At 43.3% G+C, this 72,089-nt stretch overlaps 1 protein-coding gene, 1 non-coding gene and 1 pseudogene across 2 annotated transcripts; 1 reads left to right on the top strand and 2 right to left on the bottom strand.

Moving 5' to 3' along the window:
- Positions 1-28,698: 28,698 nt before the first annotated feature.
- RPS20 (ribosomal protein S20) lies at positions 28,699-36,426 on the bottom strand. The gene is made up of 4 exons (XM_077492716.1): positions 36,263-36,426; positions 32,461-32,560; positions 32,028-32,101; positions 28,699-28,920 (listed from the first exon to the last, which is right to left on the bottom strand). The coding sequence occupies exons 1-4, from the start codon at positions 36,263-36,265 to the stop codon at positions 28,738-28,740; spliced, it is 360 nt and encodes a 119-aa protein (XP_077348842.1). The 5' UTR covers positions 36,266-36,426; the 3' UTR covers positions 28,699-28,737.
- On the bottom strand, positions 32,218-32,284 carry LOC143999868 (small nucleolar RNA U54). Its single transcript, XR_013278185.1, has one exon. It is a non-coding gene; the product is annotated as a small nucleolar RNA U54 (small nucleolar RNA).
- Positions 36,427-48,130: 11,704 nt separating the features above from the next.
- LOC143999725 (U2 spliceosomal RNA) lies at positions 48,131-48,238 on the top strand (annotated as a pseudogene).
- The last annotated feature ends 23,851 nt before the right edge of the window (positions 48,239-72,089 follow it).

Raw genomic sequence — 72,089 nt, forward strand, 5'->3', positions numbered from 1 at the left:
AAAACAAAATGCATATAACATATATATTATAGGTAAATACGGTCAGAAATGAAGTGGAGTCTGAAAAATCTCACGAATGAACATTGGCACCAATTCTGCTGCAGATGGTAGTGAAGAAAGGGGTACAATGTGTGCCATTTTAGAAAATTGGTCTACCACAACCCATACTACAATACAGCCTTCGGATGGGGGAAGGCCAGGTATAAAATCCATTGAAATGTGGCACCATGGCTCCTCAGGGGTAGGCAATGGGAAAAGAAGTACAGCCGAAGCCTGGTTTGGAGATTTGATACAGGCACAGATCGGGCAGGCTTTCACAAAGTCTTTGACATCCTTGCGGAGGTTCAGCCACCAGTAGAGATGAGAGAGGAACATGGAACAGAGAATCTTTGAAACAGCAGCACACCCATGCAGAAAGTAAAGTATAAAGTCTTTATTGAAGCATAAATATTAAAAGCACTGGATGGATACAGGCAGGGGAAATGTAGGTAGGTTGATTCATTTCACACTATAGAAGTGCTTTGTTAAAACCACCAGAGATGAGAGAGGAACGTTGGGGTCCTATGGATACCCGGGTAGCCAGAGAGCTTGGAGTCACGAGACATGTAACAGCTTCATCCTAGAATTCGCTGGCTTGAATGTTTTCCCCGGTGGGATAGAGTCCTGAACCAAGGTGAGAGGAGAACTCAGGAGAGAAGAAATTATAAACTCTGGTTTCCCCAGAGGTTTCAGAGTCCTGTGAGTCAAAGGAACGTGATTGGGCATCTGCCCCGGAGTTGGCCTTTCTCAGTTTGAAGGTGATGACAAAATCAAAACGTGAGAAGAACAGCGACCAGCGAACCTGTCGAGGATTCAATTGGCAGGTAGAATGGAGGTACTGCAAATTTATATGATCCGTGTATATAGTGATCCACTGAGGAGAACCCTCCAAAAGGTACCGCCATTCTTCCAGGGATAATTTTACAGCAAGAAGTTCGCAATCTCCTATGGAGTAATTTCTCTCCTGAAAAGAACTTCTTTGAAAAAAAGTTACAGCCCCATTTAGCCCCAGAAGGTGATTGGAAAAGAATGGCCCCAACTCCTACAGAGGAGGCATCCACTTTGATGGAGAAGGGCTTGAAAACATCAGGCCTCAAGATAGCAGGGCCAGAGAAGAAAGCATGATGTATGGCATAGATGGCATTGTTGCTAGAGCTGCACAATTAATCGTTAAAAGATCGCGATCTTGATTCCCCCCCCCCCCCCCCCCCGACAATCTGTATTGCAGTGCTTCCTGATTCTTTAATGTAACAATTATAGAGAGTTCTCTGCTCACTCTGGCAGTCAACATTGTAACTCTTCCATCTTAGATCAAAGGGATAAAACTTCTGTGTGAATATGCAGGAAGTTTAACCACTTAAAGTCCAAACATTTTTCTGACACTTGTTTCTTACAGTTAAAATTACTTGGAACCCCCAAACATTATATATATTTTTTTTAGCAGAGACCCTAGGGAATAAAATAGCGATGAAATATTTTAATTTGCACAGTGGTCTTTCAAACGCAATTTTGGGGAAAAATACACTTCAATGAATAAAAAAAAAAAGGAAACAGTAAAGTTAGCCCAATTATTTTGTTTAATGTGAAAGATGATGTTACGCTGTGAGAATCGTGAGAAAATCGTGATCTATCTTCTAAGCAAAAAAAAGGGCGATTCTCATTTTAGCCAGAATTGTGCAGCTCTAATTGTTGTATAGGCTCTTCTTGAGAGGAGGGAGAGGAGTCATTGTGAGATACTAAAGCCTCGTACACATGGCACGATTGTTGGCAGGGGATTGTCTATTGACAGACTGTTCTCCTAAAATCTTAACGTTAGTACGCTCCTTTTGACAATTGTTTTCCAACTTTCGGCCAACAAATGTTGGATTACAGGCTAGTAAATTTTCGGCGGACAGCGGTTTGACATCAGATTTTCGTATGGTCAGTACACAAATCCATCACACAAAAGTACAAACGCGCATGCTCGGAATCCATGCTCACCAAACACAAAATTAGCAGAAGGGGCCCAAAGCGTGGGGCTCAAGAGCTGAAATGCCTCGTAGTATGTCACTACGTTCGTGTTTGTGGCACGACAATTGTGTTGTGCCACACGACAGGATACGAGAGGATAAGACCAGTCTATCTGTAAAGTGGCAGATCTGTACCATGTCTAGAATCTGCTGCCACAATGATTGCATTTATAAAGACAAACAAATGACATTTCCCCTGCAAGAGGCCATTATTTTGCTCAGCAACAACTGGGGAGTAAGTGTGTATAATGGGGCCACAATGTAGTGCACTGGGAACAAGATTAGAGATTTTTTTGTATACATTCTGGTGTCACTTTGACTTTGGATAGAAGTAACAGGTGCGTAAAAATTGGTCTTTGGGTGTCGGTGGTGCCTTCCCACCGTAACCCTATAGAGGTAATCTTGATGAAAGCAAGAATTGGCCTTGCTGTAAAAAATTGCAATGATATGCACCTGTCAAACAGGTGCTTAAAAATTGGTCTTTGGGTGTTAATTGTGTCCATGAAACCTATACCAAAAACATTCTTCCAGATAAAAGGATTGAACACCCTCAAAGCTAGGCAGTCTCCAAGTCCTGCAGAGAGTCCACATCCCAAAAAGACTTAATCAGTGACATCAGCATCAGGGGCATCATAGCTGGTAATCCAGGACTGATTCATTTTTATAAAAGTCAAACGGTCGTCAGAGTCTGTGGACAGACGCGTTCTATGATCAGTAACAAAACCTCCTGCAGCACTGAATGCCTGTTTTGAAAGCACGCTGGATGCAGGGTAGCCTAACAACTCAGTAGCATACTGGGCAAGTTCTGGCCAGTGGTCTATTCTCATGCGCCTCAAGGCTGAGGCTTGAGAAGCAGACACCTCGGGGTCACTCAGGGTGACAGCGTCTGGAACTTCCTCCTCCCAGCTACGTACTACTCCCAAGGGTCCTGGGGTTGGAAAGCAATCGCTTATAGATTGACCCATGTCTTCCTCTTCTTCAAAGCCTATGAAAGTGCCAGAATCCTCCTCCTCCCCTCTCTCTCCCTGTGTGTTCTGTGACATAGGAATGATGGTGTCTGGATAAAGTGGGCCTTGAGAGGAAAGGAAGTCCTCCTCTTCCTCCTGCTGCTCTGCCTCCAGTGCCCTGTCCATAATGCCACGCAGAGTCTGCTCCAGCAGCAACACAACAGGGATTGTGTCACTGATGCATGCACTGTCACTGCTCACGATCCTTGTAGCCTCCTCAACTGGTGACAATACAGTGCATGCATCCTTAATGATCAGCCATTGTCGTAGGGAAAAAAGCCGAGGCGGCCTGAACCCGTCGTTGTGCCAACCGAGCACTGGCTGTGTATGACCACCTGAAATGGCTACAGACTCTTCTGGCCTGTTTTAGTACATCTTGCAACCCTGGGTACGTATTTAGGAAACGATGCACCACAAAATTAAGACATGTGCCAGGCATGGCACATGTGTTAACTGTCTAAGGGCTGACAGGAGGTTTGAGCCATTATCGGACACCACCATTCCTGGCTCCAGCTGGCGTGGTGTGAAACACCTCTGGGCCAGTCTGGTGTTTTAGGGAGTGCTGGAGGGGCAGAACAGAGAGCATTGACTGACAGTTTAGCCAGGTGGAGCCAGGAATGGTGGTGTCCGAAAAATGGCTGTTCTCTGCTCTGAGCATATCAAGAATTGAGCATTCAGCACTCATCTGATTGTTCAGTTCTCTGCTTAGAGCATGGGTCTCCAAACTTTCTAAACAAAGGGCCAGTTTATTATCCTTCTGACTTTAGAGGGGCCAGACTATGGTCAGTAGGAGTAAAAAATGTTGTGGTGTCAGTAACAATGTCCCATTGTTGGTGTCAATTAGAGGAATAGTGCCCCATCATTGGTGTCAGCGGGAGGAGTAATGCCCCATTGTTAATGTCGGTGGGAGGAATATTCCCCCCATCATTTTTTTCAGTGAGAAGGACTAGTACCCTATTTTTGGTGTCAGTAGGAGGAATAGTGCCCCACCATTGGTGTCATTGAAAGGAATAGTGTTCCATCGTTGGTGTCAGTGAGAGGAGTAGTGCCCCATCACTGGTGTCAGTGGGAGGAGTAGTGCCCCATTATTGATGTTGGTGGAAGGAATAGTTTCCCATCATTTGTTTCAGTGAGAAGGACTGGTACCCCATTTTTGGTGTCAGTGGAAGGAATAGTGCCCCATCATTGATGGCAATGGAAGGAATAGTGTCCATCGTCGATGTCATTGAGAGGAGTAGTGCCCCCATCATTGGTGTCAGTGGCAGGAACTATGCCCCACTGCATATATCAGTGGGATGAATAGTGCCCCAAGGGCCAAAAAAAGCAAACAAAGGGCCACATCTCACCCACGGGCCATAGTCTGGAGACCACTGGCTTAGTGCCAATGTGGGAGAGCTGCAGCATCACACTGCTGCTGCAGCAAAGACGCCAAACTTCTCCTTTATGTGACTGCAGCCTTAATGTGTTCAGTATCAAAACTTCAGGTTTGCTGAGTCAACTAAACATTATTTGTCTGCATAGGCATGCGCAGGGGGGGTGTGCCAGGTGTGCCTGGGCACACCCTAATCACCTTGTGTAGCACCAATTTCCCCTGCTGCCCATGCCCCTCTGTGTCCCCCTCCCAACTGCCCCACAGCACTGCCGGGTTCCCTTCTTTCCTCTCGTGCCAGCTGCTGCAAAGGATGTATCAGGATGGAGAGTGGAGGAATGGTCTGGTAAATATGTAATTCACCAGCCCGCTCCTTCATTTTCTGAATGAGTACATTGAGGGATTGTTATCGATTGCTACTGTGTCCATTCATAACTTTAGCATAGTAAACTGTCTTTGTGAAGGAACAGGAAGCTGCTTAGCACAGAGCTGTTTAGACAACTGATATTTCAAAAAAATTATATAAAAATAATTTTTAAATTGTAAAAAATATTAAAAATAAAAAACTACTGACACCGTTCACTGCCCTACTGATACTGTCTACTGCTCTACTGACATTGTCAATGTTTTAATACATGTTAAAATATTTGTTTAGATTAATTTATAATAGTGTTTATGTACAGTTCTGCTCATATGTTTACATACCCTGGCAAAATTCATGATTTCTTGGCCATTTTGCAGAGAATATGAATGATAACACAAACATTTTTCTTTCACTCATGGTTAGTGTTTGGCTGAAGCCATTTATTATCAATCAACTGTGTTTACTCTTTTAAATTATAATGGCAACAAAAACTACCCAAATGACCTTGATCAAAAGTTTACATACCCTATTTCTTAATACCGTGTATTGCCCCCTTTAACATCAATGACAGCTTGAAGTCTTTTGTGGTATTTGTGGATGATGGTAAAGCTGCCCAGTCCTCTTGGTAAAAAGCCCCCATTTCCTGTAAATTCTTGGGCTGCCTTGCATGTACTGCTCGTTTGAGATCTCCCCAGAGTGGCTCAATGATATTGAGGTAAGGAGACTGAGATGCCACTCCAGAACCTTCACTTTATTCTGCTGTAGCCAATGACAGGTCAACCTGGCCTTGTGTTTTGGATCGTTGTCATGTTGGAATGTCCAAGTATGTCCCATGCGCAGCTTCCTGGCTGATGAATGCAAATGTTTCGCCGGTATTTTTTTATAACATACTGCATTCATCTTGCCATAAATTTTGACCAAATTTCCTGTGCCTTTTTAGCTTACACATCCCAAAAACATCAGCGATCTACCTCCGTGTTTCACAGTAGGAATGGTGTACCTTTCATCATAGGTCTTGTTGACTCCTCTCCAAATGCAACGTTTATGATTGTGGCCAAAAAGCTTAATTTTGGTATCACTCCAAATGACTGTGCCAGAAGGTTTGAGGCTTGTCTCTGTGCTGTTTGGCATATTATAAGCTGGATACTTTTTGGCATTTGCACATTAATGGCTTTCTTCTGGCGACTCGACTATGATCAGAGTCATGTGGGTAGTTTCTGTTGCCATTATGATTTAAAAAGAGTAAACACAGTAGATTGATAATAAAAGGCTTCCGTAAAACACTAACCATGAGTGAAAGAAATGTTTTTGTGTTATCATTCATATTCTCTAAAAAATGGCCAAGAAATCATAAATTCTGGCAGGTTATGTAAACTTCGGGGTACACACCCTAGTGCAATAGACTGCACACACCTATGCCTGTCTGTCAATACTTGGGTCTGGAAATAGGATGCAGCTAGTTAAATCCACTACTGAATCTTCAAAGCTTGTTACAGGTCTGTGTAATGAAGTTGTTGGATCAGCATGAGATCCAGGAGACAAACATGTTCTGTAGCAAATCTCCATTCCTCTCAATTAGGAGTGCACGCTCCAGTATTGTCAATGTTTTCTCGTACTAGCTTATACAGATCACAATTCTGTATGTAATAGATGGTTAAATATCTGCTATGCACATACTTAATGAAACAAAGAACTTATACTTATTTGCTCTGTGCAGTCTCTTGCCTCCTCTTCTAGGGTTCCCCACTAGCACTCTCCACTCATCCTATTTTGCGAGTGCCCCCATAAGGAGCACTCATGTGAACACACTCCAAAGCCAGGCATTGTGCAACTATAGACACACACCATATAACTTGGCAACGTCCCCCACTCCTTCCTCACAGGATTGGATTAAAAGCAGCAGGAGCTCCCACTGTTGCCCGTGAGAAGAGAGAGAGAGCTGCTGCAGACAGGCACAACGTGTTAGAGAAATGATATTCTTATTTTATAATCATTTATTGCATGCTTGAAAAATATTGCTTAGAAGTAGAATAGATTCAAGTTACACAGATTTGTTTCGAGTCCTTCAAATGCATATAAATCACAGAGATTGACAGCAGTTGAATTACAACCTGATAAGATAAGAACATCTTATACAGGTGGTTTAGAAACAATTATGTGGAATATGGGAAATATATGTATAGTACATTAAGTTTGACGTAGATCTTAGAAACCAATTATATCTAGGAGAGATGGCTAAGATAATGCTTGTAAAAGGTATATAAATGTAAGTTTTGCAATTGTTAGACAGACAAGTCAGATAGGAGCTTATAAGGCTGAACTCTATGTATGCTGCCCTATTACACGGGTTACACGTTATTACACAAGTCAAATAAAGAAAACTTCTTAACTTGATCCAGAGTGTGGTCTCAGGTGAATTTCACTCACACAATGCTGGATCGAGAAAGGACTCAGGTAAGTATAGGGAGGTGAGCAAGACAATAAAACTACTGGTATTTTTTTTTTACCTTAAAGTGATTGTAAACCTATTTGTTTTAAATAACAAACATGTTATACTTACCTGCACTGTACAATGGTTTTGCACATAGCAGCCCCTGGCCTCTTCTTTTCTGGTCCCTCAACAGTGCATCTGGCTCCTCCCAGATGCCAATTGCAGACCATAGCAAGCCGCTTGCTATAGGGGCATTTGTGCAGGCTCACTTGCCTCCACTGCTGCCCTTCTGTTCAGTGAGGTAAGAGCCACTGCTCTCGTGCATAGCGCTCTATCGATACTGGGCTTAAGTAATTATAAGAAGGGCTGCATGCAGAGAACGCATTAACCATTTCAGTACTGGGCAATTTCCACCCTCTTCCTGCCCAGGCCAATTTTCAGCTTTCAGCGCCGTCACACTTTGAATGGCAATTGCACGGTCATGTGACACTGTAACCATATTACATTTTTATCATTTTTTTGTGACAGTTTTCTTTTCGTGGTATTTAATCACCACTGGGTTTTTTACTAAACAAACAAAAAAGACCAGAAAAAACTAATGTTTTTCTTAGTTTCTGTTATAAAAGATTGCATTTTTCCCCTTCACTGGTGTGTGCTGATGAGGCTGCACTGATAATCAGGGAAGTGATGATCAGTGCCCTGATCAGTGTAAATGTGTGCTATCAGAATTACCATTACCGGTGTTCTGTCACATACTGCAGATCGTCGGATGCCTCCGACGATCTGTGCATGCCCAGTAGTGACATCACTCCAGCTGAACTGGCGTGAGATCAACACTACGCATGCACAGATCATCTGAGGCATTATCCGACAACGCGCGTTCTGCAATAATCGACAGAACACTGGCGTCTCCTATTGGTGGCATACGGTTTCTGTCAACATCCCGTTCTCACTGGTACACCCAAGTGAAAGCCCACAGCACGGGAGGGGAGAAGCTCTCTGTATTTGGTAACACAAGAAGTGTGACAGGAAATGGACGGAGAAGAAATACACAGCACTGGTATGTAACTTGGGGGTCCAACAATGTTGTACGGGGTGTGGGACCAGAACAGAGCAAGAGATCCTCATCAATGTGCCAGTGTTCAGATCACGCTTTGATGATCGTTGGATAATGCCTCTGACAATCTGCACATAGGCAGCGTTGACGTCACACCAGTTGATCGGCAGCTTACTTTACATAAGCGACCTTACGTATTGCGCATATCGACAGAGGCATTACTCATTGATCTGCAGTATTCGACAGAACACCAGCTCTCCTCTCCTCTCCTCATACTATGACCATGCGTGAGGAAAGGAATGCCAATAACCAGCAAGTTTGTTTGCATGTGATCAGCGGTGATTGGACACAGCTGATCACATGAAAAAGGGCCAATGTGTGAATTATCAATGAATGGCAATTGCGCGGTCAGTACCCATATGAAATTTTTATAATTTTTTTGAGTTTTCTTTTGGTGGTATTTAATCACCACTGGGTTTTTTATTTTTTGCTAAACATAAAAGACTGAAAAACTAAAGTTTTTCTTACTTTCTGTTATAAAATTTTTCAAATAAGTAATTTTTCTCCTTCATTGTTGCACACTGATGAGGCTTCACTAATAATCAGGGCAGTGACCTTTTAGTGCCCCGATTATCAGTGTAAATGTGTGTTGTCAGAATTATCGCTATCGGCTCGCCTCTAATGCTGTGACAGCACGTGAGGAAAGGAATGCCAATAACCGGAAAGTTTGTTTATATGTGATTGGACAAAGCTGATCACATGGTAAAGGGCCATTGTGATTGGCCCTTTTCCGTGATCTTATCAGCTGTGTCCAAAGAGCTCCCTCCCAGAACTGGACTGCACTGTAGTCGTCTTTTGGCTATAGCACGGTCAGGAAGTGGTTAAGGTAAAAAAATTTATTGACTTTAGAACCACTTTAAAGCCAAGATAAAGGTTACACTTTCTTTGAGAACTAGCTATAGCAAATCTCAGGTTTCATCACAAGGTAGTTTAGTATACCGTGAACATACTTGCTATGCATTGTTCCAAAAAAGAGAGAATATGTGAGCACAATTCTGAGCTGGAATTTTATTGCTCTCCCTGTATGACATCAGAAAGTCAACATTCAAAAGGATTTGAGTCTACAGAGCAGTTTCACTTAAAGTGGAGGTCCACCCTGAAAAAAAAAATTACATAGGAATGCAACAAAAAAATTGAAAAAAAAATTATATATTTTTTTTACTAGAAATGCCTGTTGCTAGGCGGATCATCCTAATCTGTCACTTCCTATTCCACGGTGATCTTCAGTCTTCTCCTCCTTGCGTTGATTTCTGAGAAATTTGGGCGCTGTGTCTTCTGGGACCTGTGTGTGTCACAAAAGACAGCCGCCCATTCAGAAATCGCCAGGGGACTCGCGCAGGCGCAGTAGGAAGCGGGCAGTGAAGCCACAAGGCTCCACTGCCTGTTTCCCTTAGTGAGGATGGTGGCACTGGCGCACGATACGAGGGACAGATCGGTCGACATCGCGGGCATCCTGGACAGGTAAGCGTCCTTATTAGAAGTCAGCAGCTACAGTGTTTGTAGCTGCTGACTTTAAAAAAAAATTTTTTAGGGCTGGAACACCGCTTTAAAATACATATAAACCAGGGAACAAAAATGTAATATATTCCAGTCCTTTGCTGTGGTGGCTGCTGTTTTCATGCTCTCCCCATTTTTTTCACTTGGTGATACAGCCCGCAGCACATTCCCTATCCTAGTGGGACAACCTTTAGGCTCAGTTCACACCTCCACATATCCCATGGGGCCAAGTTGCACTGTAAATTGTACCAAAGTAGCACTGAAACCTTTTCCAAGAGTCACATTGATAAGAATAAGATAAGATAAGATCATAGAATATAATGTGATTGCCTTTGTCATGTCATTCTGTGCAACTCAAGTCAGAAATCACACTCGTGTGAAGCAACACTTAGTGCACCCATGGAGGAGCAGTGTTGCCACACCTAAGTGACACCAATGACGCTCTACTAATTTGAATTGCAAACAAGTCTTCCTTTCTTTATCTCCATTATAAGAGTAGCTTGGGAATTCAGATTTTAATAAAGATTGCCGAGACCAACATCGTTATTTCAGTTCAATTCACAAGTTACAATGACACTGGATTTCTGGCAACAGGCATATTCAGACGTTCCCCTCCAAAAGAAAACCAACGTAGTAACAAGCAGCACAGTGGTTAGCACTTCCTCCTAGCAGCACAAGGTCATTGGTTTGAATCCCAACCACAGCACTGTCCATCTGTTCTCCCTGTGCAGGTTTCCTCCCACACTCCTAACGAGGTTAATTGGCTCCTGTCTAAATTGTCCCTAGTATGTTTATGAATGAGAGTTAAGGACTTTAGATTGTAAGCTCATTGTGGGCAGGGCCTAATGTGAAAGTACAATATATGTAAAGCACTGTGTAAAACTCCACAAGTTTCTGTAATAAAATTAAGAGCCACCACATTTAAGCTGCAATATTACATGTTTTTTGGCATATATATCCATTAAAAGTTTGCTGTCCTTGTATATTCTAGCAAGAGGCAGCAGACCTAAAGTCCCCATGACAAGAGAAAATTGGAAGCCGCAATACAAATGGAAATTTAGACATTTTTTGCTGCTGCCGTTAACAGAAAAATGATCCTCTGATAGAGAAATCTTCTGCTTGCCAACCAAAACTTTTGCATTGAAATCTTAGCGTAACAGTGGGATACTGTGCAGGGCTAACACTAAGCAGAGCTTGCTAGCATGGACAGTAGTAAGACAGTAAAGCGGGAGTCCGCCGGGACTCCGCGTTTTTTTTTTTTTTAAAGTCAGCAGCTACAAATACTGCAGCTGCTGACTTTTAAAATAGTGACACTTACCTGTCCAGCGCGCCCGCGATGTCGGCACCCGAAGCCGATCTCTAGATCGACACTCGAGTGCTGCCGCCGCCATCTTGGGTATGGGAATCAGGAAATGGAGCCTTTCGGCTTCATTTCCCGGTTCCCTACTGCGCATGCGCAAGCCGCGCTGCGCAATGAGGACGGTCCCCGCTGCCTCTGGGATCTGTGTGTTTCCCAGCAGGCAGCGGGGCACTTGCGGAAGGGGGCGGGCACTTGCGGAAAGGGGCGTAATGTACGCCCCTTTCCGCAGAGAGCTAGCCCGGAAGTGGGTGCAGTTACCTGGATTATCCAGGTAACTGCACCCCCCTCCCCCCTGAAAGGTGCCAATTGTCGCGCCGGAGGGGGGGAGGAATCCGATGAGCGGAAGGTCCATTTTAGGGTGGACCTCCGCTTTAACTTGCTTTCTACAGATTGACTTTTAGCCCTAGTTCATATTCATGCAATTTGGCATGTGATTTGACACGTCAAATCAGCAGCTATTGCCCACAATGGAACCGTCCAAATCAGAGCAGCGCCGCACCAATTCCCAAAAGTAGTTTCTGTACTACTTTTGGCGATTTCAATAGACATCTGTGCAGTAAACCGCACAGATGTCTGAAATAGTCAGACTGACATTCGGGAATGCACGATTTTACGATTTCAATCCCACATCCAGGGCCGCCATCAAGGGGGTACAGGCATTACACCTGTAAGGCCCCCTTTCCCCCCCCCCCCCCCCTGCTTAGCAAGTGAGGAGAGGAGAGAAAATTTGAAGTGAAGTGGTGAAGTGTATGGTATGGCTACTGGAAGAAGGAAAGAACATGTAGAGATTGCAGTCACACACACCCTCCCTGCAGAGGCAGAGCCTAAGGATAAGGTCAGAATGTTATTGGGAACAATAGGGACAGGGGGAGTGGCAAGCTCGTCACTGCACATGGCCAGATAATAACAGATCAGAGAGTGCTGCTTGGAGGGTAAGTCAAATATTTAATTTGTGCTGCTGACTGTGCCCCCATGTGCTGCTTATACATTAGTGTGGGACTTTATTTATCTGCTTCTTCTTGGATGTGACACTCGAAGACTCCTTTCACACTGTGCCGCCACCGTCATCAGCGATAAGGCATCGCTATTTTTAGCACCGCTTTACCGTCGTTTTAGCTGCGCTATTCGCCTGCTAGCGCTGTGGTTTTAACCCCCCTCTAGCAGCCGAAAAGGAGCTAAATCCGCCCCCAAAACCCCACCGGAGTGGCGTTTTGTGGACGATATCACAGGGCTGCCCCATTGATTTCAATGGGTAGCAGCCATGGAGGAGTGGTGAGTACACCTTTCCAAAGAAGATGCTGGCAGGACTTTTTGTGACGCCCTGCCAGCGCGCCGCTCCAGTGTGAAAGCCCTCAGGGTATCCACAATGCACGCATCCTCACCCAGGCCGAACACCGTCCATCGATCTAGTCTCCACAAGGGGAGCATCCCCACCCAGGCCGAGCACCATACATGCCTCTAGTCTCCACAACTCGCACATACCCACCCAGGCCGAGCACCATCCATCCCTCCAGTCTCCACAACGCGTGCATCCCCACCCAGGCCAAGCACGATCCACCCCTCTAGTCTCCACAACCCACGCATCCCCACGCAGGCCAAGCACCATCCATCCCTCCAGTCTCCACAACGCACGCATCCCCACCCAGGCCGAGCACCATTCATCCCTCTAATCTCTACTACGCACACATCCCCACCCAGGCCGAGCACCATCCATCCCTCTAGTCTCCACAACGCACTCATCCACACCCAGGCCGAGCACCATCCATCCCTCCAATCTCCACAACGAATCTTTAGAGCGGTGAAGGAGCAGTGTGTACACCGCTCCTGCCCATTGAAATGAATGGGGCAACACGGCTATACCTCCGGCAAAGCACTGCTGCAGCAGTGCATTGTGGTGGATTTAACCCTTTTTCGTCCACTAGCGGGGGTAAAAGTGCCCTGCTAGCGGCCGAATAGAGATACGAATTTGACGGTAAAGCGCAGCTAAAAATAGCAGCACTTTACCACTGACACACCCACCACCCCAGTGTAAAAGGGGCCTTACTGTTAAATATTGAAAGCACTGATGACTTTTAATCCACTTTTCATATATTAAGGTGTAAGAGTGTTAAAATAAAAGTGGGTGCACTGAAGAACATGGTGGGATGGTCGGTGGGCCGATTCAGTGGGACGACTAGTGGGCGGGCCCTGGAGAATGTTGGGGGTTGGACCCCAGGGAGGCCCAGGCCTAAAGCTGTGTAAGGGGCCCCAAAATTTCTGATGGCTGCCCTGCCCACATCAATGTGAACAAGGGCTTAAGAGCAGTTTTCAGTTTTGTTACATTATCTAGAGCCCTAGTGTAGAGTAGGGATGGGCAAACGGTTCGGGCCGAACTTTGTTTGTTCGGATGTTCTGCGGACAATATGCAGTGTTCGGGGCAAATTCGAAAGCCACCGGAACACCGTTAAAGTCTATGGGACATTAACATGAAAAATCAAAAGTGTTAATTTTAAAGGCTTATATGCAAGTTATTGCCATAAAAAGTGTTTGGGGACCCGGGTCCTGCCCCAAGGGACATGTATCAATGCAACAAAAAATTTTAAACAGACATTTTTTCAGGAGCAGTGATTTTTTTAATACTTAAAGTGAAACAATAAAAATGTTATTTTCCTTTAAATATTGTGCCTGTGGGTGTCTATAGTATGCCTGTAAAGTAGCACATTTTTCCCGTGTTTAGAACAGTACTGCAGCAAAATTACATTTCTAAATGAAAAATTGTCATTTAAAACTGATCGTGGCTGTAATGAATTGTCGGGTCCTGGCAATATAGATAAAACTCATTGAAAAAAAAGAGCATGGGATCCCCCCCAGTCCATTACCAGGCCCTTTGGGTCTGGTAAGAATATTAAGGGGAACCCCGAACCAGAAAAAAAATTGCGTGGGGGTTCCCCTAAATCCATACCAGGCCCTTCAGGTCTGGTATGGCAATTAAGGGGAACCCTACGGCGAAATGTTAAAAAAAATGCCGTAGGGGCACCCCCCGAAATCCATACCAGACCCTAATCCGAGCATGCAACCTGGCAGGCTGCAGGACAAGAGGGGGACGCCCCCCCCCCTCCTGAACCGTACCAGGCTACATGACCTCAACACGGGGAGGGTTCTTTGGGGTAGCCCCCCAAAGCACCTTGTCCCCATGTTGATTGAGACAAGGTCCTCATCCCCACAACCCCTGTCCGGTGGTTGTGATGGTATGCGGGCAGGGGCTTAACAAGGGGACCCCCGACCTTGTGAATTGGTAATGGGGTATTTTTTTATAACAGCTTACCTGTAAAATCCTTTTCTTTGAAGTACATCACGGGACACAGACCCATAGTTGTTACTATGTGGGTTATAGGCCACCTTTAGGTGATGGACACTGGCATACCCTAAGACAAAAAGTGCCCTCCCTATATAACCCCTCCCACTACTAGGAGTACCTCAGTTTTGTAGCCAAGCAATACAGGTGTATACCAAAGAAGGGAGGGACCTCTGTGTCCTGTGATGTACTTCAAATAAAAGGATTTTCCAGACAAGCTGTTATAAAAACCCTATTTTCTTATCGTACATCATGGGACACAGAGCCATAGTAGTTACTATGTGGGATGTCCCATAGCAATGGCAACTGAAGGGAGGGATACACAACAAAAAGTAGGGCACTAATGACTAGAGGACTCATACTGCAGCCTGCAGAACACTGCACCCAAAGGTGATATCCTCATGACCTTTTACTTCCATTTCATAGAATCTGGTAAATGTATGGACTGAAGACCAAGTTGTAGCCTTGCAGATCTGAGCCATGGAGGCCTGGTGATGCACTGCCAGCTCTTGGTGAAGTGCGCTTTAACATGAAAAGGAGGAATTTTCCTCTTAAGACCATAAGCTTGAACAATCACTTGACTAATCCATTTGGAAATAGTAGATTTTGACGCTGCCCATTCTCTTTTAGGACCTTCTGGCAATACAAACAAAACATCTCTTTTGCAAATCTGCGCGGTCACCTTTAACCACCTTCAGACCGGACCATTTTGCTGGTAAATGACCAGAGGTCTTTTTACAATTTGGCACTGCGCTGCTTTAACTGGTAATTGCGCGGTCATGCAATGTTGTACCCAAACAAAATTTGCGTCCTTTTCTTCCCACAAATAGAGCTTTCTTTTGATGGTATTTGATTGCCTCTGCGATTTTTATTTTTTGCGATATAAACGTAAAAAGACCGCAAATTTTGAAAAAAAATGATATTTTCTACTTTTTGTTATTAGAAAAATCCAATAAACTCAATTTTAGTCATACATTTAGGCCAAAATGTATTCAGCCACATGTCTTTGGTAAAAAAAAAGTCAATAATTGTATATTTATTGGTTTGCGCAAAAGTTGTCACATCTACAAACTAAGGTACGTTTTCTGGAATTTACGCAGCTTTTAGTTTACGACTGCCTATCTCATTTCTTGAGGTGCTAAAATGGCAGGGTAGTACAAACCCCCCCAAATGACCCCATTTTGGAAAGTAGACACCCTAAGGAAATTGATAAGTGGCATGTTGAGCCCATTGAATATTTTATTTTTTTGCCTCAAGCGATTGAATAATGACAAAAAAAAAATTTATTTATTTTTTTTACACAAAGTTGTCACTAAATGATATATTGCTCACACATGCTATGGGCATATGTGAAATGACACCCCAAAATAAATTCTGCTGCTTCTCCTGAGTACGGGGATACCACATATGTGGGACTTTTTGGGAGCCTAGCCACGTACGGGGCCCCGAAAACCAAGCACCGCCTTCAGGCTTTCTAAGGGCGTAAATTTTTGATTTCACTTCTCACTACCTATTACAGTTTTGAAGGCCATAAAATGCCAAGATGGCACAAAACCCCCACAAATGACCCCATTTTAGAAAGTAGACACCCCAAGCTATTTGCTGAGAGGCATTTTGAGTCCATGGAATATTTTATATTTTGCCACAAGTTGCGGGAAAATTACAAACTTTAATTTTTTTTTTTTTTTTTTTCACAAAGTTGTCACTAAATGATATATTGCTCACACATGCTATGGGCATATGTGAAATGACACCCCAAAATAAATTCTGCTGCTTCTCCTGAGTACGGGGATACCACATATGTGGGACTTTTTGGGAGCCTAGCCACGTACGGGGCCCCGAAAACCAAGCACCGCCTTCAGGCTTTCTAAGGGCGTAAATTTTTGATTTCACTTCTCACTACCTATTACAGTTTTGAAGGCCATAAAATGCCAAGATGGCACAAAACCCCCACAAATGACCCCATTTTAGAAAGTAGACACCCCAAGCTATTTGCTGAGAGGCATTTTGAGTCCATGGAATATTTTATATTTTGCCACAAGTTGCGGGAAAATTACAAACTTTAATTTTTTTTTATTTTTTTTTCACAAAGTTGTCACTAAATGATATATTGCTCACACATGCTATGGGCATATGTGAAATGACACCCCAAAATAAATTCTGCTGCTTCTCCTGAGTACGGGGATACCACATATGTGGGACTTTTTGGGAGCCTAGCCGCGTACGGGGCCCCGAAAGCCAAGAACCGCCTTCAGGTTTTCTAAGGGCGTAAATATTTGACTTCACTCCTCACTACCTATTACAGTTTTGAAGGCCATAAAATGCCAAGATGGCACAAAACCCCCACAAATGACCCCATTTTAGAAAGTAGACACCCCAAGCTATTTGCTGAGAGGCATGTTGAGTCCATGGAATATTTTATATTTTGCCACAAGTTGCGGGAAAATTACAAACTTTTTTTTTTTTTTTTTTTTTTTTTTTCACAAAGTTGTCACTAAATGATATATTGCTCACGCATGCCATGGGCATATGTGAAATGACACCCCAAAATAAATTCTGCTGCTTCTCCTGAGTACGGGGATACCACATATGTGGGACTTTTTGGGAGCCTAGCCGCGTACGGGGCCCCGAAAACCAAGCACCGCCTTCAGGCTTTCTAAGGGCGTTACAGTTTTGAAGGCCATAAAATGCCAAGATGGCACAAACCCCCCCCCCAAATGACCCCATTTTGGAAAGTAGACACCCCTAAATTTAGGGGTACACTAGTGAGACTAGGTAATAAATGGCGGGTGCCCTGAAACTATAAAAAAAAATAACTAACCAACCAGCGTCACCTGTAACAGTTATATGGTGATCACTGGTGAAAGGGTTAACTAGGGGGCAATCAGGGGGCTTTATGCGGTAGTATATGGGGGTCCCTGGCGCTATAAAAAGCTGCGGCGAAACTAAATACCTACCTGCCTAACTAGCGTCACCTGTGACACTAATACAGTGATCAGAAAAACGATCGCTTATTAGGCTGGGTTCACACTGGAGCGATGTGGGAACGCCACGAATGCGCGGCGGGTTCCCGCATCACATGCCTCCCGGCGGCAGTTCACACTGCCCTATGCGAACTGCTGGGAGTGTCAGTGAAATGTTAATGACACCCCCAGATCAGTTTGCATATCGCAGTGCGATCTGCAAACTCGGATCGCATGGTGTGAACACCCATGCGATCCGATTCTGCTGCGGACCAAAAAAAGGGTCCCGTGCGAGTTTGCGGCGGGTGCGGCGGGTGCGGCGGGTGCGACACGAATTCGAATCGCACAGAGATCGGATGTGATTTGCACTGCAGTGCGGTGCGAATCACATCCGTTCTCATAAACCGCTGCAATGTGAACCCAGCCTTAGTGACACTGGCGACGGGGGGTGATCACGGGGTTAAACCTTTATTGGGGGGGTTAGGGGGGTACCTTAGAACTAAAGGGGGCTAACCCTAACTGCCCTAACAGTTATTACAGTCACAAATGACACCCGCCGGGTGATCAGGGGGTTAAACCTTTATTAGGTAATAAATGGCGGGTGCCCTGAAACTATAAAAAAATAACTAACCAACCAGCGTCACCTGTAACAGTTATATGGTGATCACTGGTGAAAGGGTTAACTAGGGGGCAATCAGGGGGCTTTATGCGGTAGTATATGGGGGTCCCTGGCGCTATAAAAAGCTGCGGCGAACCTAAATACCTACCTGCCTAACTAGCGTCACCTGTGACACTAATACAGCGATCAGAAAAACTATCGCTTATTAGGCTGGGTTCACACTGGAGCGATGCGGGAACGCCATGAATCCGCGGCGGGTTCCCGCATCGCATGCCTCCCGGCGGCAGTTCACACTGCCCTATGCGAACTGCTGGGAGTGTCAGTGAAATGTTAATGACACCCCCAGATCAGTTCGCATATCGCAGTGCGATCTGCAAACTCGGATCGCATGGTGTGAACACCCATGCGATCCGATTCTGCTGCGGGCCAAAAAAAGGGTCCCGTGCGAATTTGCGGCGGGTGCGGCGGGTGCGACACGAATTCAGCCATACTATCTGTATGGCTGAACTCGAATCGCACAGAGATCAGATGTGATTTGCACTGCAGTGCGGTGCGAATCACATTCGTTCTCATAAACCGCTGCAATGTGAACCCAGCCTTAGTGACACTGGCGACGGGGGGTGATCACGGGGTTAAACCTTTATTGGGGGGGTTAGGGGGGCACATTAGAACTAAAGGGGGCTAACCCTAACTGCCCTAACAGTTACTACAGTCACAAATGACACCAATGCAAAAAAAAAAAAAAAAAAAGCAATTGGTGTCACTGTGACTGGGGGGGCAGGGGTAATTGGGGGGTGATCGGGGGGTAAAGGGGGGGTGTGAGTGTGCCTGGCATGTTCTACTGTATGTGGGGTGTGTTGGTGCAACTCACCGAACCTCTCTCCTCGGTGCCGGAACGAAAACTACCGACACGGAGGAGAGAATACATCACTTCCTCTCCTGTGTTTACATTACAGGAGAGGAAGTGATGTCACCGGACATTTTCATTCGCCGGGAGCGATCACGAGGGGGTGGCCATGAATGAATGGCCGTCCCCTCGTCCGGGATCGCTCCCGAACGAATACCGACCGCCGCATGCACCGGGCGGGGACTCGATCGGGCCCCCGACCGGCGGGCAGGCAAGGACGTACATGTAAGCCCTTATGCCTGCCCGTGCCATTCTGCCGACGTACATCGGCGTGCGGCGGTCGGCAAGTGGTTAAATAGACTTTGACTGCTTTCACTACAGCAAGGGAATGTAGTGACCTTTCTTCCATAGATCGAGGTTCTGGGAAAAAGGTAGGACAATATCCTGGTCTAAATGAAAACCTGTCACTACCTTTGGTAGGAATCTAGGATGAGGCCGTAATACCACCTTATCCTTAATGAATAATCAAATATGGCTCTTTACAAGAAAGAGCCGCCAACCCTGATACTCTTCTGGCAGAGGATATGGCAACCAAAAAAATTATCTTTCTCGTCAAGAGGACCAAGGTAATATCCCATAAAGCCGACAAGACTAAATTCAAGTTCCAAGGGTTTAGGGGTGTCCTGATGGGAGGATTAATCTGCGCTACCCCCTGAATAAAGTTACGAACCAGAGAGTGAGAAGCAAGAGGCAGTTGAAACAATACTGATAAGGCCGAGACCTGGCCCTTGATAGTACTCAAGGCCAGCTTTAATTTCCAATCCCATCTGTAGGAATTCAAGCATCCTACCTATAATATATTTTCTGGGGTGCCAACCCCTGGGTTCACAGCAGTAGACATGCCTTCCAAACTCTATAGTATATGACTCTGGAGGCCGGGTTCCTAGCATTAACCAAAGTAGACAATACTGAAGGAGACAGCTGGGCCTGCTGATCAGGAATAATTTTGAGTACCTCTACAAACTGGTCCTTTATTATTACTATAATTATACAGGATTTATATAGCGCCAACAGTTTACACAGCGCTTTACAAATATAAAAAGGGAGACAATACAGTTATAATACAATAAAATGCAAGAGGATTAAGAGGGCACTGATCAGAAGAGCTTACAATCTAATAGGGTGGGGCAGGTGGTACAAAAGGTTTTAACTGTGGGGAATGAGCTGTTCGAAGTGGTAGATTAGTTGGAGATGTGATAGGCTTTCCTGAAGAGATGAGTTTTCAGGGATTGCCTGAAGGCAGCTAGAGTAGGAGATAGCCAGGCAGGTTGAGGTAGCGAGTTCCAGAGGATGGGAGAGGCTCTGGAGAAATCCTGGAGACGAGCATGGGCGGAGGAGATGAGAGAGCTTGAGAGCAGGAGGTCTTGAGAAGAGTGGAGAGGAAGATTTGGGTGATATTTAGAGACAAGATAGGTGATGTAGCTCTGGGCAGATTTGTGAAAGGCTTTGCATGTTGTGGTTAGTATTATGAATTTAATTCGCTGGATGATTGGGAGCCAGTGTAGGGATTGGAGGAGAGGGTTGGCAGACACTGAGCAGTTGGTGAGGTGTATAAGTCTGCCAGCAGAATTCATAATAAACTGAAGATGGGATAGCCTATGGAGAGGCAGGCCAATGAGAAGAGAGTTTCAATAGTCAAGGCGAGAGATAACAAGGGAGTGAATGAGGAGCTTGGTGGTTTCATTTGATAAAAAGGGGCGAATTTTAGAGATGTTACCGAGGTGAATTCTACAAACCTTTATGGACTGAGATACTTCAATCGCCTCTAGTACCGGCTGAACGACCAAACCTGCAAGAGCAATGTTGTTCTTAAAAAGAAATTCCAACTTTTTATCTGTTGAATCCTTCAACATTTGCGCATTGTCTACAGGACAAGTCAGGTTTCTGTTTACAGAGGATATAGCGGCATCAATTGCTGGAATCCCCCATTTCTTATAGAATTCCTCCTCTATAGGATAAAGTAATGAAAACTTTTTTAGAGGAAAAAAACGGTTTACAGGGGGTCCTCGGGTTACAAAAAGATAGGTTTGTTCTTAAGTTGAATCTGTTTGTAAGTCGGAAAAGGTACATTTTTTTAAGTAGCTCCAGCCAAAAAATCTATTTTTAAGCTTTTTGGATAACATAGAGAAGGGTTATCACCCTGTAACATTTGTTTAGCTGTCTGTGCCCCTGTACAGAAGATTTCACCTCACTTTCTGTCCCAATGATAATTGGATTTTGAAAATTTTGGGCTGTTAGGGAAACAAGGATTGGTGATAAAGCATCGGTGGAGACACCTTTTTCCCATATTAATAATTATTCTCTCTTACAGGAGAGAATTTCCCTTCCAAGAGGTAGATTTCCTCTTCCTGTTATCTCCCTCCGTTTGTAAGTAGGAGTCATAGGTTACATAGGTTACATAGTTACGAAGGTTGAATAAAGACTCCAGTCCATCCAGTTCAACCTGAGTGAGTGTCTACAATTGCCCCTATCCCTGCACATTGCACACTCACATTGTTCCCTACCCTCAAGGAGCCCACAATCCAAGGTCCCCATTCTTATACTAAGGCCAATTTTGGACAGAAGCCAATTAACCTACCTGAATGTCTTTGGAGTGTGGGAGGAAACCGGAGTACCCGGAGGAAACCCACGCAGGCACAGGGAGAACATGCAAACTCCAGGCAGGTAGTGTTGTGGTTGGGATTCAAACCAGGAACCCTTTTTACTGCTAGGCGCTAACCACTACACCACTGTGCCACCCAGGAGTCTTTTGTAAGTCGAATGTTTGTAAGTAGGGGACCCCCTGTATCTGGGTGCTCCCACTCAGAATACATAAGCTTTTTTAACCATGAATGGATAGGAAAGGTATCAACAGATTGGGGAGGCTTTAGTGATCCTAAACCAGAGGTGGACTCATCAATAGACTGCGTAATGCCGCGTACACACGTAGCAGACTATCCGACGGACTTAGTCTGGCGGACTTCCCGCCAGACTGTCCGTCGGACTTTCCGAACGGGCTACTTGCCCACACACGACACTTTTTCAGCGGACTAATACAGCGTACTAAGTCCGCCGTACTATCCGCCGTACTTTTGAAATGAACGGACTCGCCCACACACGCAGAGGAAAGTCCGCTCATTTCGAGCGCGTCTCCATGTAGGTGGGGCCCGCGAAGGAGATGTCGCTGGCCCCGCCACCTGGTATGGACTTAAAGGGGAACCCCAACGCCGGAAAAAATCGGCGTGGGGCTCCCCCCAGGTCCACATCAGACCCTTGTCCGAGCACGCTACCCAGCCGGCCAGGAAAGGGGGGGAACGAGCGAGCGCCCCCCCCCCTCCTGAGCCGTACCAGGCCGCGTGCCCTTAACATGGGGGGTTTCTTGGGGAAGGGGGGGCCGCGCGGCCCCCCCACCCCAAAGCACCTTGTCCCCATGTTGGTTGTCAGGGTCTGCGGGCGGGGGGCTTATCGGAATCCGGGATCCCCCTTTAATAATTGTTTCTTAACACACTCCACTCCACACTCCAACTTCAACAGATGCTTTAAATACGCCGGGGCATTGGTGGTCACAGCGGACTTCTTTACCAGGGAACGGAATCACTCTCTCTCACCCTTCCTTACGTATCCCGCCTGGTCCCACACAGCAGGTCCGTGATTTGAATAGGGTGCCTTAGCTTGATTGTACCATCCCCTTCGTCCAGCACCACCTTCCACCACCGTGTATAAGCTTAGTATCTCAATGTTAGTTGCCAGATAGCCATGCACCCGACATGTTTCGTCATACCAGACTTAATCATGGGATTGGCTATCTGGTCCAGCGTCCCACCTTTTATACCCTGCCCTCTATCCCATAACCTCACGTCTGCATACTGCGCATGCGCACGTTCGGCGTCCCGCAGAGTAAACAGATGCCACTGACGCCTGCATAGCGACCAACCCACAGTGTCATCCCCAATGTGATAGCACGTCCGAGCAGCATCCCTCTATATTTCAAATGTGCAACGCGCTCTCACCCCACATACTGAATGTATGATTCCCACGCATGCGTGAATATCTTCCCCCTATACCACCAATGTACTACTATATACAGGCAGCATTCCTCTATATTCCCCAATATGCTCACATTGTATACACTGGATCCATGATTCTCACACATGTGCAGAATCCGGAGCCCAGAACCCTGCATGCACAGACCACAGATTCCTGTGTCCCCAACTGCGCATTGCACGGACAGTGTACCTCTGTGTCACCAATGCGCCAGCGTTTACATCAAAATAGTCCCTAACTGGCTTACACAATCTCTAACTTTCCACATCAGCGCAAGCGGAACTTACAGCAGTGATGCATAATGACAGTATAAAATACTATATATAAAAAATATATACAAAGGACATATAAAATCTTCATGTAGATAAATTGCTAAATTTTCATTCAGTAATACATTTTCTACACCACATAGGTGAATGAATCATCCTCCCCCTCCCTCAATAGTTGGTAGCCCTGGGTAACCTTAATCCCCCTTAATATGTAAATCTTCAGTTCATAAGCAAATGCGAGAACCCCACACCCCCAGTTGGGGGATCTCTTTCTATCAAAATCAAAGAACTAGGGTATCATAACCCTTTACATTAAATTAGATATTCCTATCGATACCCTCATTCTCAAGCATTGCTAATAAAGCAGTTCAGGTCCAGCTCTATGTTCATCCCTCTCGGGGAGAGGCATCCCATCAAGAAAATCCATTTAGTTTCCCTCTGAGATAAATCTCTAACTCGATTTGAGCCTCTCCAAGAGGGGTGAACATAGTTTATGCCACAAAACTGCAATAAACTCGGATCCTGTTGATGGCATTCCTTAAAGTGCATTGATACACTATGGTATTGGTAACCCTTCCGAATATTGGCTAGATGTTCAGAAATCCGCACCCTAAGCAGCCTTTTAGTGCATCCTACATAAAAAAGGTTACAGGGACACCATAGCAAATACACCACATACGACATATTACATGTCATAAATTCATCAATCCTAAATGTTTCTCCCTCCCCATTAGTCACTGAGGTCACTCCTCTATTCACTTGACGGACAGTTTTACAGCAAATGCATCTTCTACATGCATAAAATCCTCTCAGTTCACCCGAAATCATCTGTCTCACCGGGGGGGTCGAGAATCTTTTTTACGACCCTATCTCCAATATTGGGTGCCCTTTTGTAAATGAATTTGGGGAGTTTGGGTAATATTGCACCCAAATGTTTATCCCTGCCCAAAATGTGGCAATGCTTCATAAAGATCTGCTCTATCTCTCTATATTGATGGTGATACCTCGATATAAATCTTAATTGATGTTGTACATCCCCTACTTCTTTCCTTCTCCCCTCAAGACATACCTTCCCTAGGGATTTTGGCAACCTCCCTAATTGTGTCATCCAAGAAGACCTCCTCATATCCTTTTTGTACAAATCTCTTTTTCAAGACCTGGGATTGGGATGCAAAATCATCGTTAGTAGTGCAGTTACGACGGACCCTTAAAAATTGTCCTTTTGGAATATTCTTAATCCAAGAAGGATGATGTCCACTTCTAGTAGTCAAATAGTTGTTCCGATCAGTGGTTTTAAAATACACAGTCGAATTCAAGCTACTTCCTTTTCTCTCTATTGTGAGATCGAGGAAATTCACCCTAGTGGGACCAATATTGAATTCCAATCTAATATTATTAGAATTAGAATTCAACCCTTCCAGGAAGTTAATAGCTGACTCCTCCGTTCCCTCCCATATGAAGAACAAGTCATCTATGAACCTCCGGTAGAAAATCAATTGTGGACAGTTGGTTCCAAACACATACCTATCCTGCCACTCGGCCATGAATAGGTTGGCGAGGCTGGAGGCACACTTAGCCCCCATTGCCACGCCAACACATTTGGAGTAGAAAGCCCCACCATACCAGAAGTAATTGCGGGCCATGCAAAATTCTAACGCCTGGCCCACAAAAACCTTCTGGGCATGCGGGACATCCTCCCTCCTACTCATGGCCCAATTAAGTGCCAGCAGGGCGTCCTCATGTTGTATAATAGTGTATAGGCTCGCCACATCGGCTGTCACCAAATACACTTCGGCAGAAGGGGACACGGATACCTCACTAAGGGCCTTCAAAAGATCTGTAGTGTCCCTTAAATACGCTCTAGTGCTTCTCACACTCGGCTGAAGGGATTTATCCAGGTATTCAACTAATCTGGCCGTCACTGATCCTATCCCATTTACAATAGGGCGTGGTGGGGGGCCACCACATCCTTGTGAATCTTAGGCAAGGTGTAAATCACCGGTATTCTACAGGCACTAGGGACCAAATATTTATTTTCCCTAATATTGAGGGCTCCCTTCCCATAACCCCACTCCACCAAAGCTTTCAACTGGCTTTTATAATCACATGGGATCTGAGTCAAATTTTTTATAGGTAGTGATATCACCCAACAGCTCCTCTAGCTGGTCATGGTAAAAAGACCTATCCAAGATCACCACCCCACCCCCCTTATCAGCCGGGCGTATGATAATTTCTCTTTCTTATCCTCCAGGGATTTAATCCCATCTTTGATATACCTTGGGTTTACACCCTTGCTTAGGGGTAGCTTTTCTAGGTCATTTAATACCAGATTCTTAAAGACCTCAACAAAGTGATTGCTAGCAATCTGGGGATTAAATAGTGATCGATTCCTCAATCCACTATCAACCTGAATGTCAGATTTACTATTCACCGGTTTAGGTGTGATGGGGTGCATCAAAAAGTGTTTCTTGATGTTCAAGGTCCGGATGTATCTATGAACGTCTATATATACATCAAACTTCCTCATAATTTGTTTCGGGGCACATTTAAAATATTTAATTCTCCATCATCCGGTTTCACCTTACTTAAATTGAAGATACCATCATTTAAATGTCCCTCAGTCTCTTTCTTGGATTGTTTTCTCCATCCTGCACGGCATCCCCTCCTCTTACTAGTGGGCCACTCTGTTGAGCGGACCCATTTCTCTGTCCATTGTGCACCCCAGGTGCCCGCCCCCTCGGGGCTCTCCCTCTGACTCAAAAGGTGGGGGTGGAAGAGTTTGAGATGGATACCTTGATTCATTGAACCTCCTACTCCCATCCTCATGTAATAGAAGCATGAATCTGTTGTACAGCGGTACCGGACTTCCCTTTCCCTATCATACCCATCCCCATAGTCCTGTGTCCACCTTTGGTTCCCTTGTAGTGCATATTGTACTGGGTATAGATTTCCATTTCCCTGTGATGGTTTATATTCATAATAACTTGAATGGTAGTCCCCTACCCTTTCCAATGGTGGTAGTCTTGGTGAATAGTGCTCTCCATAAGGATTTACTCTGCCGTGTTGTGTAGTATTATGTCCTTAGCCTGGGACAAAGGGCGTTTTTATTATTGGTGGTGTTCTTACCCTTCCCCTCCTATTTTACCCCCATATTTATGGGCAGTAATCCCCTTAGTTTGTGATTTATTCCCTGTGGTGGATTCCTGAATCTATATCCTTCCCTCCATTTAGTTGCCATGTATAAATTGTATTATTTCTAAAGTAATAATTTTTTTCACGTTTTAATCATTTTTTTCACAAAGTTTCACGCATAAGTGGCTACATATACCATTTTCATATTCACTTAAATGTGGCGATGTATGTAATTGATGCAATTTGTGTTCACTGAATCAAGCACATTGATTTATGTAAAAGTTATGAACATCTTTATATTATGTAGGTAAATTGTGTGGAGCAATATTCACACAGCATTAGCGCTACAGGGTATTATCTGTTTATTAGCAACAAATTTTGATGCACCTATTTTTTGGAATTGTTTGTTTAAGTAGCAGCTGAGATTTAGGGTGTGGATAATTTGAGCACTGTGATGATACACTGAGTAGAGGGATTGAGTTTTGTGTATCCATATAGATACACAATCAGTTTTAAATGACAATTTTTAATTTAGAAAAAAATAATTTTGCTGTGGTACTGTTCTAAACAGGGAAAGATACTACTTTACAGGCATACTATAGACACCCCGGCACAATAATAAAATCTATCCCTTTAAATATTTCACTTTTAAGTATTAAAAAACCACTGCCCCCAAAAAATAGCAGTTTTTTTATTGAAACATGTTGCCTGGGGGAGGACCCCAAACATTTTAGGAAAATAACTTTTATAAGCCTTAAAATTAGCACTCTATTAATGTTCCATAGACTTTAACGGTGTTTGTGTTCCGCCAAATTTGCCTGTTTGGTATGTTCTGGTGCAAACTGAATCGGGGGGGGGGGGGGGGGTTTGGCTCATCCTTATTGTAGATTAAGCATGCGGATCAGAAAATCCCTCTTTTCAGTTAACATGTCAGGCATCAGTTTTCAAAAGTAGAAACCTAGAGGTAGCCTGACTGACATTTAGTTTCCTCACCTAGACAGACACCAAGACCCACTGGACCACCAGGGAAAAAAATAAATAAATACATGCTGTGAGATGCAGCATCACAGCAACTATTACTAGCCGTGTACCATACTAATAGAAGACTACCCCGCAGTGGTAAAGCTGGGCTAAACATAGCTTCCTCCAGTGGTCCCCCAGCCATCACCAACATCTGCTGGGTGCTGGTCATCTGCCATTTGGCCTGGTTCACACTGTTGTGGCTTTAAAAAAAAAAACTTCAGTGCAGTTTTGATGTGCCATTTCATTGCAACTTAACAGAAGTCAATGAAAGCCACAATCACAAAATAGTGCAGGAACCTTTTCAAAGTTGCTGTGACTTAAGTCACAAGTATTTGAATGGTTCCAATGCCAGAAATGGGGTATGAATGAAATACTTGTATAGCGCACAATGCAAACTGAATTGCCTCTATGCACAAACTGTCACGCAGTTTGACCTGTCAAGAAAATCACTATTTTAGTCATGTTTCTTCAGTAATAAAGAGCCTGCTCAGAGTTTGACAAGATTGGCTGAAAAGCAGAACCATCTCCTTCCCATAACATGTGCTCATCTTTGTGGAGGAAGGAAAGAACCTTATGTAATCACTTATCAGTGAAACCTATGAGAATTCATCTCAATTCTTTATTCAGAAACAGAAAAACCTGACAGATTCTAACGCTTCCTAATCTGTTAGAAATATGAGACCAGAGTTGGTGAAAAGCTAGATTCCATCTAAATAATTTCCAGGCATTTAGTGAGGGCAGCACTCTAAAAAGATTAATACAGTAGGGGTCACTGTTGTAGTAATGCTCAAGTCTTAGAGAACCTGTAAAAGGATGTCGTTTTTACATCTCTAAAAGGCACAGTAGTATGGTCCAATGAGTTTTAAAGTGCCCCCCTTTCATCAGGGGCTTGGAGTTGTGGAATAGATATCAATGTAGCACACTGAACCAGGATGAAATGGTCACAAGAATCCAATATGGTTAAAGGCTTGTTCAGAGAGTCCTCCTATGCTTAGACTATTGGATCCCTAACCATTTCATCCCAGTGCAGTGCACTACTTGGTCTTATTCTAAAAGCACAAGCTAAGGAAAGGGACTGGCAAGGCTCCAAACACTGACTCACTTGGGCCAATAAACTCAACTGGATCCCATCAAACTTAGTTACTGCTCAGTTCAGTTTAACATTTGCAACAAAACACTGAGCAATTAGTTTTTGTTCACTTGTTTTAAATAAATTTTTAAATAAAGTTCAAAGACACAGGAATACGGTGGTAACTTTTATTCAAAGGTGGCATTTATGCATCAGCAATGGTCACTTCAACTTCTACACCAGGTTCGATACTGATGGAAGTAATCTGCTTCACAATCTCAGAGGGACTGTGTAGATCAATCAGGCGCTTATGGATCCTCATCTGGAATCTATCCCATGTCTTGGAACCCTCACCACAAGGGGTTTTTCTTGTAGTAATGCGCAGAGTCTAAAAAACAAAAATTAGACACAAGATTAGCCACATTAAGGTCTAATTTCTACAGATACAAGTCCCTTTGCAAGTCATGGAATCAATTGGACTCCTCACCTAATATATAAATACATATATATGAAATGCACAGCCTAGTAATTCTAAAGCCAACTATGTATTGAAAGTCAGTTTAGCTTTGGATAAAGTAGGGAAGGGTTATTAGATCCTGTCAGTCAAGTCACTGTCCCATCAGGGAGAGATTGCCATTAAAAGTTTCAGAGCAAGAAAATCTTTAAAAAGTGAAAGGAATGTCAGTTGTCACCATCTGAAGATTTCCCAAGAAAGGAAAGAAAAAAAAAAAAAAAAAAGCTGTCCCACCACTTTTGATACAAAAACCAATGGTTTCCATGTCAATTAGATGAACCGCAGCAGCCAGAATTCATGAAGTTTCAGTTGCTCAAGATCACACATTTTGAAATTCACATTAAAAAACTGTTGTAAAGGCAAAAAGTTTTACCTTAAAGTAGAATTAAAAGCAAAACTTTTCAATTTGGATATAGCAAGGAAAAAATGATTTTTGCCATTTTGTCTAATTGGGAGACTCACTCCCCCTCTCATAAAGGAGACAGGAAGTGAAGAAATCCTTTGCTCGCCGCCCCCCCCCCCCCCCCCCCCCCCCCCACCAATTCACCAGAACTAATGTCCAATGGAAGATGTCCCCTCTGGGCAGTCCCCAGGAAAGTAATAACGTTTGGAATTTTCTTGTAATCACTTTCCAAAATAGCAAGTACAGAGTGTGAATCACCAACAGGGGAACAGACAGCAATAAAAAAAAAACACAAGTGATCTAGTCCATCCCCACTGTCCAAAACTAAAAAAAGTTGCCTTTCAGTGGCACGTTAATGCATTCTCTGCATTAAGGAAAAACCGCATGGCTACCTGCCCACACTTATAAGTCCTGTACCAATCCCAGTGATGCACAGCCTGGCTTGGGAGCAAGCCTGCATAGCTGCTCCCAGATGAAGTAGCATTCTATGGGGCAGACACAGAAGGGGAATCTAGGAAGGCGTTTAGGGCCACTGCAAAGCCATTGCACACAGCAACATAAACAAAAAAAAAAAAAAAAGAGTCATTGGCGCACAAACGAATATTTCCTTTGTTCAGAACGGTTATCCATGTATTAAGATACTCGTTATTTAAGACAATGTCCCATTGTTGGTATCAATGTGCAGCTGTTAAACCACTTTGGACTTGGTGGAATATGATAAAAAAAAAAATCTAAAAACAGCGCAACAAAGACTTGTGATATGGTGTAAGAAAACCCATAAAACATTTATTAAATATGAAGAAAACAATGGCAAAGACATCTGATCCTCCTGGGATCTTAAAAGCATAAAAATCATCAATCATAAAAAGATGTATAAACTGACAGATGTTTTGTGACGAATCACCCCTGCAGTCTTTTTTGTGACTTGATAAAAAAGCTGCACTGCCACCAATCAGCTGGAATATGGGGACTTGGTAATTGTGATTGTTCACAATTACCAAGTCCCCATATTCCAGCTGATTGGTGGCAGTGCAGCTTTTTTATCATCTTAAAGTCACAAAAAAGACTGCAGGGGTGATTCGTCACAAAACATCTGTCAGCTTATACATCTTTTTATGATTGATGATTTTTATGCTTTTAAGATCCCAGGAGGATCAGATGTCTTTGCCATTGTTTTCTTCATATTTAATAAATGTTTATGTGTTTTCTCACACCATATCACATGTCTTTGTTTTGCTGTTTAGATTTTTTTTTTTTTATTGCACACAGCAAGCATATCATGTATGTTACTTTTACACATGGGAGTCTATACCCGAAGGTGGGTGCAAATACCTGTCTTAGCCCCTTATCCATGCAGGGCATAATGTCAGGAAAAAGATCCATTAGCCACACAGGGCAGACGTATGAGGTGAAGTGAATGGCAGTCTCAGCCTGGAGCACAAATGTGTTTCACACCACCCCTTGGAGCCTAATCATGCCAGACTATACACTATTGTACTATGCAAACATTTGCTGGCAGGCAAGTTAAAAAAAATTTGGCAAAGGACTCAAGACCCCTTTCACACCGAGGGGGTTTTCAAGCTTTTTGAACTTGAAATACTCTAACTAGCACCTGAAAACTGTCTGCTATTAATGTCAATGTCTTCACACTGGGGCGGTGCGCTGTTGGGAAAAATGCCTGCAAGCAGCATCTTTGGGGCGCTGTATCTATTGAAATGGGCAGGGCTTGAGTGCATTGGAAGTGTTGCAACATGTGCATTTTTAACCTTCTTTGGGGTTAAAAGTGCTCTGCTGGTGGTCAAAAAGTGTAAGAGTGCTGCTTAAACACCAACGTTAGTTTTTTTAAACTTACCTCCACTGTGCAGCTCATTTTACAGTGGCCCTGGTCTTCTGGAGTCCCTCAGCAGCTGTTTCAGCTCCTCCCAGCGTCAGATAACCCTCTGGGAGAAGCACTCTCCTGGGGGGTTACCTTTTGGAGATGCTCCTGGGTCCAGCATTGCAGGACTCAGTCCCACCTTATTGGATTTCATTGACAGCAGTAGGAGCCAATGGCTACACTGTAATCTATCCAATCAGCAGCCAAGAACCACCTAGCAGAGAAGGCTCGTCCCTGTGGAACAAGTTTGAGGGTTGGGGGCCGGTCAACAGGTTTTTTTCACCTTAATGCATAGGATGCATTAAGGTGAAAAAAAACGTACAACCCCTTTAGATGGCGCTAAAGCCCTGCTAAAATGAGCAGCAATTTTGCACTAAAATGGCTCAGTGTGAAAGGGGTCCAAGTCTTATAAACCTGCTGGCAATTTTTTTAAAAGCCTACTTCGGTCTTAAAGAACACTCAAACTCAAAATTTAGTCTACCATACATTCCTCAGTCACAACCCTAACAACTCACTTTTCACTAAACTGAGGAAGTAATCTAAAATTCGTTTTTAAACCATAAAAGCACTGCATTTGTGGTTTCCATGCACGCCCCATTTTCAGAAAAGCTGCATGGGTCCTGTTCCCTGCATTTTCTGGAGGCATAGCACAAGTGTGAACTTTGCCTCACTATAACAAGATTTCACCATATCAGCCATTACCTTGGTGGGCATGCGCACAGGCCCCTTCACCTTCAAGTTCTTCTCCTTTGCTCCACGGATCAGATCAGCACAGACTAGGAGACAAATTAACCATTAGTGTGCCATCATAGTAAGATTTATTATACAACACACAATCTGTGGCTATTAACTTTTAAGTGATAAAGGCATGTTAAACCAGTTGCATTTCCAAGGTCAGCTCAGAATAGCGTATAAATCAATCACTGTACATCATTGACAAAATGTTATCCTCATTGCCAACCAGAACATAATACATAGGATAAAACTTCATATCCCTCAACAAGATCTAACCTACACAAGCCACTCAATAGCAAAATGTTTACGAGGGGTATGCATCAAGGTTTAAATTTTGATCAAATGTGATAACTCACAACACATTAAGTATCTCAATTTTTTTTTTTTTATGTAAACATACCCTTTTCCAGAGATTTTACATTGCGGCTGGTCAGTGTAATACGGATGCGATGGATGGCCACCTCTGAATCAACAGGTGCTTTGCCTGTGTCTTTAAATGCCTGTGGGAAAGTTCACATAATTACTAATCTTGCAAATCATGTCAGGTAAATCCTGAAAAAGCCTTTATGTCACTTCAAAAAAAATACTGTTTCAAAGCATACATTACACTTGCATCATTCCCATTATACTGGGTAACTTTTGGAAAAGCTTATCAAACTTGCAAATCTCTTGTTTTAAAGAGCATCTCTTCCCATACTGGATATTGGCTTTATAGCCTCATGGAAACTAATACTTTATAAAGTGGTTGTAAACCCTTACAACACACTTTGACCTACAGGTAAGCCTAGATTAAGGCTTACCTGTAGGTCCAAGAAATATCTCCTAAACCTACACGGTTTAGGAGATATTAGCCGAAAGAGAGGCACCGCTGTCTATGGCGCATGTGCCGTAGACAGCGGCGCACTGAGCACAGCAGCCGTCAATGGCGATATGCCATGCGTGGCGGCTCCTGTGTGCATGTGCGGGAGTGACGTCATCGCAGCTTCGCCGAATGACAGCGGCGAGACCCACTGAGAAGATGGATGTGCCGGACTACAGGGGACATCGGTGACCATTGCTGGCTCCTGTGTCAGGTAAGTGACACATAATGGACTACTATGCGATGCATAGTAGTCCATTATGCTTTACCTTTGCAGGGAATGAAAGGAAGTAAACTCATCAGGGTTTACTTCCTCTTTAAAGTCATAGTGCCAGAAGGCTAGCAGGCTGGCAAGATTGTGCTCTCCATAGAGAAAACCTGAGATCAGTGCCTGTTTTAGACTGAAGATGGTCTCCTCAATGCCTATGGTTGCAGAGGTAAAGCAAGGGCTTGTTTAAAGGGGCCATTCACACCAGTCAGGTCTGTTGTAGTGCATTATGCTGTGTTGCTCATTTAAGCTGCCCAATATGCAACAGACAGTCACTGTTGTGGATTTCCAGTAGCATGGTACAGCACACCAAGCAGATGAACTGGGGTGCCAAGAACACATTCAAAAATGAAGGTAGTATGCCATTGCAAGTTACTTCAACAGCTTAGCAATTTTTCTAGGTTTTTATTGGTCTGTGCTTGTGAGGGAAACGCATCCCATTTACTGTTATGGGAGCGTGAACAAATGTTGGGGTACCAGAACTAAGAAAGCAAGCCTTCCAACTGACTTGTTTATGACAACCAATTCCCTCACTTTGGGAGGTCTTTTAACTTCCTGTTATAACCAGGTGGTGAAGGGAAATATCCAATAGGACAGGGATGGCAAAAAACTGACTGGTGTTATAACCCTATTACTGCTTAGTATAGTTTATTTGTCCAACACTAGTCCCTTAACCTAGAATGCTGTACCAATGAGCATCACAGCAGAAAAAACTGCATCAGTCAAAAGGTCAGTGGACCTTTACGGCTCACACAGGTAGCAGTAAAGCAGGAGGTTGAGTCGCAGCTTACCACCCACCTAAAAAGCAATGCTGCTGCTCAAGTACCAAGCACAAATGTCAATGTTGCATTCAAGCGAATGGGGCAATGCTGCAACTGACCTGCAACTACAATATGCACTTTGAGGCAATATCACCCCTCCCCACCAGAGACTGCTTATCCAGAGGGGCGCAGTATAGCCACATATTAGAGCTGCACAATTCTGCTTAAAATAAGTCAATTTTTTTTGCTTACAATAAAGATCACTATTCTCAGAGTAACATCTTACACAAAAGAAATTGTGCCAACTTTACTGTTTAAAAACGAAAGTGCATTTTGTCAACAAAAAAATTGCGTTTGAAAGACTGCTGCGCAAATACAGTGCAACATTAAAATATTGCAACAGCCACCATTTTAATCTCTAGGGTCTGTTAAAATATAAATAATGTTTGGGGGTTCCAAGTAATTTTCTAGCAAAAAATACTGATTTTAACTCTTAAGCAAATGCCAAAAGGTTTAGTCTAAGCCAAGGTTCACACTATAGCAAACAGACATAACACGTGATTTGCACCCGCACTGCTGATCACATGCAATCTGTGCAGTCAGTTCAGCCACACAGTTGTATGGCTGAACTCACACTGGAAAGGCACAAGGTTTTATTACCACCATGCATGAAGGTAAAGACCTGTGTGCAGCAACACCCCAGCCCCTCTACCAATACTCACCTGAGCCCTCTCAAACCAGCAACGTTCGCCAGAGCCTCACCTCTTCAGGGTTGCGCACTCTGGATTGGCTTCAGGCAGCAGGGACCATCAGCTCCCACACCACTCCTGCCCATTGAAATGAATGGGCAGCACTTCTGAATCGCTGCAACATGGGCATTTTTAATTCAGTCAACCTCTAACAAGGGGTAAAAGCACTCTTCACAGCCAAAAAGCACTGCTTAAAGCAGGAGTCCACAGCTACAAATACTGCAGCTGCTGACTTAAAATCAGGACACTCACCTGCCCCAGGTGACAGATGTCAGCACCTGAGGCCGAATCATTTCTTGGGTGCTGCCGCCACCATCTTCGTTAAGGGAATCAGGAAATGAAGCCTTGCGGCTTCACTTCCTGGTTACAGCAATTAGAATGGGCCCTGTTGTCTCTGGGACCCATGTGTGTCCCAGCAGATAGCATGGCGGGACAGGAAGAGGAATAGACTGTGGGAGTCCATGCCCAGAAGTGGGTGCAAATATCTGCCTTAGACAGGCATTTGCAACCCCCTCCCCCCCAAAAGGTGTCAAATGTGACACTGGGGGGGGGTGTCAGAAAAGCAGAGGTTTACCTTGTGTGTGAACCTGCACTTTAAACAGCACCTTTAAAACAAATGGTGCTTTAACACCAACGCAGCCCCACTGTCGAACTTGCCTAAAGTGTTTATGCAGTAAAGCATGAGTGTTATACTCACTGGAATCTAAGTGGTTAATCCTGTGTTAAAAGGCCATATGAGCCCTTCTCCAATCCTCCCCATTTTACTGTGCCCAGTTCACTGCCGATAGCAGATGTGTTAGTCACACTACACATGCTCAGTTGGACATATATTGCTACAGAGTGTTTGGATGGTGCATGTGATCAGAAACGGGCCAATCAGCACTGTCCAGAGGGTCAGGGGGGGTCATGAAGCTTCATAGAACAGTCTGAAGGGAATGAACACACCAAGCTTTAACTAGACACTGATAAGTCATAAGACTGCTAATGAGAAAGTTGTTTTTAGCAGTTTATATTTACTAACATTACAACATTTCCATGTACTGTGGGAGACTGGAAAGTGAATGCAATGCAGGCCTCCTGGGTTTAGTAACACTTTAACCTCACTCACATAGGTGGATTACAGCATGTACACACAAGGGCCATGGATACCCACATATGGATGTACAAGCTGTTCTACCCAACTGACAGAAGCGCGCAGTCTCTTCTGTACAGTGCCAAGCACACTGTCCACACTCAGGGCCATGCACCCGCATCAAACGGGGAACAGTAACTGTCCCACTGATGTGAATGGGAGTAGATGGGACACTTGTACATCCCCATGCAGGGAACTATAACCCTCACACCGTACTGAGTCTATTCCAACGACACCTCATTGTAGTCTATAGAGAGCCTCACCCAATAGTCGCCTTGTAATATTAAAGGTAAGTGCTACTAGGCCCCCCACATGCATACAATGCAGCATTAGTTCCCCGGTGAGCACACTGCAGGACTATGGGCCAGCCCGCCAAGACACACATGTACAATGGCGGGCGGTGGGAGAAGGCAGAGAGCCGCCACACACTCACCATGACTGATCACCTTCCTGGCCGACTTATTCGTGAGACTTGCCGAGCGAACAGCGGTGAGCCAGGAGCAGACAGTCCACAGCGTACGTACACCCCACTGGCTGTACTCAAAGAGAACGAGGACTGGCTCCGCCCTGATATTTATACAAAGGAGGCGGGCGGTCTATGGGAAACATGTCATTATAAGTGCGACAAAGAACAAGGGGGCCCCGGCCTCTCATCAGCTTTGGCTCCCCGTCAGAATGTGTAACGGAAGTGACGTTCCGGCGCCGCCAACTTGCTATACCCCCACACTAAGGATACACTGAGAAGGGGGAAAGCGGACATCTGGTTACACCCACCGGAATTTTGCATTTTACACGTATTTTTAACAGTAAAGTGAATTTATACAGTGAAATACAGTACTTAGAATTCCCTCTGACTGGTTCTATGTTGAATTTTAAAAGCAACGGCAAGCCTGCTCATCTCATAGATTTGCTAATCTGACAGAAGTTTGCTGCTTTTAAAATTCAACATCTAACCAGTCAGACGGAGTTCTAAGCATTGTATCTCACTATATAAACTACTTTACGGTAAAAATAAGTGTAAGATGCAAAACTTCGGTGGGTGTAACAAGATGTCCGCTTTCCCACTTCTCAGTGTATCCTTACTATGGAGGACTGCGGGGTGTAGCAAAATGGTGGCGACGGAACGCCACTTCCGTTACATATTCTGACAGGTTGCCTAATCTGACGAAACACTGCCATCATTAATGAGGGAAACACTACCACACTGCTGTATCTGACATAGTACAAACTGCTCCCCATACACGAGAGCTGGATTTAAAGTGAACCTGTTGTTAAAACTGTAATATCAAGTTATTATCCACCTGTGAAATGCATGTTGATTGGTGGTGTACATGAAACAAAAAATGTATGTGTCCATAAGAAGCACTGACTTTCCTGTATATAAATGTACATCATTCTCATAGCTCCCAACTGTCTCTGATTTGGAACAAAGTCCCTCTGTCCTCCTCATTTGGGTTTGGTTGTATATAAAATGCACTTTTTATTTTTCAAAAAGTGTTTCCCAGTGCTAAACCTTTCATCCAATTTCTAAATTGCTGCAAATTTCAAAAGACAATATAAAGGAATAGTAGTGTTAAAAAAAGCACTTGTGGCCCTAACCAATTTTTTTTGTATAGCTCTCCTTTAAGGGGGCGTGGCAGGGGGCATGCCCTATGTTGACATACTTTTGCTAATAGGTGTCCCTTGTTACCATCTTATAAAGTTGGGAGGTATGCATCCACAGACATCCCAAGTCTCCCGCATTTCTGCAGCGACTCCCAGGAATGATCGATGTGGTGGGGAACAGCTGTGAACACTGATCTCCTTTGTATAGATTTCATACTTGCCAACAGTCCCAGTTTTCCGGGGACAATCACAATTTTAGGCACCCTTGTCCCGATCGGAGCTTGTCCCAATTAATTTCCTGGGATTTTTCCTTTGAAAATCGGGAATGTTTTAGGAAAAAATGGTCCGCGGGCTACAAAAAGATGGCCGCCACCACAAGGATTATTTCCCCTTGTGTTCAGTGGAGAGGGGAAGGGCAGCCAATCAGCTTCTCCCCTCTCCACTGAACACACATACAAGAAAGCCAGAAAATCCGGGAGATGTAGCTGCTTGGCTGCTGGGGGACACAGATCGCTCTGTATGGAAGGCTCCGCTGCTGCTGCCGCCAGGGACACTGAAGTAAGGCGGGCTCTGTTGCTTGGGGACACAGATTGCTCAGTAAGGAGGGCTCCACTGCTGCTTCCAGGGACACTGAAGTAAGGAGGGCTCTGTTGCTTGGTGACACAGATCGCTCTGTAAGGAGGGCTCCGCTGCTGCCAGCTGCTGGGGACACTGAAGTAAGGAGGGCTCTGTTGCTGGGGGACACAGATCTGTAAGGAGGGCTCTGCTGCTGGGAGACACCAGATGTAAAGGAGGGCTCTACTGCCATGGACATCAGATATAAAGAAGGGCTCTGCTGCTGGGGGACACCAGATGTAAAGGAGGGCTCTGCTGCCAGGAACATCAGATGTAAAGGAGTCCTCTACTGCCGGGGACACCAAATTTAAAGGATGATTCCACTGCTAGGGACACCGGATGTAAAGGAGGGCTCCGCTGCCAGAGACACCAGATGTAAAGGAGGGCTTTTGCTTCTGGGGGACCTGATGTAAGGAAGGACTCTGCTGGGGGCATCTGATGCAAGGATGGACTCTGCTGGGGGCATCTGATGCAAGGACGGACTCTGCTGGGGGCACCTGATGCAAGGACCAACTCTGCTGGGGGCACCTGATAGCATCTGGTGGCAGGCGACGTGGCAGGTGACGTGGCAGGTGACATGCTCAGGGGTCCCACTGATTCTGTATTATGGTGAATTGAATGATTTCATTCTATATTACAATGTAATAATAGCAATAATGCGCTTCAATCATCCTGACACCACAACAACCATGGTGCTGGGATGATTGAAGCCCAAACATAAGGTGTTTGGAGTATCTTTATCTGCTGATTTGTTAAACTCTGGGTTACACATTTCTGTTGTGGTGAAGGATCTGGGCCTGCTGTCTCTCCATCCCTCTTTTCTTCCTTCTCTCTCCTTCTTTCTATCTCTCTCTCCCTCGCTCCCTCTTTTCCCCTTTCTTTCTCCATCTCTCATTCATCTCAGACTCTAACCACACCCCCATTTGAACCACACCCACATAATCCACGCCCACTATTCCATGTAAACCACACCCCTTTTTCGGCTCGACACACGCAACATTTTTCTTATTTCCTGTCACTCCTACAAAAGCATGCCCGCCCCCTAATTATAAGACTCCAAAAAAGTGTCCCTATAAATTTTTTCACAATGTTGGCAACTATGAGATTTTTAGCTGACAGTCACTTCTCCTCCTCTCCCTCCCGCGGCTGTCAGCTAAAAAGCTATACAGGGAGATTGGTGATCACAGCTATTCCTCCCGTGGCACCGATAATTTCCAGCTGTTTCCTGTGTGCTTCTCCCCCAGCCCCCTCCGTGTCCTTCTTCGCCCCCCGTTCTCCTCCAGCCCCCGTGTTCTCCTTTGCAGCTCCTGTCCTGCTCCTCCGCCCCCCTCATCTCCCGCAACCGGCTCCCCTCCTCTCCTGCCGGCTACAGGGGGGGGACGGGACGACTGTCAGGAATTGGACACAGTGAGCGAGATTGCTCCTGTGTCCTGTGATAACTGAGCAGAGTAAACTGTGTTTTACGTTTATGAATGGACAGGAGCCTCTCTCTTCTGTTCATTCATCTTTAGTGCTGAGAAAAGGAATGGGGAATCTGTGTCCTCAGTGCCTTTGTCTCAAAGGGGAGATGTCAGGGGTCTGTTTAGACCCTGACATCTCACCAAAGCCCCCAAAAAATGTAAAACGTGTAAAAAAATAAAAAACTACTGACACCACTCTCCCATGCCCTACCAACACTGTCCACTGCCCCAACCCCCTCATTCCCAAAAAGCATTGTGAAAAAAAGAAAAAAGAAAAACAAATTAAATTGGAAAATAATTAATTATAAAAAATAAAAAACTACGGACACTATCCACTGCCACATACCACCCACCCCACCCCCTTCCCCAGAAGCACTGTGAAAAAATATTGAAAAAGTCATTGCGGGTGTGAAGCGCCACCTCCGTGAAATGAGTTTTTGCAGGTTGGAATGTTTGCATCCACAATGCTTTAGTTATATGTTATATTATTGCCTTTTTTATGTTTAAAGTCCAACTGACATTTCAGATAATATTAGTTGAATCAAAAGGTCTTCTCAATAAAATCTGCCACAGTCTAAGTAGAAAAGCCTGTTTCCTACCAGCAGCTGCAGAGTGGGATCTTTGCTCTCTCTGAGAAAGCAGTGATCTCTCTGTAGAGGTCCAACATGCCCCCTGCTAAGTTAGGCCACAATCACTGAGCTGGTAAGCCATACTATTAGCAGACATCCCAAGTCTCCCACATTTTTGCTGTGGCTCCCGCACACCCGCAAGTGCCCTCCGATATCGGTGCGGCGAGAGGGACAGCTGTGAACGCCGATCTCCCTCTATAGCTTTTCAGCTGTCAGTTAGTCATAGGACGCTGTTACTTGGTACACAATACCGGACAGTGCACAGCGGGGACGAGAAGTGGTGAGATAGCGTTATACATGCTCGCACACCCTGGGTCCGCTCTGACCATCACAAACCCAGTTACAGATGCATGGATTGCTGTGATTTGATATCTTTGGCGTGCTTTGAGTTTCCACATGTCAGTGTAATGCTGTGGGATTTTTTGAATAAAAGGTTTATTACTTTATTACACTATCGGAGGCATTTTTTTTTTTGCATGTGGAGTAAATCACGTGGATGGCCAAAGAGAGATTCATCTGTCTGTGACTGAAGTTTGGATACCTTATCTAAATCCCCCATGTTAAGAGGGTCAATGCGCTTTCAGCCAAACACGAAAGTGTTGTGCCCTGTACACACGGTCGGAATTTCCGACGGGAAATGTGCGATCGGATCGCGTTGACGGAAAATCCGATCGTATGTGGACTCCATCTGACTTTTTCTGTCTGAATTTCCGACACACAAAGTTTGAGAGCAGGATCTAAAATTTTTCCGACAACAAAATCCAATCGTTTTAAATTCTGACCGTGTGTAGATAATTCCGACAGACAAAGTGCCACGCATGCTCAGAATAAATTAAGGCCGCGTACACACGGGCGGACTGTTCGCCCAACTTTGTCCGCTGAACAGTGTTTGGGCGGACAGTCCGCTCGTGTGTGGGCTTTCAGCGGACAGTTTCAGCGGACAGTTGGACGGACAAGGTTTTTCGGAATTTCCGAAAAACTGTCCGCTGAAACCTTGTTTCAGCGAACAGTCCGCTCATGTGTAGGCTTGTTCGTCAAACAAAGTTGCGCGCATGCTCAGAAAGGATTTTCACGCCGAAAGCTATAATGCAGTGTATAGGACGTCGTATTTTTCGTCCCGTCGTACGTGCCGTTCACGTCATCGCGCACGGTTTCAGCAAACTGTTCGTTCGTCGTGTGTGGCCATGTCCGTCCATGCTAATTTTGAGCGGACTGTTTGCCGAAACTGTTGGACGGACAAAGTTGGGCGAACAGTCCGCCCGTGTGTACGCGGCCTAAGAGACCACAGCTATTGGCTACTGGCCTGTTTATAGTCCCGACTTACGTGTTGTACGTCACCTCGTTAAGAACGATCGGATTTTCGAACAACTTTGTCCGACTGTGTGTATGCAAGGCAAGTTTGGCACAAAATCCGTTGGAAAAAATCAGATGGATTTTGTTGTCGGAATGTCTGACCTGTGTGCAGGGCAAAAGGCAAATGCAGCTGGTGAGTTTGAGAGCATAAGGGGAGTGGAATCACAAGAATTGTGGAGTGGTGGAAGATTATTGGAACAATATAATAATCACCACTGTGTATTTTTGGCTGATTTGCCATCATTGGACTTTTTATTGATATGAACTGCTTTGTTTATTTATCAGTTAAGAGACTGACACATTGTCACTTGATTCACTGGGTGTTTATATTTCATATCTTCATTGATTGATTCATTGTATATCTATTTATGCACATCAATTGTCAGATAGTGATATTTATATATTTAAGCACTTTGCACTTAATGTTTATAGTTAGTGGGGTATACATGCACTGATTTATTCAGCGCCACTAATTCCACACTAGTTTATAGAGGAGGAATATTGATCACAAATTTTCTTTATTTGCAGTGGCAGCTTCAGTTAGTAAAGCTGGCCATACACCTATAGATTATCTGCAAATTTTCTATGGTTAGATGGAAAAAGTGGGAGATTCCTCTATCCACACAGTTTAGCAAACAAACAGCACTCTTACTGTACATTTGTTAACCACTTGCTTACTGGGCACTAAAACACCCTTCCTGCCCAGACCAATTTTCAGCTTTCGGTGCTCTCACACTTTGAATGACAATTACTCAGTCATGCAACACTGTACCCAAATGAATTTTTTGTCCTTTTTTTCCCACAAATAGAGCTTTCTTTTGGTGGTATTTGATCACCTCTGGGGTTTTTATTTTTTGCGCTATAAATTAAAAAAGACCGACATTTTTGAAAAAAAACGCATATTTCTTTGTTTCTGTAACAGAATTATGCAAATTATAAATTTTTCTTCATAAATTTTGGCCACAATTTATACTGCTACATATCTTTGGTAAAAATAACCCAAATTAGTGGATATTATTTGGTCTTTGTGAAAGTTAGAGAGTCTACAAGCTGTGGTGCGAATCGCACAAAATTGATCACATCTGATGTACTGGTAGCCGATCTAATTTCTTGTGACCCGAACAAGTCAGGAAAGTACAAATACCCCCCAAATGACCCCTTTTTGGAAAGTAGACATTCCAAGGTAATTAGTAAGAGGCATGATGAGCTTTTTGATGTTGTCATTTTTTTCCCACAATTCTTTGCAAAATTAAGATTTTTAATTTTTTTTATTTTTTTCCACAAAATTGTCATTGTAATAGGTTATTTCTCTCACATGGCACGCGTATACCACAAATGACACCCCCAAAAAAATTCTGCTACTCCTCCTGAGTATTACAATACCACATGTGTGGGACTTTTTCACATAGAGAGGCCCAACATGCAGGGATCTGCACGTGTTCTAGGAGCATAAATGACACATCTAACTTGTTGACTACTTATTACACTTTTGAAGGCCCTGGAGCACCAGGACAATGACACGTGACACTGATGACAGATGGCACTGATACGTGGCAATGATGACACTTATACATGGCACTGATGACATGTGGCACTGATGACAGATGGCACTAATATGTGGCACTGATGACAGATGGCACTTATACGTGGCACTGATGACACGTGGCACTAATACGTGGCACCGATGACAGATGGCACTAATACGTGGCACTAATACGTGGCACCGATGACAGATGGCACTAATACGTGGCATCGATGACGCGTGACACTGATGACAGATGGCACTGATAAGTGGCATTGATGACACGTGACAATGACAACAGATGGCACGTGACACTGACAGGTGGCACTGATGACAAATGGCACTGATACGTGGCACTGATGACAGATGGCACTAATATGTGGCATTGATGACAGATGGCACTATGTGGCACTGATGACACGTGGTACAGATGACAGATGGCACTTATATGTGGCACTGATGACAGATGGCACTGGGGACAAATGGCACTGACAACAGGTGGCACTGGGGACAGATAGCACTAACAGGTGTCACTGGGGGCAGGTAGCACTGGGGTGGATGGCACTGGGGCAGGATGGCACTGGGGTGGATGGCACTGGGGCAGGATAGCACTGGGGCAGGATGGCACTTTTTTTAACTTTTTTTTTTTTTACACTTACGGCCGCTGCAGCCGTTCATCTCTCCCCTCTCACACGCTGTCTGTGTGAGGAGGGAGAGCGGCGCTGAGAGATGATCTCATATGTTTACATATGAGATCATCTCACATTGGACACGCCGATCGCGCTGTAAACGGCCGCTGTGATTGGCCGTTTACAGCGATCTGTGTTTGCCTGTCTCCGGGGGACACGGCAAACACAGAACTTCCCCGATGCGCGCCCCCGCGCCCGGACGAAAGCGCCTGCTCTACGGCCGTCATTTGGCTATAGGACGAGCGCGAGGTGGTTAATATGCAATGTATTTTTGTGTGTTTATTATTTGCAGACAGTTTTCTGTATGCTCTGCGACAAATCGCTCTTACCCCTGATGAAGAGAAAGTAGCTTTTGTAAATCTTGAAATGTGTGGGGAACTTTTGCTGTGCTCACTATTAGCTCAACAGACTCAGTGCAATTATTGACTGTACATGGTCATTGTATGTGTGTTTACCAGCTCCCAGATGTTTTATTATATGATGTTTTTGTATATTATGTATGTGCTGTATATTTTAAATATTTTTCATTAAGAGATTTATACTTTTTATATTTTTTCTACATTTCATTAGCTATGTGCTCTATGTTAAAGTCCCCCTCAGAAAGGAAATATGTTGTTCAATTGACTACTTTTAGGGATGTAGGGGAGATCAGTATTGTTTTGTGACAATCAACACATTTTTTTCAATTTTCTTACTCTTAAGTTCAGAGCAGAGTTACCACTTTCATGTAGGCTGTGCCTGCTTGCTTAAAAAAAATATGCAAGGGATGTGAATGTGAACATTGTCACTGCTGGTTCACTAGCCTGCAGCTTTGTCACTCATCACCTGGCACAACCAAGTCCTGCCCACAGCTTTCTGAATGGCCAGCACTGTTACTTAAAACCTCCCACTGGGAGCTGCAGTGTCTGAGAGGGGTGCAGGTGAGGCGCAAATGAAGAAGGACTTGGCTCAGTTAGGAAAAATAAAGGTAGTTTATGTTTAATTTATGAGGCTTGTGTATTAAAGGGGTTTAAACCCTCAGGGTTTTTTCACCTTAATGCATTCTATGCATTAAGGTAAAAAGGCTCTTGTGATGCAGCTGCCCCCCTGAGCCCCTGTTTTACTTACGCGAACCTGGTCTTTCCAGCGTCGGTCGAGGATGAGCACACCAGCTCCAGCCAGCCTGATTGGATAGATTGATAGCAGCACAACCATTGGCTCCTGCTGCTGTCAATCAAATCCAATGACGCGGGAGCTGGGGGCGGGGCCGAGTCCTGCTATCTGTGTCCCGAGGGAAGGCGGCTCTCCAACAGGGCACTCGAGAAGAGGAGGTGCCAGGAGTGCTGCTGAGGGACCCCAGAAGAGAAGGATCTGGGTCACTCTGTGCAAAAGCAACTCTATGACATGTTTGTTTTAAAAAAACAAAATTTAAAAAAATTAACCTTTAGATATCCTTTAATATAGTAACTGGATTTGGTACTTGTTTAGACAAGCAGTCATAGAGCTTTGGGTTCATAATTTTCCGGGCTGGTGTACTGCGGTAACAAAGTAATACAAGAGCCTTTAGCGGTACTTTTACTTTTGGTTAAAATGGCAAGCATATACAATATAAACTATCACTTTTATTGTAAATAATATATATTCATATAATTGTAATAATATTTAATGCAATACATTAAAACTGATGATGTTTTATATGTATTGCTGCTGTGGTCCCACCATCCCAGATTTCATTTATTTGTATAACTGTTGCATAAAAAAACAGAATCCTGATAATTACAAGATGAATCCATCAAAGAGAAAAAAATTGCCAACATAAGGAACAAAGATAAAACAGAGAACTCACTTTCTTGCAGCATGAATTTAAAATGAACAAGCGCCCTCTACTGTCAAGTCACGAAAATTGCTTAAAGTACAGCAGCAAGCTGCTGAGATTAATTCTGACTGGTTGCTAAGGCATACCACTGCTGGATCAGCCATTGTGCCTCCCCATTAGATAAATCTGTAAACGTTTTGTGGACGTTTATTGGGAAGTTGGAGTTTACAGTCTGAAGTCAGCTGACTGAGGTAAATCAAAGCCTGCAAGTTGCAGAAAATACAGCAAACATTTTTTGAAATAGCCCATCTGCTCTTCATTACAAGCATTGAATAATAGGAATGGTACATGAGGTTATATACAGTAAATAGTAATTAAATGCATCTAGGGTAACTAATATGGCATCATTGCATGCCTCCAGCTTCCAGGAAAATTGCTATGCATCCCCAGGCTGGAGCTATGTTTTTTTTTTAATGGTGCAGTGTGAACACCTCCAAAATACAGAATGAGATGATGTAATTTTTTCACCTCTTCCTCAAACACTTCTAAAGCCAACAGCGGTGGCTGGACTATACGGCATGCAGGGGCGCCACCCCCCTACTCTCCATGTGCCAGCCCCTAATCTCCATGCGGGGCACCGGACGCATAGATTTCTATTAGCTTTTTTTCTCATTTTGGATGCACATGATTAGAGCCTGAGGCTCTAACTGGCTTTAAAAAGGTTGGGCTCGGGGCGCAGACCACTGCGCCCACCCACTTTTGACATTAGCGAATCAACATTCCTTATTGTCTTCTTGCCCCTCCTCCTGGCCAATCAGGAAAGGAGTCTCTTAAGACCGGATTGGTTGGGTGAAGAAGCAACCAGATTGGCGGGGGATGCCCCCTGTGTTATTTGTCCTTTACTTAGAGACACTTTTATCCTTGATCTAAGCTAATGCAAATATAAAGTTGAATTCACACTGACTTGTGATGCAGGTAAAATGAATGTACATTTCCATTCTTTTTCTATATTCATTTTAATGCACCTTGAGTTATGACGATTTGAATTTTAATGCAGGGGGGCCCGCCAGATCCCACCCCCTCATGTGAATGGGTATCGGGTACATTGTACCCCTACCCATTCACCAAAAAAAAATACAAACCACAAGAGACAGTTTTTGACAAATCCTTTATTAAAAAATTTAAAAAAGTGTCCTGTAATGTACATCGTCAATCACGGCACCCAACAGACCCGAAAAATAGCGAAAAAGAAGAAGAAAAAAGAAAGAACGTTCCACCTCAATGGGAGGGCTCCCGCCGACTGCTGTCTCTTTGCTTTGACAGGTGTAATATTGGCAAGGGTGGGACCTCCCAGTGACTTAAACAGGTAACCCTGCCTCTTCTGACATCATGTGACTATAAAAGAACTGTCAAAGCACACAGAGCACATACGGTGGGAGCCCTTCTATCGAAGCAGAGCGTTTTGATTTTTTTTTCTATTTTTCGGGTCCGTCGTGTGCCATGATTGACGGTGGATGTACATCGTGGGACACTTTTTAAAATTTTTTTTAAGAAAGGGTTTATCAAAAACTGTCTCGTGGTTTGTACTTTTTTACACTTTTTTGGAGAATGGGTAGGGGTACAATGCACCCGATACCCATTCACTTGGAGGGGCCAGGATCTGGGGGTTTTCATTTTCTGATAAGCTCACTGGCAAGGCTCGTGGGGGCATGTTCCCTGATATGGTTCGGGGGTCCCCCTCATCCTGACCTCTAGGCTGCATGCTTTGGATAAGGGTCTGGTATGGATTTTGTGGGGGACCTCAGGCCAATTGTTTTTTACATTTTGGTGTGGAGTTCACCTTAAAATCTATGCCAGACTCAAAGGGCCTGGTATGGATTTTCGGGGGTACCCTACGCCAATTTTTTTCTTTTAATTTTGGTGTTGAGTTCCCATTAAAATCCATACCAGACACGAAGGGCCTGGCATGGACTGGGGGGAGAACCCCACGCCGTTTTTGCCAATTTATTTTCCTAATAGCCAATGCCACATCAGCATGAACATAGTTGTTTCCATAATATTAATGGCTCATTTGCTAAACATTATTGTATAGAATTAAAAACATCAAACACTAGTAAATGTATGATCGTGCTAAGCCCAATAGGCTAGAGGTCAGCACCTTGAAAGACTCAGGGCCTGAAGGACTCATGGGTTCAATTCCCACCGAGGGATTCTAAAAGATTGCATTGGACTCAGTAGCCTATTCTGAAAATAGGCAAATTCCAATTAGCCAATGCACTTTAGTTTGGCTGATTCTATTATTTTAACTCTTCAAATGCATTCAATTGTATGTAAATATTCAATAATATTATGGTGTGGAATTCCAAACATCACACACCAGTTAACAGGCAGTTTACAATTTTTGTTTGTTTATTTTAATTTGCTTGTGCACTGGAAAAATAAACACAGCTGGTGGGTAGTAGGTTGGCTGGGATTTGAACTCATAACTGGAGGGCTTTGGAGATATCTGAGCAGACCACCAAGCTATTGTGCCAAGTATGCTGATACCTGCATAATAGTGTAGTATCATTAAAGAATGAACATAAATAATTACTTAATTAATTTAATATTAACTTATTAATTAATTACTCTATAATGCTTCTCGGCCTTTTGGCTAAGATCAAGTGTAGTATCTGTTCTTATCAGTTGCCAAAGGAGGCGCTGTTCCATCCCTAATAGAGAGGGTTTGGGCAGCACTCTCTGATGGCATAATTAGCATCTGGAAGGACGGTTTTGGTAGGGGCCACGTTGTGCCGCCCAACAGTAAACTGGGGGCCGATGCATGGTCGAGTCTGAGCCGTCTGGAAGGATGCTCCTGGTGAGGATGGGTGCTGTCACTGGTCTGACCCAGAGGGTCGAGAACCTGGCCTTCTGACCTGGATTGGGGTAGTTCTAGCCCTGGACAGTTTTTCGGGAGGGAATACTGGCTCCTCTCTATGCTGAGGGGGAGGAGCGGTTAGTACTTCCCGAATGTAATTTGGAAGGAGTGATGGGAGCGATGGTGGAGCCTGATGGCAAGGGCTCTCACCAAGCTTCCTGATCTTCATGCCTTCCTGTCTAGGGTGGGGGCTGCTGTGGTCTGGACCGTGGGCCAGGGCGGTCTTGAAAGCCTATGGAGTATGTGCCCCTGGAGTGGCAGTCCAGGGGTGCCTAAGAATCACTGTGAGTGAGGGTCACTTTGATTTTGGGCACCAAGATCACTGCACCATAACACGCTTTTTTAGCACCTGCCTCTTGGGCCGGGCCTTTTGGCTGGGACCAGAGAAATTTATTATTCCTGGCCGGAGGGCCTGGTCATTGTTTCGCACAATGGCCACCTTTTCACTCATCTCTCCGCTATCCCTTACCCACTTTTTATTTATTTTCAATGTGTGTTTGTCACTTTTGCACGTTTGCTGTGATGAGTAGGGTCACAGGTCCCAGGGCCTGTCCTGAAAGTCTGGGGAGAGGGTGGACATGGCCTTTTGGCTTAGTTCGCCCTCTTCCTTAGGGTTGAGGTCTCCCTTCGGGGGAGCCTCACCTAGTATTTGGGTGGGTCTGTCTTGGCAGACCTTCCAAAGAACGGGGTCTGACCGGTTTCGGCCAGAAAGACCACGTTTTAAATGTCCTTGTCCCTGTCAGGAGCCTAACGCCACGGGGGATTCAGGACAAGGCCCTCTGATTTTAGAGGGCTTGTGTTCCCGTCTGCACTTTTTTGTGTCACTCTTTATGTGTGTGCACATTTTTTATGCACCGGGTGAAGTTTTTGAGTGTGTTTTGCACGCCACAGACTTTCAAAAAATGAACATAAATAATTACTGCTTTATAGTCCCCTAAATGAAATAATAATAAAAAAAAAACATGAAAGAAATAGCATACAACAGATAAATAAGTGTAAATGTTCAATACATGTAACTTTACAGAATAGCAGATATTACTCTGCAATACTCATTCATAACTGCATTCGTCAGCAAAAGAAGAAAAAAAAAAAAACAAGTAATACCAATTGCAATATACATCAATAGATGCACAAAAGGTAGAGCACATCTCACATAAAAAATTTTTTTTCACATTTATGGATCATGGTTGCAGTGCTATATAATAACTTGGTAGCAATTGGTACTTGCAGATCCGCAAAATCGCAGATTAGCGGCGATTCCAAATTTACTAAGGCATGTTCGCCGCTAATAGGGAGATTTTTTCATTTGCACGTTTGTCTAGTTGAACTCTTAAGTGCCTTAAATCGGTGCTATTACATGAAGAGCGCCCATTACTTCTCAGGACTCTTAGTAAATTACCCCATATGTGTCTATGCATTGACCTGCACTTTACAAGTGCGCTAAACACACAAGTCAATGCACGTTAAAATACACAAAATGGATGGAAATGTACATCCATTTTCCCTGCATTTGATCACAATTCACTGTGAATTCAGCTTAAAGGCATCACACTAGGGGGAAAAGAATTTAAAGTCACAGATTACAAAGATTATTTTATATTTTTTTATTTCTAGTCCAAATGTAGTAGAAGTGTTGAAACAGTACAGAGAAATATCTCATTTAATATAGCAAAGTTGGAGATCTTGAATATTTCAGTACCTTAAAGTGTAATTGGCAATACAACCTAGAAAAAGGAACCCAGATATTTTGGCATTAGACTTACTCCTTCCCTAGAAGTTTTATATAGAGCAAAATATATTCCACTGCTCAATTCTGTGAAGAGGGAACTGATTTTTTAAAAAATACAGGCCTCCCCGGATTGATAAAATTCATACGGTAAAAATTACCATTCTGCCTAAGGCACTGTATAGTTTTCAAATGCTCTCCATTGTCTTACAGCAAGTATTTTTTAAGATATTAAGATCAGTTGTACTGAAATTCATATGGCTGCATAGACGTCCTAGGATTTCTTACACAGTTTTGGCAAAGGCTAAAGAGGAAGGGGGACTGGAACTTCACATTTCAAAAGATACTCTCAGGCAGAAGAAATATCAAGACTGGTGGAATGGACACATAACAATTCTAATAAAAGTCAGTGGCATTAGCTAAGGTGATATGGGTTCCACAATGATATCGGGGGTAAGTAGAACCACTAGTTCTATAGAATGCACTGAGGGTGTGGTATGTATTACATAGACAACTGAAATGGGGGTATATTTCCCTGTTGATTTCATTAACTGGCACTAGTTATTTTCGACACATAATGATTATTTATTTTTTACTTGATGGGTAGGGAGAAATTCACTACAGTTGAGAAAAGTTATGAAGGAGAATAATTTATGTTCAGTACATGAATAAAGGGAGAAATGGGGCATGATACCCTTAGATAAATGGAGATATGCACAAATTCCACACTTTTTAAAGTCCTTAACCCACCGATATGCTCAGGAGATAGCCCAACGCCAATGGAAAAGTTATGTAGTTCACCAGATGGTAAGAGGCACTATATCTCGTGAGATATATACTGTAGTATATATTATTAGGAGAAGCAGAACCTAAAATACCACCTTATGTAGCTAAACAGGAGCAAGAAATGGGTTTGCTGGAGAATGAACATCAGAGAGTTAAAATATTAAGGGTTACTACCCACAGGTTCCAGGTAGGGATGCCTTCTCTGTGTTGCAGGGGTTGTGATGAACCTGGAACCTTTGGACATATTTGGTGGCATTGCCTGAGAATACAGGTGTTTTGGGGATAAATTGCCAACATTAATCAAGAAATAATAGAACAAATGGGATAGAAAAAAAAAAGAGTATGGATGGACCCGTTTCATAAAACAGAAACATCAGCTGCCCGGTATACAATGGCTGTATGCATTAGATAGGGACAAAGGGTTGACTCCAAAGTATTGGGGGAGGGGGGGGGATACTACTATAGAGGAATAGATTGTGAAAGTAGACTCTATTTGTGACATAGAAGAAATAATGCATACATACTATATGAGGATACTTTGAACAAGTCTGTAATAAAGTGGAAGGAGTGGTTGATATTCAAGCAATCAGAAATACTTTAGACGGCTTCCACACCGTGCCGCTTTACCATGGTTTTAGTTGCACTATTCAGCCGCTAGTGGGACAGTTTTAACCCCCCCGCTAGCAGCCGAAAAGGGCTTAAATCCGCCCACAAAACGCCGCAGGAGCCGTATCGCAGTGCTGCCCCATTGATTTCAATGGGGAGCACAGTGGAGGAAAGGCGAGTTCACCGGTCCAGCTCCGCTCCAAAGAAGTTGCTGGCAGGACTCTTTGTGAAAAAAAGAAAAGAGTAAAGAGGGAAATGAGGTATATGAAAAGGAGGAATGGAAAAATAAATGGGGAGTCATCAATCCATATTTATGTAAGGTAACTTTTATATTTGTAAGTAATCAGTCTGTGTGGGATAATTTGAGGGTTGAAGAAGGGGGACCACGAGGGAGATGGGGGTAAGGAATATTGGTTGAGATTGTAGAAGGTATAGAGTTTTTTGATTGTGGAATGATGTAAATGGTAGATTCCTTATAACTTGGAAAATAATTAAGAATAGAAAAAAAATATTGAGTTTGGAAGTTGTATAAGGGCTCTTTCACACCGATGCAATTTGATGTCCTTTTGTGCTGCTTAAAGTGTTACTAAACCCAGTAATATGAAAATAATTCATCCCCCCCCCACAGTGCCCACAGCTTATAAATATTCTTTTTACATTAAAATACTGCCACGATATACCTTTTTGGCCCATCTGTATAGCACGGTTACATGATAAACTGCACAGTTTCTTCAGTGCTGAGAGTTTAGGAAAGAGATTTTTCAAATCAGCCTGTATACACGCCCACATGTGTGATGTCAATATCATGTGACCTGACTAGCTCTGAGAACAAGAAACTGTTCTCTACAGCAAAAAAGACACAACTAAGCATGTGCAGGTCATCTACTCTGCCTGTGTTAGCTGGCCTTCTCCAGATAGACAGTGCAGGAGGAGGAGGAGCTATGCCTACAGGATAAAACAGCCTTTTTACACAATGCAGAGGGTTAACCCTTAAAGGTCCACAGTGAGTATAACAAGCATGCTATTCTGCATATACAGACAGATTTTACTATTGTGGGTTTATTAACACTTTAAGGGCCCATTTCACACTTTTGATGCCATTTAAATGTGCTCCCGTTGACTTACAATGGAAGGTGCCTTTTTTAAAAACTGCACCAAAGATGCAGCATACAGATATTTTCAAACCGCAGCACACCTGCAGCATGAAAATATTAATTAATTGCGGCATAATTATTAAATAAATACAGATTATGTTGATTATTTTGAAAAATAAACAGCTGTATTGCAGTCACCAGGTTTCTTCAATTAAAATTTTAAGTGGCATCTGACAAAATAGAACTAACACAACGGATATATAAAAACTAATCTAACCACATTTTGCTAGAGTTTGCATTAAACTAACAAGAAAGATTTTATTAAACTCATTTATGCCACAACCAGATGAACAACACATGCCTAACTATGCTTCATTAAAAGAACATACCTTACAGTGTCCATATTTTACTAGCAAACCACATCAATATGGATAGTATTAAAGGGGAACAGTTAATACATTTTCATTTAATTTACAATTATATTTGCAACAATGCCTCTCGTCTGTATGTAACAAACATACATTTAGTATGAATTAATTTATTACCAAACCCAGCAACAAAATAAAGGCTCATCAAATATCACAGGGATTGTCTATGATATTCTTTCTGTCTGAGATGACTGTAGTTTTCATGCTGTCCTAACCCCGCTACACTGGAATGTTTTTCTTCTCATTTCCCTTTATCTGACTACTCCTGGCTATACCCGACTACACAGAATCCCATATCTTTCTAATTGTGCTTGGTCACACGTACGCTCAGTTACCCTATGCTCTACACCCTATGCTTAATAAAGTAGTTGAGTTTTTAGCGTATTTAGCCTGCATTCACACCTGAGCAGAGCACAAGCGGAGAATATGCCTGATGGTTTTCAAGCATTTTTTTTTTTCATGCATAATGCAGCCGTTTTTTGCACATGTATCAAGCTTCAGGAGTTTGTTCCTGGACAGGGCAAGGAAAGGTAAGCATTAAAAAATACCCACAAAAACATGTGTATAGCACATTAACAAGCATTCCTAAGTCAATGAGATCATAAACTCCCGAATATGCTAAAAAAAAAACTCTCATACTTTTTTTGGAGCGTAGGGCATAGAGCGCAGGGTGACCAAGCATACAAGTGTGAATTGGCACATATAGAAAAAAATAGAATTCTGCACAGGTGTATAGAAACAAGCAGAAAAATACTTACATGAAAATGGGGGTGTGACAGCAGTGTCAGATCCTGACCACCTTCACCAGCTTGTGAAAAATAGCTGGTCAAACTCACACCGCGCTGTCACTGATACATGACAGTGACACTCTCAGCCTCACCCTGCACACAACTTTTGTGGGACCACAATCTAAGTGCCAGCCAACTGAGAGCGATCTTCATTGGGTTGTATTTACTACACAGTTAACTCTTTGCTCTGCACCCAGATATCCAGACGGGATTTTAGTCCACTCTTCTTTACAGATCTTCTCTAAATCCTTAAGGTTTCTTGGGCATCGCTTGGCAACTCAAAGTTTCAGCTTCCTCCATAAATTTTGTATAGGATTAAGTTCTGCAGACTGGGTAGGCCACTCCATAACCTTAATTTGCATCTTCTTGAGTTTTGGGTCATTGTCATGCTGGAAGACCCATCCATGATCCATCTTCAGTCTTCTGGCTGAGGGCAGAAGGTTATCATCCAAGATTTTACAATACATGGCCCCATCCATTGGCCCCTCAATGCGGCAAAGTCGACCTGTACCTTTAGCAGAGAAACAGCCCCAATGCATTATGTTTCCATCTCCATGCTTGACTGTAGGGATGGTGTTCCTAGGATCATAGTCAGCATTTTTCTTCTTCCAAACACAGTAAGTCGAGTTAATGCCAAAGAGCTCAATTTTGGTCTCACCTTATCACAGCACTTTCTCCTAATCCTTCTCTGAATCATTTAGATGTTCAATGGTATGACCGTACATGTGCCTTCTTGAACGATGGGGACTCACTGTGTTTGGAGGAAGAAAAATGCTGACTATGACCCTAGGAACACCATACCTACAGTCAAGCACGGAGGTGGAAACATTATGCTTTGGGGCTGTTTCTCTGCTAAAGGTACAGGCCGACTTTTCTGGCAACGCTCTGCCAAAATATATATATATATATATATATATATATATATATACACACACACACACACACACACACACACTCTGCATTCAGTGTAGCCTATATATACAGTGCATTCTGTGGTGTACTGTTTCTAATACACTTCAGGTGGTATAAACCGTATCTAATACAGTGTCTACTACACTTCTGGTGGTGTACACAGTACATAATACAGTGCAGCCATAGTACAGTTGCTAATACAGCGCAGGCAGTATACACAATATCTAATACAGTGCCTACTACACTTCCGGTGGTGTACACAGTACATAATACAGTGCAGCCATAGTACAGTTGCTAATACAGCGCAGGCAGTATACACAGTATCTAATACAGTTTGTACAGTTTCTACACCACTTCTGGTGGTGTACACAGTATATAATACAGTGTAGTGTGGTGTTGCGATGTCTGGAAGGCCCCCAAGGAGAGGCAGACACTCACAGGCCACTAAAAGAGGGCAAGCAGCCTCTGTGTCTACAGTCAACAGTGCTAGTCGTGGACATAGTGCATCCTCTGCAGGTGGCTGTAGGGCACCCTTGTCCTATTTTTCTGCTGCTGGCCATGTTATTGTGCCAGAACATGCAGAAGAGTTGGTGGAGTGGATAACAAAGCCGTCCTCGTCCTCCTCATCCTCTATCACCCAGGCTCAGAGTAGTTTGCCTTCCAAACCAGCAGCCAAAGTGGCCTATTCCACCAACTCCTAGTCCACAGTCACTCCTTCTGTAGCCCCACCATCATGCACAGAGGAGTCCCCGCAATTATTCGACCACAGTGTCGGGTAAATGCTGCTGGAGGATGCGCAGAGATTTGAAGGATCCGATGTTGGTTCTCAGGTTGAGGAATGGAGTAACGTGAGCCTAGAGAGGGGGTGCCCAAGAAACTGGCAGTGATGTTCCTCCAGCTGCAGTATACTGCCAAGTTTTCTCCAGTGACGAGGAGGGAGGGGATGATGAGGTCACTGACTGTACTTGGGTGCCTGAGAGAAGAATGGAGGAGGAGGAGGCACAAACTCAACGAGGCAGGATGTCCTCTAGGGGGCAGCCACCCTATTGCATCACACCGCAAAGCTCCACAGTTGCAGGGTGCTGCTGACTCTCCGCTGACTTTTAAAAGTTCCTTGGTGTGGGCCTTTTTCAACACTTGTGCAACAGATTGCACAGTTGCTGATTGCAACCTATGTCTGAAGTGGATCAAGCGTGGCCAGAACAGCAGCCGCTTGGACACCACATGCCTGACCAGACATATGATGACCTGTCATGCAGTCTGTTGGAAACAGCACTTTAAAGACCCACAAAGAAAAAGGCAGACCTCTCCTTGCTTCTCATCTGGCATCTCCAACCCTACTATACCTCCAGTCCTCTCAAAAACCTGCACTGAGAGGAATGAAGTTATAGCAATAGGTGTCCCAAGTACTTGCAGTCAATCTGCTAGCAGTACACCACCATCAGCAGTAAAGTGCATATTACAGCTGACTCATGGTCCAGCAGTCATGGACGCTGCCTTTCCTTCACGGCGCACTGGGTAACTGCTGGCAGCTGAGAAGGATGCAGGTCAGGGTTCAGTGTTGTTGGAGTTTGTTCCACCACCATGCCTCCAAAACGATAGTGGTGATTTTCCTACAGCTCTCTCCTCCACCCCCTCCCCTTCATTTTCCTCTATGGCCTCTTCTTCAGATTTGTCCTCTGAACCAGCGGTGCTCTGTAAGCGTTCAAGGGGCTACGCAAGCAGTCAGGCCATGTGGTGCTTGAGTTGGTCTGCCTAGGGGACAGGAGCCCCACTGGGGCAGAGATTCTGTCAGCTCTGCAGGGGCAGACTCAGAGGTGGTTGACGCTACGCCAGCTTCAGCCAGGAATGGTTGTATGCGACATTGGCACCAACCTTCTCTCTGCACTCCGGCAGGGACACTTGACCCATGTTCCATGTTTGGCACGTGTCCTTAATTTGTTGGTGCAGCGGTTCTTGAGCAGATACCCAGGCTTACAGGATCTCATGAGGCAGGCCAGAAAAGTCTGTGGTCATTTCTGCTGGTCATACAATGCCAGTGCTTGGCTGGCTGTCATTCAAAGGGAATGAAACCTGCCCATCAACCACCTCATTTGTGACATGCCCACCAGTTGGAACTCATCCTTGGCAATGCTGCAACAGCTGCACACACAGCAGAGGGCCAATGAGTACCTGTGCAAGTATGGCACCAGGACAGGGTCAGGGGATCTTGGCTTCTTTTTGCAGCTTTTTTTTTTTGCAAAATAAGTACATTAATGCTATTAGTACATAGGGGAGCTGGAATTAAGAAAAAAATAAAGGGGAACAAAGGTACAGTACATTGGGTCTGTCTTATGTCTTTTTGCACTTTATATTTTCATGCATGATGGCACTGATGATATGAATTGTTATATTAACCCCTTAATTATGTGTCATGGGTGCATTTTTATTTTCACTATATGCACTTTATTATATACCCCTGTTAAGTCAGCACCAGAGCTCTCCAATCAACAGAGATCACACTACTGTTGAATGCAGAGAGACCACTGCTTCCACACATAAGCAAAGGTCCTTCTTTACAGAATGCTATCAGGAAACAGGCTTTTCTACTCTGTGGCTGCTTTCTAAAGAAAACTAAAAAGACTTTAAGCACATTTTGATTTGATGCACCTGTATTTACCGGTAGTGGTTTTAAACTGAAAGTTGTTTTGAGCTTTAAGCAGTAGGGTGGCTGGCTGGGGGGCAAACAAGAGCCTAAATTGTTCAGGGATGGGGAAAGTATTACAAACTTCATTCATTTATTTTACCAAGTTAGTTAGGAAGTTGAATTCAGGAAATCTAACATTTTAGGGCATGAGGGGTTAGTAAATAATGTGCTTCCCCTGGAGAGAATACTGTTTCCACAGGTCGAGGATAAGGTCACTAAGAGGGCATTATGCAGAAACAAGCATCAGTCTTTGTATAAATGAAAAACCCATTTGCAGGAAACTTTACAATGTATATTTCACAGCTGCTATCTGGAGAAACAGCCCAGGAAGCTAAGAACAAAGCTAGCCTGAGAATATCAGCACATACAAAATCTGTATATTGTGCCACTCCGCTTTTCTGTAATGTGTTAAAAAAAAAAAAAAAAAAAACATCGCCAGATAAAGCAGAAAACCTGTCTTCAGACACTTGCAATGGCCTGTATAAATCTCTGGTAAAGTGACACTGATTCAGCTAAATCCCATGTATTTTGGCTACACCATAGCTCCCAATAGGGTTGCCACCTGTCCAGTTTTGAACCGGACAATACGGGTTTAGAATGCTGTGCCCGGGTTTCCATCTGCCTGAGACCTGGACACCAGTGCCGCTGACCGCCGGGGTTACCATGGGGCCTCCTGTAAGGGCCCCAGCACACAGGGAGACCTGGACAGCAGGGGGGGATCGGAGCAGCGGGCGCATGGGGGGGGGGGCAATTACAGAGGAGTCGATACATAAGAGAGAGAGAGAGGCGACAGGCAGCTGTTGGTGCAGTAGTTTTTAATAAATTAAAAGTTTAAAAAAATGAACCACTCACTCTCAATGTCAAAACTGCAGGCATGGCAGTCTGTGAAGTCCACTGCCCCATTCTCCCAATCCACATTGCTGTTTCACTAAATCGCTGGAGGAAGCCAAGGATACAGAGCCACGGGGAAACTGCAGTGAGATGTCAGATAGCCTGGGACACTGTGACCAATCAGAGCGTACCTGTCGGCTTCCATGGGGGGTATTGGGGGGAGGAGTATTTATGCTGGTAGGGGAAGAAGATTTGCAATAGGATGGGATGGCGATAATGGCACTCCAATTGCAAAGCGAAACTTCTTTTGGGTGACAGGCATCCCGCGATTCTGTTTGTGCGATTTTGCCGTGATTTGTCGGGTGACAATTGCGGAAAAATCCTACCGCGGTTGGGGTGCCATGCCGTGCACCACTAAAGTGTCCGGGTTTGGCTTGAAGAAAAGGTGGCAACCCTAGCTCCCAACTGCCCCTGATTTCGAGGGACTGTCCCTAATTTGGAACAAAGTTCCTCTGTCCCTCTTTTCTCCTCATTTGTCCCTCATTTTGGTCTGATCTATATAGTTGTATATAAAATGCACTTTTAATCTTTCAAAAAGTGTTTCCCAGTGCTAAACCTTTCATCCAAATTCTAAAATGACTGCATTTGTAAATTTTAAAAGTCAATATAAAAGAATTGTAGTGGTAGAATTCTCCTTTAGGGGGGTGTGGCAAAGGGAAGGAGCATGTCCTATGCCCACAAACTTTTGTTATTAGGTGTCCCTCGTTCCCATCTCAAAATGTTGGGAGGTATGCTACTCTTCCCAGAAGACCCCCATGCCCATCCTGACACTCCACAAGGCCCTGTTTATACCATCATGCTTATGTAATGCATGGAATGAATGGCAACTTACCAACAGATGCTGGCAGAAATTCTGCGTGCATTTTTGGGTGTTTTGCAGTCCATTCAAATGAATTGGCTCTGTTTTCATTCTATGCATTAAGGTAAAAATCTTCTGTGTGCAGTAGCCCCCTCAGCCCTCCTAATACTTGCCTTGGCTGTCTGGGACTCTCCCTCCTGATTTTAGATAACATATAGGGGGCGCTAGTTAGAAAAAAAATTATCATCAATGTGAATAATATCCCTCTCATTAAAAATCAATAATTTGCCACTCTTTAACAAATATCATATGTGCAACTACTCATAGTACATTCACCATAATATGTAAATAAAATTTATTTAAACAACAGTTCACACATTTGTGTGATAACACTCCAGTGACAGCAATTGCTGCAACAACTAAAGTGTAAAAGTCCCTGAGATTTAAACTATTCCAAATAAAAGTTTCTCTAAAACATGATGTGATTGTCACACACAAAACGATGACAGATCTTTCATGTAGAGAGATGTAGCCACAACCTTCCACGTGATTCTTCACCACATCTTTGATCATCCACACCAAATAAGTGATTGTAATGTGATTCAGCTTACCAGATTTTATTGACCACTTTATTAAAAAAAAGTTAGTCAATAATTGCTTCTGCAGGGTTGTGCCTGCTCACATGCTTTTAAAGAGGAAGTAAACTCTCCCACTCTGATGCTTCTTTTCATTTAGTCCATTATAATAAGTCATTATCAGACTATAGCCACTGTAATCCAGCCCAAATCGCATATTACTTACTGTTTAAAGAAACTTTAAAAAAAACTTGTTTCCAGGGGTTAGGCAGCACCATCTTAAGTATTGTTTTTGAGTCCACAGTGGAGTGTATTTCCGCCCTTACATTGAGCACTTCCTGTACTGTTAACCAAGCCTCCTTCTCAATCCAACGTTTCTATGGTAACCCTGATTCCCTGTTCATAGCTTACTTGTTTATTTCATAGTATTTACTTGTGCCGATGTCTAATGTTTTCCTTTGTCAGAGTTATCAGCTTCAGCTGATAAGACTGCAGTAATGGCCAAGTTTAGACTGTATGTCATGTCACATGATCACATGGTGTGTAGGAGGAAGCTCTGAGTGATTAGCAGAGTTCAGTGTTGTGCTGTAGGAAGTCCTGATAACAGATAGATAAGACATAGAGAGTGTGCCATAAATCAGGGGAGATCTGGGTATGCTCTGTGACTTCATTCTACAGAACAACAAGGATTACAACAATACTATGCAAGTAAGGAGATATCTACAAGCAGTGTTCATTGGGGTTTTTTATGCTGATTTACATGGGACAAAGTTGTGGGGGAGGGTTTACAACCACTTTAACCTGTAGACAGTTTCAGCCTTCCTCCTCACAGACAAGTACGGTAAGTGTGGTAAATAGAAAACAGATGGAGAGCCTCCATAGCGGGGAAAAAAACAAAACAAAACACATTTCTTCATCAGTTTAGGCCAATATGTATTGTTCTGCATATTTTTGGTTTAAAAAAATGTTTTAAAAAAAAAATCGTAATAAGCATATATTGATTGGTTTGCGCAAAAGTTATAGCATCTACAAAATAGGGCATAAATTTATGGTATTTTTTTTTACTAGTAATGGCGGTGATCAGCGACATTGCAGCAGAGAGATCAGACACTTTTTTGGGGCCAGTAACATTTATACAGCAAGCAGTGCTATAAAAATTTACTGATTACTGTATAAATGGCATTGGCAGGTAAGGGGTTAACACTAGGGACGATCAAGGGGTTAAATGTGTTCCCTGGGAGGTGTTTCTAACTGTGGGGGAGGGGAATGACTGGGAGTACAGAGAGATTGCTGCTCCTAATCACTAGGAACAGACGATCACTCTGTACTTCCCTGTCAACATGGGGATCTTTTTGTTTACATTGACAGATCCGCGTTCTGGTTCTATGTGGAGCAATCGCAGGTGGCCGGCAGATATCGGAGCCACAAGACGTGCATTAGCTCCCCCGCCATGCAGCTTTTTGTCGTTTTTAGTGTAAAAATTTGACAATAAGTAATTTTTCTTCATAAATTTGGGCCAAAATTTATACTGCTACACATCTGTGGTAAAAATAACCCAAATGAGTAGATATTATTTAGTCTGTGTGAAAGTTGTAGAGTCTACAAGTTGGGGTGCAAATGAAAATTGATCACATCTGATCTTTTTTCTTGAGACACTAACAATCTAGTAAAGTACAAATACCCCCAAATGACCCCTTTTTGGAAAGTAGACAGTCCAAGGTATTTAGTAAGAGGCATGGTGAGTTTTTTGAAGTTGCAATTTTTTCCCAAAATTCTTGGGAAAATTAAGATTTGTTTTTACACAAACTTTTTGTATTGACAGGTTATTTCTTGAACACAGCATATGCATACTTGCAACTACACCCAAAAATACATTCTGCTACTCCTCCTGAGTATCGATACCACATGTGTAAGAATTTTACACAGCCTGGCCACATACTGAGGCCCAAAATCCAAGTAGCACCTCCAGGCATTCTAGGAGAAAAATTACACATATAATTTCATGATGATCTATCTCAATTTTGAAAGCCTTGGAGCACCGGGGCAATGGAAACGCCCATAAAATGAGCCCATTTTGGAAAGCAAACACCCCAACGTATAATCTATGAGGCATAATGAATCTTTTGAATGGTTAATTTTTTCAGAAGTTTTTGGAAAACGCGGGAAAAAATAAAAACGCATTTTTTTTTTAACACAAAGTTGTCCATTTATAAGATTTTACCAACACATGGGAAGTCTAGCACTAGAATTATTGCCCTCGCTCTAGCATTCGTGGCAATACCACACGTGTGTTGCGAATACTGCTTACATATGTGTGCACGACTTACGAAGGGATGTTGGGGGGGGGGGTGCGCTTTAAAAAAAATATATATATATTATTTAACTTTTTATTTTTACACTGTCCCTTTATTTTTTGATCACTTTTATTCATATTACAAGGAATGTAAATGTAATATAAGTGTAATAGAAAGGATGATGACAGAAAGGCCCCAAATCTTTTCTTTACCTTTAGAAGCAAAATATGAAAAAATTCAAAAAATTAAAATGAATTTACTTCCAGGCTGGACGAAGTGATGTTGCTCCAGTCATCCAAGACCATAGAGGCGATCAAAGAGTATCTACTCTTTGATTGCCTATGAGAGCAGCCGGCCGCACTGGTGGATCATTTCTTGGGTAAAGTGACGGAAACTGTAAGCCTGGGAAACACTGGTGAGCGACCAGGGGGGTTTTGACACATCCCCTCCTGCCACTTCAGAAACTGTTCCAGCAGCTCACGTGCCGCTCGCTGCACTTTCATGAGAAGGCTAGCTGCCTGCTGCAATAAAAGATATGGGGGTTATGGCTGATATCTTCAGTCATAATCCTGGTAAACCACCATTGCTGTCGGCAAGTGGTTACATTGTATGCAATCAGGCAGGCCCTTGCACTACATAGTTGAAGGTAAATCTAAAAGAAATTAAATAAGAAAATTGTATAATGTATGGCCAAACTTGGCCTCCAGTGCCTCGACAGTTTCCATGGTGTGGCATGTGATTAATTATGACACCAGCCATTTTATGGCTTGGTTGAGAACACAAGCAACTGTGATAGGTATTTATTCACATGTGCAGAAGCCCTTGCCTTTCCTCTGAAACAAGATCTATGGAGGAAAATCTCCTGCAATCCCTCATATCCTGACTAGTTAGGATGCAAAAACCATTGGACGCTCACTCCCAGCATAACAGGAGTGAAAACCAGTGGTTATTGAGTCCTAGCAACACAGCAGGACATAGGGATTGCTAAATGGGAGTTTTTCAGGCAGGCTCCAATGGGGGCCCACATGCATGCTGTATTGGATTGGCACCAGGAAAGAAAAATCATGGTAAGTATTTGATACCATTTTTTCTGAACATTTTTATGAACTGTGTTTTTCCAAACTGCACTGTTTTGGAAATGCCTATTTTTATTTTTATTTCTTGCCACGTTTTTTCAAAACTTTTTCTGAACTGCACTTTTTTCTAAACCTCACATTTAATCTGCGTTTTTGCAGAACCACATTTTTTTCCAAACTGCCTTTATTAACTGTTTTTTTTCCCAAACTGCCCGTTTTATTGCTTTTTTCCCAAGCCACATATTTTGAACTGCGTTTTTCCCCAAACTATCAATTATAGGAATCACATTTTAAACTGAACTTTTTTTAAACCAGATTTTCTCCAAACTGCATTTTTTTTTGAACTGTGTTTTTTTCCAAATCATGCTTTTTTAACCATATTTTTTCATAACTATGCATATTTTCCAAACCACATTTTTGCAAAAATAGTGTTTTTTTTAAACCACAATTTTTTTTCTGAACTGCATAATCCTGACCTGAGTCTTTCATAAATGGATTTTTTTCAAAACTGCACTTTTTGAACCATGTTTATTTCTGAACCACATATTCTGTTTTTCCTGAATTGTGCTGTTTAAACTTTATTTCTAACCCATTGTTTTCTCAGATCCGTATAGTTTTTATGTTCTGCTCTTTTTTTAATTGCTATTTTTCCAAACAATAGGTCTTTAGCTTTCCTTTTCCAAGGAAAACATGTAAATTTACCAGTTAGCTTCCTCCTCATTGCACTTCAGTTAATAATCCCGGACAATTCTGACAGTTTTAGCTGTGTGACTTTCTGTTGGCAAAGTTCATGTAGCTGTCTACAACGTATCTGAGATTCAGCAATAGGACTGGTAGATGGTCATTAATATTCTAAGAAACAAACAATGGTACTCGCTGATACCGGTAACCACCACCATTACATTCAAGAATGAATATCTCTCCATCATTGGCTCTGCCCATCAGAAAGGCCTTATTGATCAAGAGCTATATAACTATTTGAATGTACGTAATCCTAGGGAGGCCACTTTTTATGCTTTACTGAAAGTACATAAGCATCCAACCATGCCCCCAGGTCGACCCATCGTGTCAGGAAATGGTTCCCTGACTGAAAATGCCAGCCGATTGATCAACTCCATTCTTATGCCGCATGTATAGGGAATGCCGTTCTATACTCGAAATACACTCGATCTTTTGAAGCATATTGAAAGCATTGTTGCCCCTTCCGATGCCCTGCTTGTGACTTTGGATGTTGAGGCTTTGTACTCGAGCATTCCTCATGAGCAGGGCATCGGGATGTTCATACCTTCCTACGGGAGCAAAATCATCATCATCGTTGGAGCTATTGTGATTTTATTTTGCAACTGCTCCAATTTATACTCACTCGCAATTGTTTTAAATTTAAGGAGTCCCACTTCTTCCAGGTACAGGGAGTAGCTATGGGCACATGTTACGCCAACCTGTACCTGAGGGGTGGGAACAATCTCTTTTTTCAGATGAATGCCTGTCACCTCTCGTCAATCACGCCCTCTGTTGGCTACGTTATATTGATGGCGTGTTTATTGTATGGATGGGTACTCCAGCCTTGCTACGTTTGTTGAGACTATCAATCAGAATCAATTTAATTTAAAATTTACAGTCTCTAGCAACCTTAGCAAATTACCTTTTTGGATCTGACGATCTTCAAAGATCAAGACAACTGTTTGGCTTCTGCTTTGTTCAGGAAAGAAACTGCAGGTAATACCCTGCTACATGCAGATAGTGCCCACACTATAGCACTCATCAAGAGCATTCCATAAGCCCAATATCTAAGACTACATTGTAATTGTACTCACTTGGATGAATTCAAAATCCAAGCTAATGCACTTCGTATTCGACTACGGGCAAGAGGTTATAGTAAGACTCTCCTCTGCAATGCCTTCAACAAAGCCTTACGCCAATCATGTAATTTTCTACTATACAAAGCTAAACAAACAAAGAACAATTATACTGTTAAGTATATCACCAGATATTCACAACAACATAAAGAATTACACAACATCCCGGCAAACCATTGGCCAAGCTTTCAGGAGGACCCCATCCTTAAACAATACGTCAGTCCTTTCCCAGAAATTAAATTTAGACGGGCAAGGTCCCTGCGTGACAAGTTGACATCTAGTCATTACTCAGTCAATTCTAAGATTAGACAACTCAATCATGGCATGACATGTTGCGGCAAATGTTCCCATTGTCCCTGGAGCAACATAGGTACTAGGTTTGTACTTCTTAATGGAGTCTTTCAAAAATTCCACGCTAACTGTGACACCCAAGTGGTAGTCTACCTTATGTCCTGCCAGTGTGGTGCCTTCTATGTGGGGAAAATGGCTAGACACCTGCGTTCCAGAATTAAAGACCATATATTTTACTCTGCAGGTGGTAAAATGATTACTGCCATCAGCAGAAACTTAGATTTATATCACAAATTCAATGTATCTATGGTATATTTTATCACACTGGCTGTTGTCCCCAAGGACCCCAGGGGTGGTGAATGGGACAAATGTATTTACCAAAAGGAAACAAACAATCTGGATAGAAAGTCTTAATGCTATCCATGCCCCTGGGATAAATGAAGCTCAAACCTATAAACCCTTGTTGTGATCATCCCTATCAGGGACTTTTGGCTGTATGTTAGATTTCTGGCCATTTCATGCATTTCTTCATTGTATCTCATTTGAAGCTGTTAGTCCCCTTCCTGTTTTCAGCCCCCTTCTTCTTCGTTATAGCAATTATATGGCCCTTGTGGCATACATATAAGTTTACCTTATGCTGTTATTAGTAATGTTGCATCTGTCAACTCTAATATTGGGTACCAATGAATGTTAAACCAAATACTACCATTTTATGTATTTCTATACACATTCCTTTGTTGGTTTTATCTATGCTTTATTGGTGATGCACTGTGTTCTATGTGTATTTGTGGTTATATCTACTGCCCTCCTTTTGGGGGCATCTCTCCGGTCACAATTGGATTGGGCCCATTATTTCGGTACTATGTGGCCACCCAGCGTCACACTCTGCATTTGTGGCGTGTTGGTGCATGTTGGACCAGACAGAGGGCGCTTGGTTCCATATTCACATCTGCTGCTCCCCTCTCCTCCGCTGAGTGCCATATCAATCATTCAACGCTGGTGTAAGCATGCCAGGCGCATGTGCAGTCTGCGATGAGCGGCCGGTCTGCATGATGTCACATTGGCTACGCTGATTGGTTGATTACAGGCGGGCTGTGTACTTAAGGAAGCTATTCAGCATCCGTAATCTGACTTCCGGCCACAGCTGTTCCTACCCAAGTGGAAGCTCACAACAGGGTTTTCCCCTCTACATGATTACAAAGAGGTATAGCGTGGAAGCTCCCCCCCCCCCTTTTTCCCCCTTTCCTATACCTTTTCTATTCTACCTTTACTAATCTAGGCTTTGATCCCTTATTCATTAGGTCTATTACCTGCCTATTTACTTATGGACTACCAGCACTTTGATTATGCTCCTATCTCCTCCTTTTAATAAACCTTTTGGGATGTTATATCCCTATTGGAGGCCCCTTTATCTAGTGCTTTCTTACTCAGGAACCTTGTTCATGCTGTGCTAGCCTGTTTTACCATCCTGACAGTTCCCTTGGTAGATACCTCAACCAGTGATTTTCCCTGGTGAGTGACATCAATTAGGTTTTTTTGTTTCCCTCCTTTTTTTAGTTTTAATTGTTAACCCCTAAGCAACTATAGTACCTCTTTTATATTTTTAGACACACCTGGGGTTGTCAAGATCACCTATCACCTCCTGCTTATCCGTTTAACATTACCCCTTCGCACTGACACTGCGTTCACCGTTTCTGTGCAATATCGCTAAGTTCATGTAAGTACACCCATTTACACATCGATGCATGTTTATGGACAATATAGTTACCTTTCCCATCCCTTCTATTTCCTCCTACCCCCCCCCCCCCCTTTTTCTTTGGTTACTCTGAATTTTTTCACTGTTTCTATGTTTTTTTTTTTTCATGTTCTTGCTTCCCCCCGTTCCCCACCCCCCCTTCCTTTTTTCATAATATGCTGCCACACTTTCCTTATATGTTTAAAATATGTGCTTACTATAAAGTCTAATTACCCTAGAGTTTATGTTACATACACCCCCATAGTTTACTGTTTTTATCCCCCTTTGTGGCCGGTCAGTTTCCAATCTGTTAGGGCACTCCATCAACAGTGTAATGGGAATATTTTAATGCTGATTTGACGTTTACTGTATATTTGTATTTTTGATCTTATTGTATATATTTTGTTCTTTATTTAGTAAGTCTGTTGATTCTCCTGAAGAAGCACAAGGCGCGTAACACGTAGAGCCTAGGATATTATTATCATCTTAAACTGTTACATAGCCTTCTGTTGGAATCCAAAACTTGAATATGGAATGAGTGATCCTTCACCTCCAAAACGTTTATGTTATGTTCTACGGCAATGTACAGTATAAACTATTCAACCCTGTTATACTGACTTTTTTCTAATGTTGATTTTTTTTTTTTCATTTTTTTCTATAATAAAAATGTTTTATATATCAATTACCCATGTGGTCGTGCCTAAAAAGTCCAAGCCTTCTATTCCAAATTTTTGTCTCAAATTATAGGACGTGGTACAGAGTATTTTAGCAGTATCCACAGTACTACTTTGTGGTGATACTAATATTTAATTCACTGTATATACATACACACACCCACACAAAAGTGAGTACACTCCTCACATTTTTTGTAAATATTTTATTATCTTTTCATGTGACAACACTGAAGAAATGACACTTTGCTACAATGTAAAATAGTGAATGTACCACTTATATAACAGTGTAATTTACTGCCCCCTCAAAAGAAGGCAACACACAGCCATTAAGGTCTAAACCGCTGGCAACAAAAGTGAGTACACCCCTAAGTGAACGTGTCCAAATTGGGCCCAATTAGCTATTTTCCCTCCTCAGTGTCATGTGGCTTGTTAGTGTTACAAGGTCTCAAGTGTGTTAAATTTGGTGTTCTCACTGGTCACTGGAAGTTCAACATGGCACCTCATGGCAAAGAACTCTCTGAGGATCTGAAAAATAGAATTGTTGCTCTACATAAAGAGAGGCTATAAGAAGATTACCAAGACCCTGAAACTGAGCTGGAGCACGGTGACAGCTGACAGAGAGAGAAGAACCAGAGAGGGTTAGTAGACATCAGTGTAGAAGACCCGGAGAGGGGAGAAAAACCGGCAGAGGCAGAAGAGCCAGAGAGGGCAGAAGAGATTGGAAGAGATGATGGAGCTGCCTTAATAAATTACTTTAAAAACATGTGTAATGTGTTTTTTATTTTTGACATTTTTTTTTTTTTTTAGGTGAAGGGGTAGGGGTACAATGTACCCCATACTCATTCACATAGGGTGGGGGGACAGAATCTGGGGGCCCCCCTTGTTAAAGAGGGCTTCCAGATTCCGATAAGCTCCCTGCCCGGGTTGTCGGGAAGAGGCCCTTGTAAACATGGGGACAAGGTGCTTTGGGTTGGGGGGGCCCCCTGCCCCCACTCCACCCCACCCCCCATGTTGAGGGCATGCAGTCTGGTATGGTTCAGGAGGGGTGGAGCGCTCACTCGCCCCCAGCCCCTTTCTTGACCTGCGTGCTCGGATAAGGGTCTGGTATGGATTTAGGGGCACCACGTGCCGTTATTTCAGCTTGGGGGTTCCCCTTAAAATCCATACCAGACCGAAGTGCCTGGTATGCTCTTGGACCGGGAACCCATGCTGGTTTTATTTTTTAATTTGATATGGAGTTCCCCTTCAAGATCAGAGTACAAGTTGCATGCAAATGTCAAATCAGTTAGGATGGTGATCCGACTTCAGTGCTATTCAATGGGCTGAAGTAGGATCAAAGTCAGGCCAAAGTAGTACAGGGAGCATTTTCAAAGTCAGGCTGACTTGTGTCGGATCAATTTAGACGTCTCTCATAGGGAAACATTGATTTTTCACACGTCATGCGACATGAGCTCCCAATGACAGCGCATTTGACATACCAGTGAACTCAGCACGAGGGGACAGAAAACATACACTGTTATACAAACTGTACATTCGCTACTTTATATTGTAGCAAAGTGTCATTTCTTCAGTGTTATCACATGAAAAGATGATAAAATATTTACAAAAATGTGAGCGGTGTACCCACTTTTGTGAGAGGTGTGTGTGTGTGTGTATGTGTGTATATATATATATATATATATACACACACACACACAGTATCTTACTTTTATTCTAAGCTTTGTGAAGGGAAATCACCGGTGTGCATATGAGATAGAGATCTGCCCTGCTGATCTCTATGAATATATAATTGATGCCAGATTTTAGGGTGAGTTGACATTAAGGATGCCTCCTAGGCAAGCCAGAAAAGCTATAGCCATTCAGGAAATAATACATTTCCAATCCTGTAAATGAATGTAATGGCCATAACAAAGGTAGATAAATAAATTAAAACAGACTTTCATGAATTTGCATTGTCTATATGTTGTGGTTTGTTCAATAAATAATTTGTGACTAGTACTTCTTCATGTAACTATTTAAAAGTGTGTGTGATTGCAGGCTCTTGGTCATGCTGATCAGTCATTTGAATAACAATAAGTAGACCTAACTTGATGTGAGTGCATGACCCTAGGTCACTGTGAGGTCACCCATTTCCACCTCATATGCTTTGATCACTGCTAAACGATCTTGACATCACCCTTTATGGCCATCTTACATTTCCTCATAAATAGATCCCTACAATTTGTCAGCTATCTTTAACCCTATTGTGAACCACAGTTCAGTACCTCACTAGTATCATAAAATAAATACGTTTCCTATATCTCATATTATTTCATGGAAGTCATAGTATCTCCAGGGTAGATTTGCTAATGTGGGCTATGGCGAAAGTATGATGTGATTTTAAAATACATGGCCAATTTATATAATTTTTGTTATTGTTTTTTGTAAATACTTTAAGTTTTATAATATACATAAAACTTCAGCTGCAGATTGCGGGCAACAGCAACAACAAAATTAACATATTAACCCCCCCCCCCCCCCCCCCAAAAAAACCCAATACAAACAAAACACTTGCCCAGACAGATATACACAGTCCGAACCGCCCACTGAAGGAAAGTGCATAGTGATTTAAGTCATTGACTCGTTTTGTAATCTTACAGAATACCTACATTGCGGCTCCCCATTTCTGCCAATTTTGACTTGCTTTTAAAATGCCCAGCTATTCTAAACTCATTTTCTCCTGGCAGGAGAAATTCAACATTAAAAATGCGCATAAAGCTACGTTTTGCATGCCTATTTTTATGTACCTCCACGCATTTGGCATTAATGCATTCTATTGGCCAGAATATTCATTTATTCTGGCCAATAAAAAACATTAAATGCAAATAAACAGAGTACCATTAACCACCAGAGGATTTATCCTCCTTCATGACCAGGGCATTTTTTATGATGTTATTTTAACTGACAATTACACGGTTGTGCAATACTGTACTCAAAATGTACGTCATTTTTCCCCACAAATTGAGCTTTCTTTTGGTGCTATTTGATCACCTCTGTGGTTTTTATTTTTTGTGCTATAAACAAAAGGCTGACAATTTATATAATTTTTTTTTAATATATATATATTTTTTATTTTTTGCTTTCTGCTATAAAATATATACAAAGAAAAAAATAGAATTTCTTCTTCAATTTAAGCCAATATGTAGTCTGCTACATATTTGTGGGGAAAAAAAATCCCAATAAGAGTACATTGATTTGTAGATGCTATAACAATTGCGTAAACCAACTGACATATTTTTATTTTTGTAGTAATGGTGACGATCAGTAACTTTTAGGCCACGTACACACGCGGGGACTGTTCGCCCAACTTTGTTCGTCAAACAGTTTGAGCGGACAGTCCGCTCAAAATTAACATGGACGGACTTGGCCACACACGACGAACGAACAGTCCGCTGAAACTTGCGCGATGACGTGAACGGCACGTACGACGGGACTAGAAATACGACGTCCTATACACTGCAATGCAACCTTCGCCGTGTAAATCCTTTCTGAGCATGCGCGGAACTTAGTTTGACGAACAAGCCTACACACGGGCGGACTGTCCGCTCAAACCAAGTTTCAGCGGACAGTTTTACGGAATTTCCGAAAAACTTTGTTCGTCAGACTGTCCGCTGAAACTGTCCGCTGAAGCCCACACACGAGCGGACTGTCCGCCGAAACACTGTTCAGCGGACAAAGTTGAGCGAACAGTCCCCGCGTGTGTACGCGGCCATAGAGGGACTGCGATATTGCGGCGGACATTCTGACAATAACTAACACTTTTTGTGGACCAGTGACACCAATACAGTGATCAGTGCTAAAAACATGCACTGTCACGGTACTAATGACACTGGCTGGGAAGGGGTTATCATCAGAGCCGATCAAAGAGTTGTGTGCCCAACCAGTGTTTACATGAACTGTGTGAGGTGCTTTTGACTTGGGGAAGAGATGGAATTTATTCTCTGCTTTGCAGGGACACAAGTTCCACCCCTTCTCTCCTGTTAGAATGGTGATCTGCCCCGTTTACATAAGCAGACCAAAGTTCTGTGGTGCTTATACGCTCCTCTCTAAAGATGACATAGTGCAGAGTAAATAGATACTGAACATGTCAAGTCTTAAAATTTTGTATGCCCACAAAATTTTCCATAGGCAAGTTAACTGTAATGATTGGGCCTAGAATTATTGCTCTCATTCCAGCACTGTGTAAAATCTGTACTGCAATCATTTTCATCCATAGGGGTACAAGTGTTTATGGTCGTATGTGGGGGTGGGCTCAAAGTTTTTCATGGGAGGGAGCTTCAAGTACATGAGTGTAACCTTTCTTATACCTTATTTTTTACTAAACTATTTTTTATTTCATTAACGGGACCAAACATCAACAGGAGCCTTTTAGGCAACAGAACCTAGAAGTGACACATCCATTCAGGTTCTTACCAGGTA

This window comes from Lithobates pipiens, unplaced genomic scaffold (assembly GCF_037356315.1).
Source record: "Lithobates pipiens isolate NorthernLeopardFrog02 unplaced genomic scaffold, aLitPip1_a1.2 Scaffold_19, whole genome shotgun sequence".
NCBI classification, from domain to species: domain Eukaryota; kingdom Metazoa; phylum Chordata; class Amphibia; order Anura; family Ranidae; genus Lithobates; species Lithobates pipiens.

Coding starts and splice junctions, on each gene's coding strand:
- RPS20 (XM_077492716.1), bottom strand. Junction 32,102..32,460: donor TGTAAAATCTCTGGAAAAGG/GTATGTTTACAT, acceptor TTTGTCTCCTAG/TCTGTGCTGATCTGATCCGT. Junction 28,921..32,027: donor CTGTGCGCATGCCCACCAAG/GTAATGGCTGAT, acceptor TTTGTTTTTTAG/ACTCTGCGCATTACTACAAG.